We start from the raw sequence: 61,791 nt of genomic DNA, 5'->3' as shown, positions 1-61,791 counted from the left end.
CCTCAGCAGCAGAGCCCGCGGCCCCAGCCCTGCACGGCCTTCCTCCTTCAACACTGCTGTCTCTGCTCACACGCTCCGCCCAGCCTCCTCACGCGCTCAGGTCCACATCCCCCCTGCCTGTGCGGCGTGTCCCGTCGGTTACAGGCATGCTGGCCGTGTCCTCCAACACGTTCCCCCGGCCCGACCCACCACAGTCCCCCGTGCAGTAAACATCCTTCAGCCTGCCGTCCTGAGAGGCGCCGTCCCCTCTCTGTCCACACTCTGTGTGTCCCCATTCACACCTGTCCTGCCGGCAGATCCTGTGCCCTATCTTCATGACCTGTGACGCTCCAGGACATTGGCTGCAGTACGTGGAGGAGAAGGAACCGGAAGGCTACTGAGGAAATCCATGTTCTTGGGCTAACCTCTTTTGGAAAAAGGCCAGGCAATCTTTCTCGACCTTCTGTGTCACAACAATTAAGCATCTGGTTTATGAACCGTTAAGCTCACTGGGCTCGCTGATGATATTTTAGATTTTGTTGAAATTCATAAGCTGGTTCATCTTTCATAATAATCCAACAATGGGTCATCCATCACGTTTACAGCTTTGGGAAGAGAGGGCAGCAAGTGTCGCATCCTGTAATGTTTCCAGTAATGTTTATTTTTTCCTCAATTACACCCTGAAAGCAACGCTGTCCGTGTGGATGGCAGAGAGGTGGTGAGGAGAAGCTCCTGCAGCTGCTGGCCGGGCCTGAATGCGGGTCTTACAGGCTGCCTCCTCATTCCAAGGAGAATCCAGAAGTGACCGGAAAGCCCTCCTCCCCTCCTTCCATCCAGGCCTCACTCTGCAGTTGTGCGGCCTCCTGGGCCAGACCCAAGAGGAAGGTGGCTGTGGCTGGGTGGCCTGTGGGGACTGTCTCTAGCTTCACAGACTTCCCATGACCACCCGTCACCTGATGTCTCCGGGATTATCCTGGGCATTGTGAGTTGTACCCCATGTCGCACACACAGCCCCGTGTATTCCATGGAGGGCGGGGGGTCTGTCCAGAAGCAGCCTGGGCAAATACTCCTGCACCGTGAGACTCTCAACGTCTTCCAACTCTGTGCTCGGGGAAGGCCAGCCTAGCCCGGTCTTGGCATTTGCAGAGGTGACCCTTGCCATCCACACGGTATTCTGGGCAGGGACCGGTTACGGGCTCCCAGGGCCAGCCTTCTGCCCCCTCAGGAGTGCCCATGAATCAGTATTCCCCTAGATGTCTCCGGAAAGACCAGGCCACCGAGGTGTGAGCCGTAAGGCTGCTCGGGGCTTTCCAGCTGCTGCTGCGGGAACCTCTCAGCTCCCTGTGAGCACAGATGTGGAACAGAGCAGGTCCCAGACCAAGAGAGCATGGCAGTGGGAGGGAGGGGACAGCTCGGGGAAGGGATGGCCCAGAATCCTGGAGACTCCAGACGGTGAGAGAAGAGATGGAGCCATGTAGGACCAGCCTCCGAGAGACTGCTGAGAAGTGATGTGTCGGCCTTATTTAATCTCTTGTACCAAAAAGAACAGCGCTTATAAATTTTAAGAACTAAAGCTATCAGTGTAAACATAAAGAAACTGAAATGTGGCATGATGTTAGAGAAGAAATGGCACAGATGGAAAAAGTATTTGGCCTTAGTGCTGGCAAGGTTTCCTTTCCACTGGCTCAGGCTCGTGCTTCTGGGCCAGCAGGGAGGGACTGCTGTCCTGGGCCCTAAATACACTGCCACACAGACACTTGAGGCCAAGGGAGACTTAACTCTGGTTACGGAACAAAAGAGATATCTTACTAGCTTTGCAATATAAAAATAACCATCTGATAGGAGCTGGGAGAGGCAGAGGGACCGGCAGGGCACCAAGCTCCTCACGTTGTCAGAAATGGACAGAACAGACTGGTCCCAGACATGCGGCACAGCTAGCACAATCCAGTTCCCCTCATGGGAGGCACCGGTGTGGTCCTGCCACGGACGTGCTCACTCCTGCCTTCCTTTCAGGTGCTCTCTCTTGGCCCGGGGGGCCCGTCGTTTGTTGGCATCTTCTCCGTTCCCTTATTTCCCGAGGCCCACCAGCAATGCAGCACTCTAGAACAGCTTTTCTCTATTACAATCCATTTATCCCAAAACTCTTCAGTGGCATTGGAAATACCAGTTTAAAAAATTAGCCAGAGGATTACTGACAAAACAGAAGCTATTTCGCAAAGAAATTTTATCTAAAAATATAGCAGTTTCTATTCTCACCTCATTTAGCAGAGCACTTTGGAGGAAACACTGGGGCCTGAATCCAGGTGATGGTCATTTCTAATGCCTCTTCTGCATTATTCCCAGGAATTACTCAAAAATAGATAGAAAATAATCTATGACAATAGAGAGGGTTGTCTAAAAAGAAAAGTGCATATAAACAAGTCTTCCCAGGTAAGCCAAATAAATTTTCTGCACAAATAATTCAGATAAACCAGGATAAATGGTGTATTGATCGTGAAGGAACTCAGGACCAAGCCATCCGGGTTAGACGTTGTTGCTGATGGATCTTGAAAAGATCGTATTGAAGGATTCTGCGCGCTGTCTCATCTATGTCCGTCATTATTCCCTTGATCTCTGAAAGGCTTTCATCACCCCGGAATTAAGTTAGGGGCTTCTGGAAGGGCTGTGAAGGCAGTTCAATGGACTGGGTCTTCCCACCCAGGGCTACTTTACTTAACTCCATTAAAGTTGCTGATGATGAACAGATCCTGTTAGTGTCACATGCACTTGATTTCATTCTCCATTTGCAACGGGGAAAATTGTCTAATGGCATTGTTAAGTATCCCAGAATTATAATTGATTCTAATTAGCTAATAAAATCTTCGTGCTCTAAAATCTTGATGAACCAGAACTGAAATAGCCAGAATTGTTATATTGTATTCCATTTTTAGGAGAAAGAGACAGATCAAGCAGCAATATAATCTAAAACCAAATTATAATAGAAATGCTAGAAGACATTCTGGGACTGATACATATCTATCTTGGTCTAACATTGCTCTCACCTGTAAGGCAGGGCACATTCAAATTTGCCCATGAGGACCTGGCTTTGGCTGCTTGGCCCCTACAGTCTGCCAGGTCCAAGGCTCCCTCGCCTCCCCTCCACCCTGGAGGTGCCGGGTCCCCCGCCCTCCTCCTGAAGGCTCTCTCTCAGCCTCCATTTCAGCCTGGGCCTCGACTGCTCAGTCTCATTTCAAACACTGGGCTGCAGGAGTGGCCATGATTCTCTGGCTTTTGTTTTCATGGTCTTTTACGAACCTACCTCCCACTCATCTCCCCATTCCCATCCCCACGCACCCGAGAGCCACAGCCCCCAAATCTCAAGAAACACAGTGGTGAGAAGCTTGGGCCTCTCAGGGGGTGTGGAGTGTGAGGGGGCTCCCCGGCACCATCACAGGGGGCAAACTCTGAACAGAAGCCTCTGCAACCCCACCCAGCCCATCTCTCACCTTACGGGTAAAGGAGGCATCACTCTGTCCCCTCAGCCCCAGACCGCACAGGGCCTATTTGGCCACGGTGTGTGTACCTTCTCTGTCCATTATGTGCAGGTTAACTTATCCCCGGGACTGACACTGGCACCTCTGTATTGCACGCTGGGCCATGCTCTCTGGCTTTTCTGACCCAGCCTCTCCCACCCACTTTCTGGACTGTGAAGCACCGCGCATTCCCGCGGGCCATCAAAGGGAGCCTGGCTGCCCTCTGTGTTTGGAGCAAAGGCAGTGATTCCTGCGACACCCCTAGTTGACTCCCTCCCCCGCAGATTTCCCCATCTAAAACTGGAAATGCTCCAGTCCCTTCTGGTGCTGAACTCGTCAGTGAACCAGCTCTGAGTGGCCTCCACCCACTTCCCAGATTCATTCCTCCAAGGTCCCCCCTGGTCTGACCCCACGCTCCCCACAGAGTCCAAACTGGGCTCCTGGTGGCCGAGAACCTTGCGGGGTAGCGACCTCCCCCACAAAGACCCCGCAAGGTAGCGAGGAGCTTCGCTGGCCTCGGGCCTTTGGAACTCAAATTAGGCCAAGATGGTCAGTGGTACCGAGGCCACCACGAGGGCATTAAAGAGTGACCGTTCCTATGTACGTTCAAAACAGATCATTCGTGTTTAAGAAAACGTAATTCATGACGTCCTTGTGAAGGGTTACACTAAAAATGAAAAACTCGAAGAACTGTGTGTCCGAGCAGGTGGCGACCCTCACAGGTGCAAACTCAGACACAAAGGACCACCCCCCCCCAAAAAAAAAAAAAAAAAAAATCGGGTCTCGCGCACGCGCAGACCGGAAAGGCTCAGCGCCACACGACTCCACCACAGGAGCCGTCTGCATGGGGTGGCTCAGCGCACGCGTAGAGCCTATCGCAGGGCGCCGCACGACACTCTTGTAGAGACGGCTGAGGGAGGAAGGAGAGGCTCTGCGCACGTGCAGAACGGACTGCCTTACGACAGCGCCACCCCAAACGGCTGAAGGGGTGAGGGGCTCCGCGCACGCGCAGAGCGGCACAACAGGGCTGCAGGACACGTTAGGAAACGGGGAGGCGGCTCCTGCGCTCTCCAGCGGAGACACGGGGGTGGGTGGGGGAAGATCGGGTCACGATGGTGGTCGAGCGAGCTAAAGAAAACCCAGATATTGTGTGTCCCTCCGAACTGAGCGGACGACGTGTAGCTGCTCAGCGAGAAACTTGAATGTGCCTGAGGAGAAAACGCGTTGAAGACAGCGCTGCGCAGACGCCGCTTGCAGCTGGACTTGCGCAGGCGCGGAGTGTAGCTCAGGCCGGCACAGGCGTACTGTGGCGGCAGCCCTTGCGCAGGCGCGGTTTGGAGGCCGAGACTATGGAAGTCTGGCGGGCTGAGGGGGAGGCTGGCCCTCCGTCCTTCAGCGTTTGTCGCCCGTCTAGTCCGCGGGTTCTCCTTCCGCAGGTGTTTATTGGTGCCTGTTGCGCGTGGCCGCCGCGGGGCAGGAGCGCGCGTCGAGAGCCGGCCCCGGCTTCGACTTGGGCCCGGGTTCCAGTCAGCGAGCCTTAGGGTGACGCGCTGTGCACTCAGGGTGCGCGCAGGCTTGTGACGCCATCGGGAGGCGACGGGAAGCCCCCGGCCCCCATCCGCGTCCCCGCCCTATGACCTCGCGAGAAGGTGCCTCCCGTCCCGACCGTCCAGCTCCCTTCCTCTCCTGTCACCTTTCCCTCGTCCCCTCCCCGCCCCCGTGAACGTGGCACCTCCAGTCGCTAGCCACGACCCCCTTCCCGGGCGGCGTGGTGCCCCTCGGTGTCCTCGGGAGGGAGAGCCCCGCCGTCCGCTGGTGGCCGCTCTGTCCTCCCCCTACCCCGGCTGCGAGCGCCCGGGTCTGCCTCCGCGCCCCTCTGTTGCGCCGCTTTGTCCGTGTCCCCGCCGGGGGACCGAGCCTTCCCAGGACTGCAGAGAATAGGGAGTAAGACGGCGCGCCCGAGTCCCTGTGGCCCGGACATACTGCCTGACTGTTGTCAACTGTCTGTGTTTAAAGAAAGGAAAAGAGGCAGCATTGCTCCTCATCCATTAGTGGGCATTTCGTGTTTCGTGTGTGCTATGAAAGAATGTGATTTTCATTAATGTCCCTTAAAAGGAGCTTGGCTGAGAAAAATAATGTCTTACATGGAAATGAAGAGCACTGTATATTTTCTGGTATTTTTCGATCATGAGCATACATTAGGGTTTTAAATAGTAATTTTTTTAAATTTTTTTGAATATTTATTTATTTTTGAAAGAGAGACAGAGCATGAGTCAGGGAGGGGCAGAGAGAGAGGGAGACACAGAATCCGAAGCAGGCTCCAGGTTCTGAGCGGTCGGCACAGAGCCCAATGCCCGGCTTGAACTCACAAGCTGCAAGATCCTGACCTGAGCCGAAGTCGGATGGTTAACCGACTGAGCCATCCAGGCGCCCCTAAATAGTAATTTCTTAATCTTTTTATAATTATACCCATGTATTATCAAACCACTGCCTTTACAAATCTTGTGTAACTCTCCTTGGCAGTTCTGATTCCCTGCCCCCCCCTACCCCCCAGTGAAGAGTTGGTATTCTGGATGAACCCAAAAATTCTTTGGTCACTTTCCTTCTCCATTTTTGTCTCTTCAGGAGTAAGTGGAGTTGTCAGGTTGGCAGATAAACCTGTTCAAGTGTGTGAATGGCTGGTTTTAAAGTACTAAAATTGTACTTTTTATTACCATAATGTCTATAAAAAGAATTGGGTGGTGGAAGTTGGTACTATCAGAGACAGCACCTGTGAACAAAGTCACGTGTATGTGTGTATAGGGTGTTTGTGTAAATATCTGTACTTTAATACATTTGTTTCCCTCCAGCCTAAGCTCCTACCTGATGGACTGGTTTTGCTGCCCCTCCTCCCCCGCTCTGTCCCTTCTCTGCCTGCCAGGGGCCTCTGCCCTGCTCCCTGCATTCCAGGTTTGCTGAACTGCTGTGCTCCCCCTGACTGCCATGCTGTTTCGTCCATCTTCCCATCTCGTAATTTATCGTCTGTCTGATGCCCTTTCGGACGCTCCCTCGTTCCTCCGTCTGCACTGTGTCTTTGGAGACCTGCCTCAGATGTCGTGTCTTGGTAGCCTTTCCTGACAGTGGAGAAGACGCGGATCCCTGTTGCGTGGGCGTGCTGAGCTCCAGAACTTGGCACTTGCACAACCGGTTGCTGATAGCAGTACTGTGCTGATTTCACGTTGGGTCTCTTTACCTCTTCTAAAGTACAGGGTGGACTTTGTCATTTGTACTTCCAGCTTCTCTTAATACAGGGCTCGGAGCTGACAGACACAACAAATACTTGCTGCCTGACCAGCTTAATGAATGAATAAACGAATGTACTGTTTTCTGTAGTTTCTGTCTTGTTCAGTACAGGACAGAGCAGCAAGGCCGGCTCCTAGAGAGAACCAAGAGGGTGTTGATGTTGTCGAGACAGTGCTCCGGGACTGTAGACACAAAGCGAAGTTGTGACTTGGTGGGTGGTGTGCGGGCGAGAGGAAGAGAGGAGTCACATAATGAAGAGGTATTGAGTCCAAAGCAGCATTTACTTCTTTTTAAAAATCAACTCTTGGGACGCCCGGGTGGCTCAGTCGGTTAAGCGGCTGACTTCGGCTCAGGTCATGATCTCACGGTCCGTGAGTTCGAGCCCCGAGTCGGGCTCTGTGCTGACGGCTCGGAGCCTAGAACCTGTTTTGGATTCTGTGTCTCCCTCTCTCTGATCCTCCCCCGTTCATGCTCTGTCTCTCTCTGTCTCAGAAATAAATGAACGTGAAAAAAAAAAAGAAAAAAAAACTCTTTGAGGTATAACTTACATAAAATGCAGCCACTTTAGATGTACATTTTGACAAAATCAGGCAAACGTGAGCACTCGTGTAACCATGACCGTATTCGACACGTGGAACCTCTCCATCACCAGAGATGTTGCCATGTGCTCCTTTCCAACCAGGCCCTCGTACCCCAGTCCCAAGCACCTCTGATCCCCTCCCTCTTTCTTTCTTTCTTTCTTTCTTTCTTTCTTTCTTTCTTTCTTTCTTTCTTTCTTTCTTTCTTCTTTCTTTCTCTCTCTCTCTCTCTCTCTCTCTCTCTCTCTCTTTCCTTTTATTTTTGAGAGAGAGACAGAGCGTGAGTGGTGGAGAGGCAGAGAGAGAGGGAGACACAGAATCGGAAGCGGGCTCCAGGCTCCAAGCTGTCCGCACAGAGCCCGACGTGGGGCTCGAACCCGCGAACCGTGAGATCATGACCTGAGCCGAAGTTGGACGCTCAACCGACTGAGCCCCCCAGGCGCCCCGTCCTCTTTCTGTCCCTATAGAGATTTCTCCTTTTGTTGAGGCACCTGATGCGTGGTAAGCCAATGATTGACCTAGTTCTTGAAGCACAGAAAGCTTTATTATCAGAAGGGCAGCCCAACGAGGAGGCAGGGGGTCATTCCCAAAGCTGCCTTGCCTTGTTGAATCTAGGGACAGTTTATATGTGATTGGTTAAGAATGCGAGTATGTGAAGGGAAGTTTATGGGCTTCTTGAAAGTTGAGGGTAGTCTTGAAACCACTGAAGGTATGCATTCTTCTGGACAGTGAGGCGCCATCGGGATCTGCCTGGTACATCAGATAGTTTTAAGAAAAATGTTATCATCTGTTTTCCATCAGATTCTTATAATCAATGTGCAAACAAGGGATAAAGTGGAAAGGGCAAAGTTAATGATGAGTCATGCGCAGGGCTTAGGGAAACACAAGAAAAGAATGGGATGGGAGGCTGGGTTAATAATACAACTATGGTACAGCTTCTGCTCTCAGCAGGTCCCAGAACCAAGTGTCTGGCCTCGCTTTCCATAACGTTGTGTAAGTGGAATCACACAGCACGTACCGGTTGGTGGTTTCGTCACTCGGCATGTGTTTGCTGTTGAGCAACACTGGGTGAAGCGGTAGCTGGCAAAAAAAGACTGATGATAGATGCATAGAAGGATGGAAAAAATAGAATTGTGTGATGAACCAAAGTGTTAATGTAGTGAAGGTACTAATGATAATACCATTAGTAATGGTACTTAGTAACGGAGTATCTCTATATGTCTGTACATTATAAGTCTTTTCTTTTTTTTAAATGTTGATTGATTGGAGAAAGCGTGAGTGGTGCAGGGGCAGAGAGCGAGAGAGAGAGAGAGAGAGAGAATCCCCAGCAGGCTCTGGGCCAGCAGCACAGAGTCTGACATGGGGCTCAATCCCACGAACTGTGAGACCGTGATCTGAGCCGAAATCAAGAGTCAGATGCTTAACCGACCGAGCCAACCATGCACCCCTGTACATTATAAAACATCTTTTATGTGTGTGTGAAAGTTTTCATAAACCTGGAGAAAAATACGTATGTTTTTAAGTCAGAGGTTCCTACTTAAAAAAATTTTTTTTTTTTAGTTGATTTTTGGGAGAGACAGACAGTGTGAGGGGAGAGGGGCAGAGAGAGAGAGGGAGAGAGAGAAAATCCCAAGCAGGCTCTGCACCACCAGCATAGAGCCTGATGCAGGGCTCGAACTCACGAAACCGTGGGATCATGACCTGAGCCAAAACCAAGAGTCAGACACCGAACCCACTGAGCCACCCAGGTGCCCCCAGAGGTTTCTACTTTGATCCATTATCTTAAAGTAGTGGTATCGAGTTCTGAATTCCAGTACCTCTTAGGGATGTGGAGAGGTTGACAATGGGATGCTTCCAGTTTTTTTCTGAATACTTTTAAAAGGCTTTGGAAATTCCGGCACTTACCATAGTTAGCCACACTTGCTGATGCGTCCACTATGTTTTATTTCAGCCTGTTGGAGTCACCCTGGTTACCTTGTGCTTGAAACGTGCTCAGAACGTGCCAGAAACGTGTGGGCAGGTCATGCTTGACAACGACAACTGGGGAGACTCCTCATCTGTTAGGTGCTGTTCGGGACGCCTGCATCTTAACACGTGTGTGAGGTTCATGGGTGAGAAATGATGAAGGGCGGCTGGTCAAGGGGAGGAGATGAAGGGCAGCTCCCAGGAGCGGCCTCACCCCCATGTGACAGTGATGGGGATCTGCACACACTGGGAGTGGTGACTGGGGTGGGTCCTGTGTGCTTGAGGAGGCCACAGGGCCACCTGTAGCTCATACAGACCCTTTGTGCCGATGGAAGAAGGCCTCCACTGGGGAGATGGCCAGAAGCTGTGTGCCCACTCCGGCAGGTGTGCCCCTTTGGGCACCAGGCCTGGTGGGCAAAGCACCCCCTTGGTGGCACACACTGTCCGGCTCTACCTGGTGGCCCCAGGGTAAGACAGGCTTAGTCCTCAGCCTCTTGCAGCTTGTATTTAGGGACAGGGGCAGACGAGTACACGGAGAAACGAAGGTTGGGAGCGGTTTCCGTTCGCTCAGGGGGAGGCCTGAGGAGGGGACCTGGCGCCAAATGGCTGGTGCGGCACGATGTCCCGAACAGGAAGCGTAGGAGGTACAGGCCAGCGCTGTGTCGTGGACGCTTGCGGATGTCTTCAGGTTTCCTCCCCACTTGGGTTTTAGTTCATCCTGGGCCTCTCTGGCTTCTCTGTGGTTGTTTGAAGGGTCATGTGGAGCCGGGTCAGGCCAGCCAGGGACTAGTCCCATCTGAGAGCTGTGCTTGTTTGGGAGTGTGGGTGCAGGGGCATGGCAGTCCGCTCTTCTCTGGGAGGCTGAGGTGCTGGTCTCCCTTTGACTCAGTCGCAGCCCGGCCTTCGTGAGGAAAGGGAGTACCGGCTGCTCCCCTTGTTGCCCTGGACCTGCGGGCCTGCTTGGACGGTAGACACCAGCGGCCTGCAGTGTAGGTGGGACCCCGGCATCCCAGGGAGCCCCAGGTCCCTCCGGGAGCTTAAGGAGGGAATTCCCTAAGCAGAGAACACCACAGATCAACAAAAGTGGGGTGTGGGGGGACACCGAGACCTTACAGTACATGGAAGAATGCCCTAGTGTGCACCTAGGATGTTTTGGAAAGAAACCAGATGACCTCCTGTAGCCTGGGTCAGGGCATCTAGGTGAAGAAAGACTCACTGTGGGGCCGTTTGGCACGCGGGGTTGTGTAAGTCACGTGTAAAACTGCATGTTGGTTCGTGGCATTTTCTGTGGGCAGATGGCAGGTCCCCTCGCCCTGCTGTCCCCCTGCCCTCTGATTTGGGCGTTTCTCCTGTACGAGACGGGGGCCCTGAAGCGTCTGGGAAAAGAAGCTGGAACAGGCACAGGACATAGGCCACCAGGATGCTGGTCGCCAGTGGTCGTGCCCAGTGGGGATGCTCCCCTGGACCCAGGGTTGTCCTCCCTGACGTGAGGCCACCAAGCTGAAAAGACTTTGTTCAGTTTCTTCCGGCGTAAAAGGCTTCCACTGTGCGAGGACTCAGGAATCATGCATAAGTGTGGCTTCTTGGCCTTTTCAGGGGCAGCGGTGGCTGAGAGGATCCACAAAGGCCCAGGTGCATGGCCGTACAGACTTGCCCATCCCTGCCCATCCCTGCTGCCCACACTTCTGCACACGCTGTGCTCATATCACATGCCCTTAGCTCTCTTTCCCCACGCTGAGAATCCTCCCAAGTTCTTATCCCATGTCTAGACTCAGGAATGCTAGGAAAAAACCGCAACCCTACACATTCCTCCTCCCTCTGGAGGGGCCCACTTCTCTGGTATGAAGCTGAGCGCTGCCCACAGCAGTTAGACTTGTCTGGACGTGTCCGGAGTCAGGCCACGAGCCCCTGCGCTCCAGCCATGCAGATGCACAGGGCGTGTTCTCAACGTTCTGCCCGAGCCTTCATACATATTCTGAGTCTTCTCCCCAAATGGAAGATTACCTTTAATACAAAGTGATCACCAGCAATTTGAAAACCAGACAGAGGTCCCTCTGAAAAGGCTGTAATCCTGGTGATGCCAACACCGAAAAGGGCCGAGTAAGAGGGAGTAGCTGCCACTCCTCAGTGTCCATTGTGTATGACTTGTTCCTTGGGAAGGAGTGTTCCTGCAGGTACTGTAAGAGAGTGTCTTACGGTGGCCACACCACCCGTAAAAGTGGCCCAAACTTGCTGGCGCTCCCCGAGCTGTCCAAGGGTGTCCCCTCTGTGGCACCATTGGACTTGCTATCTCCAGACATCACCATACACTCACCTCCTTGCCTTCCCTGGTCTCGGACCCTGGGATCTTGGAAGTGCACGGATTAATGCAGCGGGCGCCTGGCCCCAGAGCAGCTGCGGAGGGAGTAGATTGCAGCCTCCAAGCTGAGCCTGGCATCAGAGAGGCCAGGCACAGCTGTGTAGGGCAGGCACAGCTGTGCAGGGTCCGTGCTGGGTCCGTGCTGAGTCCGTGCTGAGTCCATGCTGAGTTTGTGCTGGGTCCGTGCTGGGTCCGTGCTGGGTCCGTGCTGAGTCCGTGCTGAGTTTGTGCTGGGTCCCTGCTGGGTCCGTGCTGGGTCCGTGCTGGGTCCGTGCTGGGTCTATGCTGGGTCCGTGCTGGGTCCGTGCTGGGTCCGTGCTGGGTCCGTGCTGGGTCTGTGCTGAGTCTGTGCTGGGTCCCTGCTGGGTCCGTGCTGGGTATGTGCTGGGTCCGTGCTGGGTCCGTGCTGAATCCGTGCTTGCTTCGTGCTGGGTCTGTGCTGAATCCGTGCTGGGTCTGTGCTGGGTCTGTGCCGGGTCTATGCTGAGTCTGTGCTGGGTCTATGCTGGGTCCGTGCTGGGTCTATGCTGAGTCTGTGCTGGGTCCGTGCTGGGTCTGTGCTGGGTCTGTGCTGGGTCTGTGCTGGGTCCGTGTGCTGAATCCGTGCTTGCTTCGTGCTGGGTCTGTGCTGGCTCCGTGCTGAATCTGTGCTGAGCCCTGACTTTGGTGGGGGTGTATGGGGGGTCCTGCACCAGCACAAGTGACCCCCACCCATAGAGGCCTGCACCCAGCGCCTCTCAGCAATTCACTCCTTTATCCCACCAATCAGTGGAGCATCCTCCTTCACTGGGATTTGGTGAAGGCTTCTCTACATTCACTTCAGCCACCTCCTGGGTCCTGGGGTGAGGCCAGAATCAGCCCCGCAGGTAGCGCTGGACTCCCAGGCCGAGGTCAGGAAATCAGTCTCTCTCTCCTAGGGAGCCTACTTCAGGGCTTTTCCTACCTTAAGTCCTAACAAGAGTGAGTCTGTCCCATCGGATCTCCCGGGCCCCCCAGTAGGGTCTAACTCTGGAATGGGCAGAAGAATCTCAATGGCTAGAGGTCCCCTCTCTGGAGGTGCAGGGTGGGAAGTGACCTGTGCTGCAGCATTGCCTGGCACCGCCCAGATCACTGGCCTGGGCTCCATCCACTGCTCCCTGTAAATGCGAGTCAGCTGGGCCACTGTGGACCCAGGTGTAGTGCAGTGTCCCCACCGGAGGTGTACCAGGGTCCCTGGCCCAGGAGGGCCAGTCCAGCCTCCAGAGCCACAGCCATCTGCCCCTGGCCTCAATGCCCCACTGGCAAAGGGACTTTGCCCCGTGTATCACACCTGGGCTTGCAGAGAAGGCACTGACTGTCCCGTGTGCAGGACTCCCTCCAGAAGTCAGCACCATCACGGTCAGCCTGGTATTGGGTCTCTGCAGCCCGCTGGGGGCCTGGGGACTTGTTTCTGAGGGAAGGATGAGAAGTGAACGCTGAGGCCGATGTAGAGGAGAGGGAGGGGGCCTCGCAGGCTCGTTTGCTTCTGTGGTCATTCCTGCAGTCAGAGGCCACATGTCCGATTGCAGCGCGTGTGAGGGTGAAATAGGCTCTTCCGACAATGTTTAGAAACATTGTCACGTTTATATTCAGCACGTCTTCACCACTGCTAACACTAGCAGCCCTCTGCCCAACAAGGAAGCCCACCTGGGTGCCTTCCAGGAGTCCTGTCATGGCCCCAGGTGGCCTGTTAGAGAGCTGTGGCCACGCAGGCTCCCCTCCTGGGTCCTGGGCACCAGTCACCCATCATGAAAGGAGAGTTGGGGTGAGTTTCTGCCCAAATCCAAAAGGTGGAACATTTTCTGTATTTTAGGCAACTCTCCAGGACATTTTTCCCTCAACCTCACTTAAATCTCTCACTGGAAAAGTTCTTAGTCTAAGGTGGATGGTATTTCCCTTTCATACAGGATCCCGCTCCTACCCCTGACAATGATGAAAATTTTTAAATTTTATTTTATTTAAAATACACTTATTCTTTCATTGTGAAAGTAACGGAAGTAGCACTTTTAAAAAAATGTATATGATTTATGGTCAAGTTAGCTACGTACAATGTATACAGTGGGCCCTTGGCTTTGGGAGTAGATTCCTGTGATTCATCGCTTACATACAACACCCAGTGCTCATCCCAACAAGTGCCCTCCTCAGTGCCCATCGCCCATTTCCCCTCTCCCCCACCTCTCTACTCCCTCAACCCTCAGTTTGTTCTCTGTGTTTAAGGGTCTCTTATGGTTTGCCTCCCTCCCTCCCTGTTTGTAACTATTTTTTCCCCTTCCCTTCCCCTATGGTCTTCTGTTATGTTTCTCAAATTCCACATATGAGTGAAAACATGATATCTGCCTTTCTCTGACTGACTTATTTCACTTAGAATAATACCCTCCAGTTCCATCCATGTTGTTGCAAATGGCAAGATTTCAATCCTTTTTCATTACTGAGTAGTATTCCACTTTATATATAACTCACATCCTCTTTATCCATTCATCAGTCGATGGACATTTGGGCTTTTTCCATAATTTGGCTATTGTTGAAAGTTCTGCTATAAACATTGGGGTGCACGTGCCCCTTCGAATCAGCACTCCTGTATCCTTTGAATAAATTCCTAGTAGTGCAACTGCTGGGTCGTAGGGTAGTTCTGTTTTTATTTTTTGGAGAAACCTCCACACGGTTTTCCAGAGCGGCTGCACCAGTTTGCATTCCCACCAGCAGTGCAAAAGAGATCCTCTTTCTCTGCATCCTCGCCAGCATCTGTTGTTTGCTGAGTTGTTAACGTGAGCCACTCTGACAGGCGTGAGTTGGTATCTCCGTGTGGTTTTGATTTGTATTTCCTTGATGATGAGTGATGTTGAGCATTTTTTCATGTGTCGGTTGGCCACCTGGATGTCTTCTTTGGAAAATTGTCTCTTCATGTCTTCTGCCCATTTCTTCACTGGACTATTTGTGTTTTGGGTGTTGAGTTTGATAAGATTTTGGATACTGACCCTTTATCTGATATGTCATTTGCAAATATCTTCTCCCATTCCATTGGTTGCCTTTTAGTTTTGCTGATTGATTGGTTCGCTGTGCAGAAGTTTTTTATCTTGATGAGGTCCCTGTAGTTCATTTTTGTTTTTACTTCCCTGCCTTTGGAGACGTGTTGAGTAAGAAGTTGCTATGGCCAAGGTCAAAGAGATTGTTGCCTCTTTTCTCCTCTAGGATTTTGGTGGCTTCCTGTCTCACATTTAGGTCTTTTATCCATTTTGCATTTATTTTTGTGTATCGTGTAAGAAAGTGGTCCAGTTTCATTCTTCTGCATCTTATTTATTTATTTACTTATTTCAATGTTTATTTTTGAGAGAGAGACAGAGACAGAGACAGAGTGCAAGTGGGAGAGGGGCAGAGAGAGAGGGAGACCCAGATCCGAAGCAGACTCCAGGTTCCAAGCTGTCAGCACAGAGCCCGACACGGGGCTCAAACTCACGAACTGTGAGATCATGACCTGAGCTGAAGTCAGCCGCTTAACTGACTGAGCCACCCAGGTGCCCCTCATTCTTCTGCATGTTGCTGTCCAGTTCTCCCAGCACCATTTGCTAAAGAGACTGTCTTTTTCCCATTGGATACTCTTTCCTGTTTTGTCGAAGATTGATTGGCCATACATTTGTGGGTCCAATTCTGGGTTCTCTATTCTATTCCATTGGTCTAGGTGTCTGTTTTTTGTGCCAATACCATACTGTCTTGATGATTATAGCTTTGTAGTAAAGGCTAAAGTCTGGGATTACGATGCCTCCTGCTTTGTTTTTCTTTTTCACCATTTCTTTGGCTATGCAGGGTCTTTTGTGGTTTCATACAAATTTTAGGATTGTTTGTTCTAGCTCTGCAAAGAATGCTGGTGTTCTTTTGATAAGGATTGCATTGAACGTGTAGATTGCTTTGGGTAGTACCGACATGTTAACAATGTTTGTTCTTCCAGTCCATGAGCATGGAATGTTTTTTCATTTCTTTGTGTTGTCTTCAATTTCTTTCATAAACTTCCTATAGTTTTCAGCATACAGATCTTTTACGTCTTTGGTTAGGTTTATTCCTAGGTATTTTATGGTTCTTGGTGCAATTGTGAATGGGATCGATTCTTTCTCTTTCTGTTGCTTCATCCCTGGTGTATAGAAATGCAACCAGTTTCTATACATTGATTTTATATCCTGCGACTTTGCTGAATTTATGTATCAGTTCTAGCAGTTTTTTGGTGGAGCCTCTTGGGTTTTCCATGTAGAGTATCATGTCATCTGTGAAAAGTGAAAGTTTGACTTCTTTGCCAATTTGAATGCCTTTTATTTCATTTTGTTGTCTGATTGCTGTAGCTAGGACTTCCAACTCTATGTTAAACAACAGTGGTGAGGGTGGCCAACCCTGTCGTGTTCCTAATTTCAGGGAGAAAGCTCTCAGTTTTTCCCCATTGAAGATGATATTAGTGTGGGCCTTTCATATATGGCTAGAAGAAACAGTTCTGTGAAGCCAACATGATCTGTCATTTAAATATAAGAGCTGTGAAAATAGGTAATAGACAGGAAGGAGATACAGGCTACATATATTTTAACTTAAGATTTGTAGCTATCTGTGCATTAATTTTTAACAATTTTATTGAGATCTACTTTTCATATAGTGAAACCTTCAGGTCTTAACTGCACATGTTGGTAAGTTGTGACAAATGTGGAAAGTCAGACAAGATGCATGACAATGTCATGGCTCCAGAAAGCCCCCTGCTTCCTTCCTGGTCATTATCCCGCCCAGAGGCCACCACACCCCTAACCGCCTTCCTAATGTGGCCACTTCTGGCTCCTGTCACAACTCTGGATGTTTCTGTATGGGGCTGAAGAGTCTGAGTGAGCACTTGTCTCACAACTGGATTCTTAGTCTCCATTTTTAGCATAAACCGCATCCTTAATTTGTCTTCCTAAGATGTGTGGTTTCAGTGTTTTTCTAAAGTGGACTGAGAAATCGAGTGTATTTGTAAGGCAGTCTAAGACCAGAATTCTTCCAAATATTCAAAAATTATTTTCTGTTTAATAGTTATCTTGTCTATATCTAATTCAAGATCAGTTTTTAAAAGAACTTCAACTTGCCTTTATCTTGATTTTCCAAGTCAAGCTTATCCTGGTTTTCATAGAAACCACTTTCTTTCATTAGCACTAGCCGGAAGCTGGTTTCCATAATAATAAACAAGCTCAGCAGTAGGGAGAGTGTGGACAAGCGGCATGAACGTGCTTGGGTGCAAACCGAAGTGTCCTGGTGAAGCTCACAGTAAGAAGTGGTCTCCTGCTTTTCACTGAAGTGATGGGCCCGCTGAGCCCGCAATCATGTGAGTGGCAGAGCAGAGACGGGTGTGCTACAGGTGCTTTACGTACACATACAGACTGATGAGAACACACATGTACGTGCTGCACCCCAGAGGTATCTACTGTCAGCATTTTTCCAGATAGTTTTCCGGGCTCTCAAGTGCTCTCATACACGTAGAGTTAACATTATTGCAGGGTTCGAGGGAACAGACTGCAAGTGGGGGATGCCCCAGTAGGACTCTCAGAGCTCAGTGAGAGCTGATGTACTCAGGGCCATGGTTTATTTTTTTTAATTTATTATTTTTTTTAACGTTTATGTATTTTTGAGACGGAGAGAGGCAGAGCATGAACGGGGGAGGGTCAGAGAGAGAGGGAGACACAGAATCCGAAGCAGGCTCCAGGCTCTGAGCTGTCAGCACAGAGCCCGACGCGGGGCTCGAACTCACGGACCGCGGGATCATGACCTGAGCCGAAGTCGGATGCCCAACCAGCTGAGCCACCCAGGCGCCCCAGGGCCGTGGTTTATTACAGCAAAGGGATACAGGCGAACGTAACACAAGGAGAAGGCCACAGGGCAGAGTTCAGACAGAGCTCCCAGCTGTCTGTGGACAGCAATCCTCCCTGGCATCCACGTGTCCTCACCAGAGCCCAGACTGGGCCACTGGGCCCCTGGGCCCCTGGGCCACGTGTGCTTTGGTGTTGTCCTCTGGCAAGCTGGGCAGGGATGGTCGGGTTGGGGAGTGTTTTCCTTCCTTTAGATGCCACAGAAGCTCAGACTTTGCCCAGGTACTGTTAGCAGGCAAGTAGAACATGGGGACAGAGGTAAAATGACCTCTGCCGGCAGGAATGCCCTTCCATGTGGCCCGCCCATTCCGTTCTTTCCATCTTCTCCATCTGTCCCGCTTGTCTCATCCGTCCTGATGATGTTTTGGGGTGATGGGTTCATAGGGTCTGGGGCCAACAGCCAAGAAAGAATTCTTGAAGATATCTTTGATGCAAAAAGGTCATTTTATTAAAGTATGTGGACAGGACCCATGGCGGGAAGAGCTGCTCTGGGGTCGTGACAGGTAACTCATTCTTTACCCGTAGGTTGGGAGGGGGTCAGGGATAGAGTAAGTCTCTAAGGAATTTTGGAAACAAGGTTTCCGGGACCTTGAGGGGTTAGCTGTTCCTAGGGAAACACCGTTTATTACCATTTAGTAAAACCTCGGTCATGAGACCCCCCCCAGATGTTTATCGGGGGGCCGTAAGTTTGGAGTGTGATTGCCAGCATGTATCTTGGGGCAGTTGAGATAAAGGAAGTAGACTTACAGGAACCTTGAGGTTGGGATGATGTTAAGCTAGGGTTCTCTTTTGGCCCCAGCAAAGTGTCATCATCGAGGCAGCTGAGCTCCTAGAGGGAGGTCATTCTGCCGGTCTCAAGGACTTGCAATGGGCTGTAGGCAGTAAGGAAATTTAATTTTTCATTTGCTGCAGTCTCCCACATCACCATGGCAAGCACTTAAACCCCTTTCCTTTGTTCTTGGGCAGCCAGGAGTGTCCGAGGAATATCACACATATTCCACCGGGGAGGGGGGTGGGGGTGATGCCAGCCTGTATTTGCCCTCGCCGTGCCCCAAGCTCCCTCATTGCTTCCATCCGCCCCACCTGCCTCACTGGCCCCGTCGACCCCACCCCTTCCGTCTACCCCATCCGCTCCACCTCACATGGACCAGCCAGAGTGTGTGCAGGTGCACCTCTTTATGTTTCAAGAAGCCTGCCTCCACTGTGATGACTTCCCCGGTGGTCACAGCTCCTGCTTTGGGCAAAGGCCAGTAGATGCTTGGAAGGGTCTTGACCAACCTGAAGAGACTGGCAGATAAATTGCTTGCCTTTTCTCTAGAAGGTCTAGAGAGGCAGTGGTTCCCTGAAGATAACTCAGTGAGCCATCATCTTGCTGTTTCCTTTATAATCTGTGGCAAGCCAGAAAGAAAAACAAAAACAAAAAAACCCACCAACAGCAAAACCAAAGGGCATCACTCTGTATTTATTCCCCTTTCTTCCCACTGACACTCCTGCTCCTGCCTCTTACTCCTTCCCTGGGATTGCAGCCCTCACCCCATTCCCAGTGCACTGGTCTCTGGCTCAGTTTTCTGAAAGACACCATATCACCTCATGCAGAGGCCTAGCCATGCTGAGACAGAACTGAATGTTTGCCCTGTTAGAAAAAAACGTGAAACATTAAGATAGAAAAACAAAAAAATTCTTGTCGTTCCCCCTCTAGGTTTTGTGATTCAGTTCGGGCCTGTGCCTTTTATTGCCTTGAGCTATTTTACAGCTTTTAAACTGTAGGAAACTTACAATAATGCAACCAATTATTGCCCATAGAAATGCAACTAAATTTTGTCCTTTGGAATGCAGTTGCCCTGTTGATACTGACATCTATTTGTAGATTTATTTTAGCATTTCTGATTGCCTGTATACGAATGTGTCTGAACTCTGCCTTGAACTGGTTGTAATATCTTACGTGTTCCTCACAAGTTAAACAAAGTATGTGCCGTGTTGCCGTGTGGTTTTTTTTTTTTTTTTTTTTTTATATTTGCGTAGGACTCCTGACTTTGAAAACAAATGTCCTTTACAGCCCCCACCCCCAGCCTTTGCCTGGAGTCTGTCTGGAGCAGGTTTGGAAGGGCTTCCCTTACGTGTCTTTCAGCCAGAACACAGCACGGTGCAAAGTGTCACTCGTCTTCCTACTTGTTCACCGTAAACGGTGGCCGAACATGCCACCCCAAGACGGCCACCCCACTTTGGCATAAGATGATTTGAGCAAAAGGCACTTGAAAAACAGCAGGTACAAGAAGAACGTCCGTATCTCCCCCTTTCTTCCTGAGAGCAGGACACAGACCAGGGTGAAGTTGCTGTCCCTGCACCAGGGGGAAGGAAGTGGTCTTGCCAAGGGGACGGGAGCCCAGGACGGGAGAATTCTTGTTGAAATAACTCCTACCCAGGTATTTTGGATACTTTCCCACTGTCCCTTTCTGTTCACACTAGCATGAAACCTCTCGTTTTTGCCAGTCCTGGGTCTTCGTTCTCCTTATGAGGGCTCCCTCCCATGTGATGAAAAACTTACGTAAAATAAACTTGTGTGTCTTTCTCCTGCTAAGTCTCAGGCCCAGGCCAGAGACCCCAAGAGGGTTGAGAGAATGGCATTCCTCCCTCCACCAGACGGAGTGCCTCCGGAGCAGGACCCTGTCTGTCTTGCTTCCCTCCCACTGACTCCTCAGTCCCAGAGCCCCTCGGGCAGGAAGTGAGGACTGTCTGCCGAGTAAATGATCTGTGTCCACAGCACCCACCCATCTCCTTCCCACCTCAGCCCATTCGCACTCAGACCAGCATCAACATAAGGGAGGACAGTGGTTTGCTTACATGCATCCTTTAGGAAGACACGTGCCCTTACAGGGCTTGAGCGGCTGACAAAACAAGGACTTCTCTGTGTATACACTGGCACATACTAATGCTCCACGTTCCCAGTGGAGCTCCAGGAGCTAAAAATAACCACGCGTGTTGTTTTATACAGAAAAGAGGAAATGTGCAGCTTAGTTTGTAACATTTACTATTTTTGAAAACCTGATTTTGTTCCACATGTATTTTTAAAATGTCTTTGGAGATGTCCTTGCAGGAAAATGCACAATGCAGATTTCACCAAAGGTCCCTCCATTCTGTAATCCACATCTTCAGGAAACAATTGCTGGAGACCAGATACACTTGACCACGAGATGGGTTTTCGGGAAGCCGCCCAGATGCAGATCACCAGGGGTCATAGGAGGGCCAAAGGGCCCCGGGACCTCGGAAGCCAGGTCTCTGCCTCGTCTGCCCCCTGTGCAAGTAGGGGCACACGATCCCATGACCACAGGCTGACAGTGGGAGCACGGGCCTCTGTTATCCTGAGAGATGAGCGAGAGGTGACCGTCATGCAGTGTCGCTCTGACCGCCACTGAGCGCGGTCTTTCGTGAAAAGACGGGAGGGAGGTGTGTGTGCTATAGGTCTTCATCTCATACTGCGTATTTGCTCCTTAAGTGAGTGTGGGGAGGGTCTCGGTTTCTAAGGCTCCCCTGTAAGAGACGGCAGGCTATGATGGTCATGAGCCGGTGGTGTTCAGTGTTGTTCGCTGCCCTTCCTTCTCACAGGGACGCTGGAAGGTTAAAAAATATGTAAAGAACAAATGAAGTAAAAAGGAAGAGACACAAGTTGCCTACAGCACAGGAAGTTGGGAACGTGGGTGAGTAATCACAGACCACGGAGGTATTTCCATGAGCAAAGAGCACAGGGACTGCGGGTGGGGGTGTGGGTGTGGGTTTGGCAGAAGAGGGTCCCTGCTGGCTCTGGGCACATCAGAGGGCAGGGCTGCCTGGGCGTCTTCTGGGGGGTTCTTCCCCAAGGCCACCATGGTGGGCCCTTCCCATCAGGACCTCTCCTTCCAGATGCAGGGAGTTGGCTACATGGCTGGCCACTGCAGACCTGAGCAAATGTGTCTGGGGTATAGAGCCAGGGCGGTTGGGGGGAGGTGGGAAATGCATAGTATTTTGTAGTAAGGACAATGGCAACAAGATGTATGAAATGAGCATGTTTCCAAAGAAAGTCAGGGGTGATTTGGAAAATGTGATAGGGACAAACTGAGGCCTGATCTCAGTGGTAAGTACCTAGGAATTAACTTATCCAGAAAGACAGTGGCTTAATGTGGAAAATGCTCACTATCTCCCTGAGGTTATTAAAACAGTGAGCGAAAGAGACACCATCACCGGAAGGCAAAGACTGAATAGCATATGCGTTAATTCTCCTGGGTGTTAAAGATGTCGTATGAGTCACGACAAAATTATATCTCGATCTTTGAAGCCTGCTAATGTGATTCAGGCTCACCTGGAGAAGAAGTGAATGTGAAGAACCACAAGCACTTCGAGAGAAGAGGTCTCTCTTGAGGTCAGAGATTACTTATCAGACCTGCAGCTGTAGTCCAAGCTACAATCAGCCACAAAAGGTAGTGTGGCTGCAGGAGCCCTCATTTATATCAATGGAGGATCATAGATCACTCTGGAAAGAATCAGAATTTATGCAATAATTTTATGTGTTCATGTAACAAGCTACTAAATGTTAATAGGATCATCATTAATCAATGAAGAAAAGTTATTCAGTGAATCGTATGGGACCAAGAAATAAATTACATACCCTAAAAGTAGATCTTAGAATGTACTTAGAATGTACTAAATTCTAGGCAGATTTGATTTCAAAATAAAACCACAAAAGAACAAGAGGACAAGACAAAACAGGACTCTAAGTAGAAAACTCTAAGTTTTATCCACTGTAAGATGAAAATGTCATTTTTAAGAAAAAAATGTAAGCGAGCACACAAAAAACAGATTTGGATTGACATTGAAATTATAAATTAAGACAAAAATAAGGACGAAAAATTAGGAAGGTAATTTAATTATAAAAAATGTATAGGCATGCTCCCCTAGTATGTAAGAATTTCTTAGAAATGATTATCAAAAGGCAAAAGACATGAAAGACAAACACAAAAATGATAACAGTAAACACGGAAAAATGTTTAGCATCGTTACTGATCAAATCAGACTTAGATAGGAAATTGTTACTGACTTTATTATTATTTTTTTTTATTTTTATTTTTTTTAACGTTTATTTATTTTTGAGACAGAGAGAGACAGAGCATGAACGGGGGAGGGTCAGAGAGAGGGAGACACAGGATCCGAAGCAGGCTCCAGGCTCCGAGCTGTCAGCACAGAGCCCGAGGCGGGGCTGGAGCTCATGGACCACGAGATCGTGACCTGAGCCGAAGTTGGCCGCTCAACTGAGTGAGCCACCCAGGCGCCCCACTGACTTTAAGAGGATTGTATGCAGTGTTGGTAATGAGGCCTTTCAAGTTCTGGTGGTGTTGGTGGTAGGAAAATACAGACTTTCTTCAGCCTTAATTAATGAAAGATGTTGACACGGCTCCTCTTTTTCTCCTTCCCTTTCACTGTTCAGTCCTTTCCTAAAGATTTCAGGGCCATTCTTTTCAGGGAATGAGCCCAGGGGCAAGGGCAGGATGAGGCCAGCATGGTGGGTCATCACTCAGAGCTTCCTTGGAGGAGGCAGCATCCACCGGGGAGCCCGCAAGTAGGGGCAACCTGGCACTCTGCACACAGCACCCTGAGAGATTGGCCTGAGTACCCCTTTCACTAAAAGAAATGAGGACTTTTGGGGCCGACAGCTCATTTTGGTTTTGGAGCAGGGAAAGACGAGCAGGAAACATCAGACTGTGCGAGACAGGAAATGCTTCCCGAATGGTGGCAACACATCAGACACCACAGAAGCCAGTATGGAGGGTCCCACCTGCCAACTCTAGGACAATTGCAGCATCAGAATAAGTAAAATTAGGGACAGATTGCATATACTAGAAACCACACATTAAACTGATGTAAAGAAATGCACAAATAAGTTCAAAATTCCATGAGAAATGGAACATTGAAATAGACTCAAAGTTCCTCCTCTCAAAATTTTTTTTTTTTAAGTTTATTTATTTTGAGAGAGAGAGGGAGCACGCACGGGGGGGGGGGGGGTCGCAGAAGAGGAGAGAGAGAGAATCCCAAGCAGGCTCCGTACTGTTAGTACAGAGGCCAGCGCAGGGCTCAAGCTCACGAACCGTGAAATCATGACCTGAGTTGAAATCAAGAGTCGGATGGTCAACTGACTGAGCCACCCAGGTGCCCCTCTCTCAAAATTCTTATTAACTGCAAAGAAAATAAGTGGAGAAGACTAGGGGACACGGGGATAGTCAGGTGACAGGAACATCATCCGTAAGGGGACAAATTGCCACCTGATGTGTGATAGGACAGTTCCTTGTGCAGCATCCCTGCTAGAGGTGCATCTAATCATGACGAGACATCACACAAACCCAAATGGACAAGTGCTCCACAAAATAACTGACCTGTGTTCTTCAAATGCACCAAGATCGTGAGAGTCCAGACGAGACTAAGAGCTTCTCCTGACTGAGAAGAAAGAGGGTAAAGAAGCCAGCACACAGCTCTAAGCTGGACCTTCTTTCTCTAATGGCAGCATGGGGACAAATGGCAAAACTTGGATGCAGCCCAGGATTAGGTTAGTGCAGTGTAACAGGATTAACAAAGCATCGTGTCCCTTTCCTGGTTTGATTTTGATGGTTGTGCCGCCCTGATGTAGCACAGCGTCCTTGTTTGTGGAAAGATTTTGGGGGTGATGGAGCCTTCCAGTCAGCAGCTTATTTTTAGAGCAGTCAGACAAAAATCCTTGCACCGCATTTGCAACCTTTGCATAGGTTTGAGATTGTCACCCGCACCCGCGTAAACACACGCACGCACACATGCATGCATGCGCACACACAAGCACACAAGTGTGTGCACACGCGTGCATGAGCACACGTGGGCACACGCACACACGTATGTGTGAGCATGCACACATGCACGCACACACACGCAGCCTTGGAGTAAACAGACATGCTCTTTGGCCCAGCAGTTCTACTTCAGGAATCTTTCCTAGGACAGTAGCTAGAGTCCCCCACCCAAGCTGCGTGCAGGAAGAGGTTCACTTCATTATCGTGACACGCTGGAAACCAGGTGAGTGCCTACTAGCAAGGAGGTGCGTCCTGACGCAGTCATGTGGTGAATGTCTGTTTCATCACTAGGAGCCGTGTTTATGAAGAATGTTGGACAACAGTGGAATCTGTCCACAGCATGCTGTTCATGGAGGTAAGTTTACAGACTAGTGTAGCAAACGTTTTCCCGGTCAAACAAGTACGCAGAGATGTGAAGGTCGGGGAGGTTCGGGACAGCAGGCGGACTTGGTATGAGATTCGGCACGCACAGAGACAGGAGGATGGAGGAGGGGGAGGGGCTAGGTCACCTTTAGGAAGCAGGGCGACGGGGGACCCTCCCAGGCTTACTTATGGCTGGACCTTCCCTTGGGAAACCAGCCCCAGGATCCGCTCAAACTCAGAGTCTGGTGGCGGTTGGACTCTCACAAGCCCCCCAAGCTGGGCACACTCCCACGGCCGAGCACGAAAGGAAGTGAGCCTTCCAAGGACGTGGCTCCCATGTCTCCCATGGCCTCTGGGCTGCAGCTGGGGCTCTCAGGGAGTGTTGCGTTCCCCAGGCTGGACCACACGCTCCCCACCCTCCATGCTGCTCCTTCCGCATACGGCCACCCTCTGGAAGGACAGCACTCTCCCCCAGACTCCCACCGTGACTCTCCTGTCCTGAGTGGACCCCATCCCTCTGTGGAAGGGAGCAGCCTCAGTGCAGGCCCAGGCTCTGGGAGGAAGCTCCAGGCACAGCTGCCAACAGTGAACATTCAGGAGCAGCCAGCAGCCAACGCAGGGCCATGGTGACAGGTGCTGTGGACAGGTCTCTGTCACTGGGCGTGTCCACCCTGATTAGCGTCTGCATCTCCAGCCTGGCTTGTCTTGGGCCCTGCCTGCGCCAGCCTGTCATTTGCCAGGAACTGGAGACGGGGAGCTTCTGTAATGAGAAGATAGTTGTCAAGCTCTGTTTCTCTCCAACACCCGAAGCTCCCGACAAGGATTATAATCGAAGCCTGATTTGCAAGGACATGAACCCATTCTCTGGTGGCTGTGAGATGCTGCTTCTCGGGGTCTCTGGGTCCAGCGTGTGGGGGGTGGGGGGCTCAGAGGAGGATTCAGGTGCAAGAGAAGCAGCCCCAAATGATCTGGGCTCCCACAGCAGGGCCGGTGCCTGTGGGCCTGGGGTCAGGCTATAGGAGTTCAGAACCCAGCAGTTAGTTACTCTCTCCATGCCTCAGTTTCCCCAACTCTGCAATGGGTGTAATAACAATACTTACTACTTCATAGACCTTTTAAGAAGCAACTACAATATGTAGAAACTCCCAGAGCAGAGGCTGGCACAGAGGGAACTCACTCTGAAGTGTTAGCTGACTGTAAGAGCAGCCTAATGTCAGTTCTAATAACAGAGTAGGCACCAGGCATGTGTGGGGCCCTTGCTTGGCCTCTGGCCACTCAGTGCAGAGCAGGTGAAGGGCTCTGGGCTGGAGTTTTGTCACTGCCCGTAAGAAACACAGCTACCCGTTGGTTGCTTCCTAAAGGATAGACAGTGAGAGGGGTCCAGGGTTACCCCACTCACCCCAACCATTTGGCACAACCTGCTCTGGTGCCCCAGGTGCCCCTGTAATTGATCTAATTAGCCTGGACCATGAGAGGCCAGGGAGCTGGGCTGTGACCTGCGTTTCGCAGCCAAGGGTGGACTGATGGATGTGTCTAGCAGGCCCAGCCCCTCAGCAGCTCTCCTTAGTGGTATTTTCTGACCCATCTGGGAGCAATGACTGGCTGGAGCCCTGGGCCTCACAACAAGGTTGTTTCCCCTTCCTTGGACTCACAGGGCAAGCGGCGGGGTTGGGATGTGTCCCTTGATGGTGGCCCAACTTGAGGGGTCCCTGGGCTCCCAGGAGACAGCCAGCCTGGGGGAATCTCCTCCTGACAGGAGTCTCACTGGACGGACACCTGCACTTCTAGTGGTGGAATGAGGATGAGGGATGTGCACTTTCTGGCCAGATCGAGGCCCAGGCTCACTGGCCAGTGGTCTTCTGCCACCCTCTGCAGTTCTCCCAGGCAGACCCCAGCACAGAGATGCAGGTAAGGCTGGAACTAGAGGGAAAGTTGTAGCCTCAGTGCATATGTGAGAATATAGGGAAACCTAATCACTGATAGGTTCAGCATTTGTCGTGCATTAGGAAAGGAGAAGTAAAACTACAGGTGACCCTTGAGTAACATGGGTTTGAACTGCATGGGTCACTTATACAAGGGTTTTTTTCCTTCAATAAATACAGTGCAGTACTTTAAATGCACTTCTTCTTCCTTATGATTTCTTAGTAACATTTCTTCTTTAGCTTACTGTACTGTAATAATACAGTATGTAATACGTGTAACATACAAAATATGTGGTAATCAACTGTTTTATGTTATCAGTAAAGCTTCTGGTCAATTGTAAGGTATGAGTAGTTAAGTTTCTGAGGTGTCAGAAATTACACATGGATTTCCAACTGTGTGGGGAATTGGTGCCCCTACCCCCGTGTCGTTCCAGGTCAGCTGTGTTCTATAATACCTATACGTAGTGAACCCAGTGCCTGAAATGGAAAGACTGACAGTACTAAGTATCAGCACGGGTGTGTAGCTGCCGAGATTCTGCGGGTCTGCAAGTGGATGCTTGTAAGTGCATGGGATCTTTTTTATTTCTGGATCTGAGTACAAAGTACACACGTGTTTTCACTTTATAAAGCTTTTGTGTATGTAAGCCACACCTCAGTAAAAACGTGTATTTATTTATTTTATTAAAAAATTTTTAATGGGGGCACCTGGGTGGCTCAGTCGGTTGAGCGTCCGACTTTGGCTCAGGTCATCATCTCACAGTCCATGGGTTCGAGCCCCGCGTCGGGCTCTGTGCTGACAGCTCAGAGCCTGGAGCCTGCTTCGGATTCTGTGTCTCCCTCTCTCTCTGCCCCTCCCCTGTTCACGGTCTGTCTCTCTCTGTCTCAAAAATAGATAAACGTTAAAAAAATTTTGAGACAGAGAGAGAGAGAGAGAGAGAGAGAGAGAGAGAGAGAGAGAGAGAGAGAGGCAGAGCATGAGTAGGGGAGGGGCAGAGAGAGAGGGAGACACAGGACCTGAAGCAGGCTCCAGGCTCTGAGCTGTCAGCACAGAGCTCGACGCGGGGCTCGAACTCACATACTGTGAGATGATGACCTGAGCCGAAGTCGGAGGCTTAACTGACTGAGCCACTCAGGTGCCCAAAAATGTGTATTTAGAGAAAAAAAAAAAATGAAAACACATTGACAGTGGGGCCTGCAGTACTGACCTGAGCGAGGCCCCTCTGTGACCTTGGATAGCCCCTTTCTTGCTCTGGAACTTGTTTTCACAATTGCAAAGCAGAGGAGGCCACATAGATCCTGCTGTTATTCTGACACAATGAGGTGGCACCCCAGTTGCCCCTCCGAGGTGGGACGCACCAGCGCACACTGTCCCAGGGACCCCTTGAGAGCAAGGCCACCCCAGACAACCGTCCACGTGGGCAGGGGCTCCAGCACATGTTGGAGCGGTGGGGTAGCAAACGTCAGGGGGCTCCTGGCTCCAGCGTGCGGGCACTAATACAAAACCCAGTTTTGCACAAATGCGAAGCATCAGGCCTGGAAATAGGCCTGGTTTCCCCCTGCGCCCTGATTGCACAGGAATGTTTCCTTCTCTGCTGGCCCTGCAGAAGTCTCTTGTCAGTATTATCTACTCCTTTGGTGTTCCTCATTTTGTTCAGGGAGAGAGGGATGCCTGCGGGATCCACGGCTCTTGCCACGGCTCCCCCCGAGGGCCTGGAACGTCCCATTCTTGTGTATGGACACAGTAGCATTTTCCACACTGTGTCCATTTGCATCTGGCCAGCAACTAGCATCAGAGCCCGAGCCCCTGTCTGTGGGCATCTTCACCATGACCTTGACCTTAGGGCCCCATGGCCCTGAGCAGCCTGGCTCAGTCACCCATGACTCATGAAGTCCACAGACTCCCACTTCCTTTGGATTGTCTAGAATTGGCCCATCCGTCAGGCTGATCGCATTTTCCACTTGGAGAGAGAGAGGGGCCTCCAAGCGAACCCTCCGCTGCCGAGAGGGTGGTTGGCCCACAGATCTAGGCTGAGGCCGTGACCTTCACCCAGGAGCACAGTTCCCATTTCCTGTCAGACCCCCTCCCAGTAGCTGAGAAGGAGTCTCTGACCGTTGCTGAAATGCCCATTGGTTCAGGAAATCTTTTACTAATATATAAACACCCAGACAACATGTGTCAGTCTGCTACGGACTGAAATTGTGTTATCACGTTTGCTTCCAAAACATCCCCTTGCCCGAGCGGCCCCAGGCCTGTGGGCGGCAAGAGCGCCGTCTCACAGAAGGGCAGACACAGCTCCCCGAGTGAGGCAGGCTGCTCAGCCTCACAGAGGTGGCCCTGGTGCTGGCCGCAGTCCCCAGCATCCAACGCCAGGCAGTGCTCACTAATTTGCTCCTTTTTCCAGTTTCCTTGTTCATTCCTTCTTCCTTTTGTTCACTCAAAAGGGTTAGCTGCGATTCACCTAGCACCCAAGTCACCCATTTAGAGGGTAGACTCCTGTGGTCTTAGTGTGTTCATAAATGCGTGTAACCACTGGCCACGGTAAATTCTGGAACATTTTCACCAGCACAGTGCCCGTATGCTTTAGCTAGCAGTCCACAATGACTATACGGCCACAGTTGGCCAGGTGTAGTGGAGAGCCACCTGTGGCTTGGCTCCTGGTGCCATGGACCCTGACCTGCCCTTGCTGGTACCCAGCTCAGCTCCAGCTCTGCTGTGCTTGCCAGCCCTGCCCAGCTCCTGGTACAGAATGCCTGCTTAGGGGCAGGAATGTGGGACTGGGGCCTCGTTAAAGTGGTCCAGACCTGGGTAAAACACGAACATAAAATAGGAATCGCATAGACAGGCCTCATCTTAACTATTGCAATGGCACCTGCCCTACGTTCTCCAAGGTCATAGCACAGTTTGCCTTAAAACCTCCCATGGTGGCTGTGATGCTTGACGTGGCATGGGACCCAGGGACCCTACCCCCAGTTAAAATAGTTACTGAGGCCCTCAAGGGGCCTCAAGGGATCAAAATCAGGCCCTCAAGGATTGAGACCTTAGGCAAGTGAAGGGCGATTACTTCCACACTTGTCCAGTCAACAGCCTGCCAACCAGGAGAGCATAGTCCCTTGGTAGTGGCCACCACCTCACTGCTGGGGGCCCGCAGTGAAGCCCCGCACCCAACATTACTGAAGTCGCTGAGCCCATGTGACAGGAGCTGATGGGGATTTTGCTGTTGCAGATTTGACCGATCGGTTCTATGGATGCCCATTTCAGCCGCAGTGTCTTTATGCTGGCAGACATCTTGGCCTGTGCTCACCACCCTGCAGTTTCTCTGCCCCTGGGAGCCGAGGCTGTAAGGCCCTGGGCACCACTGCTCCCTCCTTCCCAGAGACACACCCTGGACAGACTGTGGGGCCTGGGCAGCTGAGTCTGGATTTGGGGTTGCCACTGGCCCTGCTCCTTCATCCAGGAGCTGTGGCTCAAGAGAGTGAAGCATGCAGACATTTTTGCTAGCCTGGCAGCGTCCCCTTGCCCGCAGGCAGAAGGAACCCTCACATAGGGTGGGCAGAGAAAGCACTTCGGGGCACCAGCAGGCTGAGCTGCCTTCTGGCTACAGAGCGGTGTCCGAGGCAGGCATGGGCCCACCCCCCTTGTTCCCCCAGTGCATTCGGGCAAGGCTTGGCTCCTCTGGGAAGACAGCTGATCTGGGAATGAGTCCATCTGGGATGGAGTTCAAGCTCTGTACTCACCAGCTTCATCATCCCTTGACCTTCAGGTGCAAGCCCCAGGTGGGCCCTCCTCCTGAGGCTCCCTGTCCTCTGCACACCTCAGGCTCTGTCTGGGGCATGTGGTCGGAAGGGGTGCCCCCCACCCCCCCAGCCCTTGCCAAGGAGGATGCCCACCCTCGTCCAACCCAGACAAAACCTGCTGTTCCCAGTGTTACTGTAGGAACAGATTCAGGACAGGGCTGAGCTCCTCCTCCCTGGTAACTTGGAGATCCCGAAGACAGCTGGCATTCTGCTAGGCCCCTGCCATGCCGAGGCATCCGATGGCAAAGGGCACTGCACCTGAGCACAGCACTGCCACTTGTCACCCAGGGGACAGGGCCCTGTGCTCCCAGGACTGTCAGGCACATTCTGGATGCTTTACTGCTACTAAGGTTGTGGGCGGGCGGGGGGGGGGGAGGTAGCTGCTGGGGGAGGGAGTCAGACTATGAACATGTTAAAAGTCAGGGGGGGTGTAAAGTTATTGCACATAAATATTCTGCAAACAGCTGCCTAGAATATTCCTTATATTGGAAAGTATGCTTTGAGGTCATTACTCAGGATTTTATAGGCCGTTTCTTGGCTGAGCCCCAGGATGGCTTATGGCTTTGCAAAAAGGCGACGCCACGTTTTATGAATGACAGGTGGCTTTTATCACACCTCTGCATTATCACTATGGTAATAGGGCTGTGGCGATGCCCTGCGGCCGGGGGCACCTGAGCGGGTGCAGCGGGCACAGCCTGCAGGTCTGGCCTTGAGTAGGGGTCCCCGGACGACACTGACTGAGGTCCATTTCCCAGTCTGTTTTCCTGCCAGTGGAGTCAGTGCAGCAGAACAGCTGCTGGTGCCCCTGTATCTGGGCACAGCCCTGAGGCACAGCCCTGAGGCGGGCCGGCCTCCGCGGGGATTGGCTGCCACCCCCCCCCCCCAACCCGAGGGCCCCGCACTGAGGTCTTTGTCCTTCCTCCTCCCTCCTCTGCCCAGTGGCCATCTGCATGGACCGACCTGGCCATCCCATTCTCCCTATCAACTCTTGTCTTTCTTTTTTTCTCTGGCTGTAATCCAGGCCTGGCATGTAGGGGTGAGGGACTGACACTAACTGTGGCCAGATCTGCTCCAGCCCTGTTTTCATTGTAGCAGAATTATTTAAAAAATATTTTTAAGTGTTTATTTATTTTTGAGCATGAGAGAGAGAGAGAGAGCGTGAGCAGGAAAGGGACAGACAGAGAGGGAGACACAGAATCTGAAGCAGGTCAGCTCTCAAGAGCTGTCTGCCCAGAGCCTGATGAGGGGCTCAAACCCACAAACTGTGAGATCATGACCTGAGCCAAAGTCGGACGCTCAACCGCCTGAGCCAGCCCCACAGCAGAATTACTTTTAATAAATATATTTATTTCGCAACCTGGGAGAAATCACTGCATTTGACCAAAAGAGGCGTGACTTACGATTTGAAAATCAGCCCTCCTCAGAAAATAAAGAAAAGATGGACACACACATTCCGGGCTCTTCACATGACTTCCAGAGAGTATCAGAAAGAAGCCCGGGGAATGGGGACTAATCCACGGCTGATACTGTTGTTTTTCCAGCAGGTCACAGGGCAATGAGTCAAGAAGCAGAGCTAGGCTGAGTCAAGGCCACAGCCCAGGAACTGTGGTGAGAGACCTGGTGACTCTGTGGACTGGCCCTAGAGGAGCAGGGGTCAGGGTTCTGGGGGCAGGGGTAGGAGGGAGGGGGATGGGGCAGGTGGGGAGTGTACTGGCAACAGCAGGCAGGGCTGGAGACTGGGGACAAGGGCTGTGACTATCTGGAGGGTGTCAGGTGTGCCGAGGTGCTGCTCCCTCCCTGAGACTCACAGCCAGCAGACGGGCTGGGTAAAACGAAGGTGTCTACAGAATACCTCCGTGCCACACTTATTCTGCAAGGTGGATGGGCCCGCTCACCCTCACAAAGCCTAGCGTTTCCTGGGGCATTGAGCTGTGGTCCATCAGCTTCAAACAGGAGCAAAGTCGAGTGTTTGGAATGAGAGAGAGAGCTCTTGGGCCCCACAGCTGCTCCTATGGGAAGGGTGGGGAGGTCGGACCGAGGCCCAGCTTGCAGCATTCCAGGAGCGTCTCCATGCCCCTGGGCTGGCTGCTCCCCACTCTGGAGCCATGTGACTGGCCAAGCTGTTGAGCCACCCCAGCCAGGGTGTCCCATCGGTGATGGGGTGGCAGCACCCCTCTGAGTGTGGGTCCTGAGGCCCCGAAGCCCCTCGGCTGTGGCACGGCCAGCACACTCTGAGGCTCTTGGCTCTCGGCCCAGGTCCCCTCCTCACTTCCTCCCACTCTGTCACCCAGGCAGCTCAGTGGGACCACTGGACAACCCCATGGGGTCTGTGGGGCCTCCTTTAGAGATGGCCAGGCTGGGCCGAGTGGAGGGCTGCACGGGGCAAGCAGAGCATGGGGCCCCTCTCACTCTCCCTGACCGTGGCAGAGCTGCCGTGTGGCCCTCCGTGCCCCTCCCCAGTGACGGGTCTGGCTGGGACAGGGAAGCTTGCCTCACCTGGGTCTCAGACTTTCAGCGCTGAAGAAGACAAGGGCAGTGTAAGGAGAGTGGAAGGCCCCTAACTCACGCTGGGAAGTCAGGACAGGCTTCTTGGGGGAAGAAGGAACATTGAGATAGTCCTGGTGGATGAGGCGGGGTGGGGGCTGGGTCCGGAGGGGCTGCACCTGGGTCCGGAGGCAGCAGGGAGAGCCCTGTGAGGGGCACTGAGTGGGGGAGGGGTGGGGTGCCGTCTAGAGAAGCCTCCGGGTGTGGAGGGGAATAGAGGTGGCAAGGAGCTGAGCACGGGGCTGGGCCAAGGAGCGGCCACGAGGTGGAGGGGAGACTAAGTCAGGCAGGTCCTGCGGAGACTTCAGGTCGGGGTGGAAGGGGCTGATGTTGAAGGGAAGAGGGGCACGGCCCCTTGGCCAGAGCTGGAAGTTGTGCCGAGACCCGGAATCTGAAATGGAAGAGGCCTGCCAGGTGCCCTCTGTCGCTGCCTTCTCCCCGCGGTGCCCACCCCAGCCCCAGCCCTGGACCAGCGGACTATGGCTGTTCACGAGGCTGCAGTGTCCCTTACCAGACAGCAGTGTATTCTCATCAGTGCCACGAAGCCATGTGACTTTGAAGCAGATGAAATGGACACTTTCCCCAAGCGTGACCCAGAGGATGTGAAGTTCATGCCGGAGGCAGTTCTAAAATTGGACGGGTAACTGCTGCTTCTGCTTCCTGTGATGGTTTTTGTAAGATCACACCACACTCACTCCTTCGCAGAAAACAACTAGAAAATCTGTACAGAGTGCAAACAGGAGCCTCGTGAGGGTACCGAGGAGCAGACAGCGCAGAAGAGAATGCTCCTTTCCACCTCCAGCTGGGCCACGTGCAGGGGCCACGTGCAGTTGGGCCGTGCGGGAGCCAGTCTGAGGGGGAAAGCCGCTCTTTGTGGCCCGGAGAATGAGATCAATGCGGCTGACGGAGCTTGGCCACTGCGGTTTGGGGAAGAAATGTCCAGGGAATCTGCACCCCTGCCTGACCGGACCGCATGCACACGGCATTCCGGAAGCAGCCGGGCAAGGACAAGACCTGAACGGACGCTGGAGCTGCGGCCCCAGGGACCTGAGTTAGCGCAGCTGACATCACCACCCGCTGAACCAAATGAGACACAGCACTGGCAAAAAATAACAGAATCCAGAGCCGCCTCCAGACCACATTCACAATGTGGACGTGATTCAAAATCGCCACCCGACATGCAAAAGACTAAGTCAGTGGGACATATTCCTCAGAGAAAGGAACGTGAACGAAGAGAGAGCCCAGGGTGCCCCAGGGTTAGGACAGCAGGTGGGGCTTGTACTTCATGCACCACGACTCTCGGCGGCTAGCTGCAGAGACATTGGCGTGATGTCCCCTTGACAAGTGACACTGTAGGACTTGCACCGGGACCTTCTTTGTCCCTGGGTCAGAAATCTATTTCATCTCATAATAACACAGCTACTACAGCTCTTTCAGCTAGCGTTAGTGGTAGGGTTTTCCAATCTCTCTTAATTTTTTTAAAATTTATTTATTTGAGGGAGGGGCAGAGAGAGAGAGAAGGAGAGAGAGAGACTCCCAAGCAGCCTCCACGCCGAGTGTGGAGTCCAACACGGGGCTCGATCCCACAACCCTGGGATCATGACCTGAGCTGAAATCAAGAGTCAGACTCTTAACCGACTGGGCCACCAGGAGCCCCTTATTTGTGTCTTTCTATTTAGAGTGGACATGGGGCAGGCAGAACATAGCTGAGTCTTGCTTTCTTACTCAGTCTCTCGAATTACGCCTTTCGATTGGGGTTTGTAGAGCATTTTCATCTGATGCTACTGTTGAATAGAGTCGGCCTTAAATCTATGATCTTGCTATTTTTTGTTACTGTCCATCTGGTTTTCATTTCCCTTTTCCTCTTAATCTGCCTTCTTTTGAATAACTTGAGCATTTTTTATGATTCCATTTAATCATATCTTTGCTGGTTCCCTGTAATAGTGTGTGTGTGTGTGTGTGTGTGTGTGTGTGTGTGTGTGTGCGCGCGCGCGCTCACACACGTGCTTTAGGGTTTGTAATGCACAGCTTTAACTTACCACTGCCCATTTTCACGTAATATCACTCCCCTTGATGACAGTTTGGTAACCTCCCAGCGGCACAGCTCCTTCCCTTGACTGGGGCCTCAGTGGTGCTGTCCCCGTGCATTTTGTCCTTCGTGTGTTAGACGCCCCCCAAGAATGCACCTCTTTCTTCACATCAGGTCTCTGTGCAGCATCATCTTTCTGCCTGAAGGACTTTATTTATTTTTTTTTATGTTTTATTTATTTTTGAGGGAGACAGAGACAGATCAGTGCACAAGCCAGGGAGGGGAAGAGAGAGAGGGAGACACAGAATCCAAAGCAGGCTCCAGGCTCCGAGCTGTCAGCACAAAGCCCAATGCGGGTCTCGAACTCACGAATCGTGAGATTGTGACCTGAGCCGAAGTTGGATGCTTAACCGACTGAGCCACCCAGGCGCCCCTGAAGGACTTTCTTTAACATCTCTTAGTATTGATATGCTGGTGATGATGAATTATTGTAGCTTCTGTAGGTCTGAGAAAGTTGTTTTACCTTCTTCCTACCATTTGTTGCTGGGCATAGAATCATGAATCAACACTTTTCTCTCAGTGCTTTGCAGGCCTTGGTCCCCTCCCCCTGTTGCCCCATTTCCGATAAGGAATCTGCCTCACCTCTCCCTCCTTCTCGTGTGGGTAGCATGTGTCTTTATCTGATCTTAAGATTATCTTGTTATAATCCTCTATAAGCAATTTAATTATGATGTGCCTCCTTCAGACCTCTTAGACTCAGGGTTCATTAAGCATCTTGGACATGCAGGTTTACAGTTTTTTAAAAATCAAATATGGGAGATTTTCAGTCATTATTTCTTCAAATATTTTGTCCTGTTGTCTTCTTTTCTTTCTCTTTCTGGGACTCTGATGACATGTATGTTAGGCCATTTGAAGTCACCCCCCCCCCCCCCCCCCCCCCCCAGTTAACTTTCTGCTCATTTTCTCTGGTCTGTTTTCTCTCCATATTTCATTTTGGATGGTTTCTATTACATGTATTCAAGTCCATTAAATTTCTCTTTCTCATTGGGGTGCCTGGGTGGCGCAGTCGGTTGAGCGTCCGACTTCAGCCAGGTCACGATCTCGCGGTCCGTGGGTTCGAGCCCCACGTCGGGCTCTGGGCTGATGGCTCAGAGCCTGGAGCCTGTTTCCGATTCTGTGTCTCCCTCTCTCTCTGCCCCTCGCCCGTTCATGCTCTGTCTCTCTCTGTCCCAAAAATAAATAAAAAATGTTGAAAAAAATTTTTAAATTTCTCTTTCTCAGTGCCTGATCTGCTCTTAATCTCATCTGGTGAATTTTCATCACAGACCCTGTAGGATTCATCCCTGAAAGTCTGATTTAGGTCTTTTTCATTTCTTCCCTGTCTCTGCTGAGCATCATCCATGTTCTCATAGCTTCTGGAGCACAGGATACGGTGACAGTAATGACATTCCGTCTTTGTCCATGAGTCACTTCATCGGCCATTTGTGTGTCGGTTTCAACCAATGACTTTTCTCATCACGTGATGTGTTTTCCTGCTGTTTTCTGTACCAGGTGATTTCCCTTTGGCTGATAGACATTGCATATTTTTCTTTGTTGGCTCCTGGACGGTTTTGTATTCCTGAAACCATTCTTGAGCTTTATTCCTGGGATAGAGTTGTGTGACTTTGAAACAACTTGTACATTTACGTTTGATTTTAAGCACTGTGAGATGGGATCGGAGTGACCTCAGTCTCGGGCTGATCATGCTCCTCTCCTGGGGTGACGCCATTCTGAATACTCCACACGGTCTCCTCTGCGTTACGAGGCTTTCCTGAGCCACGTTACCTGGTTGGAACACAAAGGCGTTCTTGGTTCTGCGTGAGCTTCACGGGTTATTCCCTCTCATTCTCGATTGGTATTTTATTGTGTACCGTTGGGTAGTTCCCTTACATTTGCACACAGTTCAGTATTCAGCTGAAGACTCAAGGGGACCCATTGAGAATCTGCAAAGCTCTCTCCCTCCTGCCACAGTTCTTTCTTCTCTCGTGGTCCTCCAGGTAAGCATGAGTCACCTACCCTTCCCGGACTCCCAGGGCCATCCCTTCACACAGGGAGATCACCGGCTTCTCCACCCTGTGCTGAAGCCGGAACTCTCTCTCTGCAGACAGCAGTCCCAATACAGGGCTCACCTGGTCAGCTGCACGTACCAGTGGCTTCGTCTGGTGCTGCCTGAGGCCCACTTTCTGAAAATAACTATTCAATATATCTCTCCCTCCACCACAATTCTTAGTTTTATAGTAAGAAGGGTGAATTTGATCCTTGTTAACTTTGTCTTGGCTGACAGAAGTATGAAAGATTTTAAAGCCGTTGTCATAAATATCTTCACTGAAGACAAATAAGTATGCCTGTAAAAAATGAAAAAGTCAGAAATGTTGGCAGGAAAGTCTGAACAATTGCAAAAATTTAGAATTCAACAGGACGATATCAGAAATAGCAAGTTCATGACATGGACTTGACGGCTCCACGGAGGCGACAGAGTAAATGATGAATAGAGCAGCAGAAATGGTCTGATGTGAAAAAGAGCCGCGAAAAGGATAGGAAGATAACAGAGTCGCAGGCGCCCTCAAGAAGACCGGTGGCTTCAAAGGAGGAGAGGAGAGGGGGACGACAGACCAAAATATTTGAAGGCATCGTGGCTGGACCCATCCACGTGCGGGAAGACAGATCGTGCCAAGCAGAATAAGGACACTGCCACAGACACAGCAGGATCGAACAGATGGTCAGCAATGCCCCAAAGCAAATATTGAAAGCAAAAGAGGAAAAGTGGCACTTTACCTAGAGGGAAATAATGCTTTGGTCAACAGCCAACCTCTTATTAGACTCTGTGGGGATCAGAAGAGAATGACAAATGAGAGTTGAGGTGCAGAAAACAAACAAAAGACCTTTCAATCTAGAACCCTGTATCTTCTGTTTTCCCGGTATGTCCCATATGTCCCCCTATATCTCCTATGTCCCCTGTGTCCCCTGTATCCCATATGTCCCTCTATATCTCCTACATTCCCCTATGTGCCCCTATGTCCCCTTAAATCTCCCGTGTCCCCTATATCCCCCTATGTTCCCCATATCTCCTACATTCCCCTATGTCCCCCTATATCCCCTGTCACCCTATGCCCCTATGTCCCCCTATTTCTATGTCCCCCTATATCCCCTGTCACCCTATACCCCTATGTCCCCCTATTTCTATGTCTTCCTATATCTCTTATATCCCCTATATCCCATATGTCTCCCTATATCCCCCTACATGCCCCTATGTTCCCCTATGTCCTCTGTCACCCTATACCCCTATGTCCCCCCATATCCCCTATGTCCCCCTATATCTACTATGTACCCCTATTTCTCCCATGTCCCCCATATCTACTATGTGCCCTATGTCCCCTATATCCCCCTATGTCCCCTGTGTCCCCTTCTGTCCCCTGTCACCCTATACTCCTATGTCCCCCGTATCTCCTATGTCATCCTATATCTACTACGTGCCCCTATTTGTCCTATGTCACCCTGTATCTACTGTGTGCCCCTATATCTGCTATGTTCCCCATATCTCCTATGTCCCTTATGTCCCCTTATACCCTTTGTGTCCTCAATGTTTCCCCATATCCTTTATATTCTTCTGTATCTCCCTTATATCAAGTAAAAATATCCTTAAAGAGTGACTGTTGAAATAGAACTTTTTCAGATTTTAAAAAACGTAGAGAAATTATCACCAAAAATCCTCACAGTTAAAGGAAGTTCTTTAGGATAAAGGAAATTATACCAGAAAAAGGAAACTTAGATCCTCAGAATAGAATAAATAGCCTCAGAAATGATAAACATATAGGTAAATGTAAAAGGCTACTCATTTCATTTTGCTTCTTCCTCCTAACTTCTGTAAAGTAAAACCTATGATATCATTGGGGGTGTGGAGGGAGGAACAGGTGAAGCTCGGGATCTCTGGGGCACGGAAACTGCTCTGTGTGGTGCTATAACCATGGATGCCTGTGTGTTGTACGTTTGTCCAAACTCAGAGAACGTACAGCACCGAGAGTAAACCGTGAACTGTGGGTGAGTGTGATATGTGAGGACAGGTACCTCTCTGGCGGGGGATGCTCATAACAGAGGAGGCTGTGCGTGTGTGGGGGCAGGGGGCATATGAGAAATCTCAGTACCTTACTCTGAATATTGCTGTAAACCCCGAACTGCTCTAGAAAAATTAAGTCTTCAGATAAAACTGTAATATTTCTTCTGAGCTTTGTAAGGTGTGTAGATGTATTATTGCACGCTGCAGCATGAAGGGGGGGAGGTGTGGCCAAGATGGCCGCAATATGTCTACATCTCACCGGAAACGGTAAAATGTTAATTGTAAGCGGCATCTGAAAAGTTAAAGATGGATATTGTGAACTCTGGAGAAACGACTAAAAATAGAAGCCAGTGGGACAAAAAGTGAAATAATGCAATCCACTTCCATTATATCGGCAGGTTAAAAACAAAAAAGAACATGGCACATAGAAAACACATTCAAAAAAATTCTACATCTATTCATAATAAAATGAAGTCCAGAGAAGTAGACATAGAATTTCTTTAAAATGATATAGGCATCTACAAAAAACCGACAGCTAACATCAATAGCAAAAGATTAAATGCCTTCTTTGAGAATCAGGACCAGGGGGAAGATATCCATTCTCATTTCTTCATCCAACATCATGCTGCAGTTCTTAGCAAGTGTGAAATAGCAAGACAAATAAATAAAAGGGGAACAGATTGAAAAGGAAGAAATAAAACTTTTTCCATCGACGGCATGATATCTAGTATAAAGTACTAAAAAATACAAACAGCTAAAAAGGCTACTAGAACTCATAAATGAGTGTAACAAGGTCATAGGATACAAAGTCAGCATATAGAAATCATTTGTTTTTCTATACACTACCAATAAATGATTAGAAATTGACATTTCTAAACTCTAAATTTCTAAATCATAACATACTTAGGAATAAATCATATATAAATAGGATCTATATGCTGAAGACCACAAAAACTGATGGAAAAAATAAACTGAGTGGGGAATTTGTCTTAGTCCATTTGGGCTGCTATAACAAAATGCCACAGACTGGGTGACTTCGAAAGAACGGCAGTTTGTTTCCCACAGTTCTGGAGGCTGGAAGGCCAAGATCAAGATGCCAGCATGGTCATGTTCTGATGAAGGCCCCTTCTTAGTTCATGGCCAGCACCTTCTCTGTGTCCTCCCATGGTGGACAGGACCAGAGATCTCTCTGGAACCTCTTCTGAAAAGGCACCGATCCATTCGTGAGGACTCCAACCCTATGATCTAATCACCCCAAAGGTGTTTGGGCCTGTTGTTAATTTCTTGAGGAACCTCCATACTGTTTTTTGGAGTGGCTGCACCAGTTTGCCTTCCCACCAACAGTGCATGAGGGTTCCCTTCTCTACATCCTCGCTGATACCTGCTATCTTGAGTGTTGTTTTTTTTTTTTTTTTCCAATAATAACCATTCTAACGTATGCGAGGTGACATTATGGTTTGGTTTGCATTTCCCTGAGGATTAGTGATATTGAGCATCTTTTCATATATCTGTTGACCATCTGCATGTCTTCTTTTGAGAAATGTCTCTTTGCATCCTTTGTTTATTTGTAATCGAGTTGTTTATTTCTTGCTATTGAGTTGTATGAGTTCCTTATATTTTCAATATTAGCCTCTTACCAGATGTACAATTGGCAAATATTCTCTCCCCATCTGTAGGCTGTCTCTGCACTTGTCGATGGTTTCCTGTGCTGTGAGGTAGGTTTTCAGTTTGACTGAATTCTATTTGTCTATTTTTGCTTTTGGTGCCTGTAATTTTGGGGTCATAGCCAAGAAGCACTGTACAGACCAATCTCAAGAAGCTTTTCCTCTATATTTTCTCATAATGATTTTATGGTTCCAGGTCTTAAATTTAGGTTTTTAATCCATTTTGAGTTGATTTTTACATGGGGAGTGAATTAAGGATCCAATTTCATCCTTCTGTGTGTGGAAAACCAGTTTTCCAAACACTATTTGTTGAAGAGAGTTTCCCCGTTGTGTGTTCCCGGCACCTTCGTCAAAGGTCAATTTACCATAAATGTGGGGAGTTATTTCTGAGCCCTCTATTCTGGTCCATTGCTCCAAATGTCTGTCTTATGCCAGTACTATGGTGTTTTGATTCCTATAGCTTTCTAGTACATGTGAAATCAGGTAGTGGGAAGCCTCCCACTTTACTGCCTGAACAACTGTGCTGGTAACTTCTGCACTGCCATCTTGGTTCATATTTATTGTAGGCATTTGTGGGTCAAGGTTAAGGTTAGAAGGCAGCGATTGTCAGGATGGATAGAAAAATAAGAGCCAAGTATATGCTGTCTACGAAAGCTGCACTTTAAATACAAAGACACAGATAGTTTGAAATAAAATCAAAATCATAAAAATTGAGAAGGGAGAAGTAAATTGCCTCTTTACACCTCTTTTTTTTTTTTCAACGTTTATTTATTTTTGGGACAGAGAGAGACAGAGCATGAACGGGCGAGGGGCAGAGAGAGAGGGAGACACAGAATCGGAAACAGGCTCCAGGCTCTGAGCCATCAGCCCAGAGCCTGACGCGGGGCTCGAACTCACGGACCGCGAGATCGTGACCTGGCTGAAGTCGGACGCTTAACCGACTGCGCCACCCAGGCGCCCCATCTTTACACCTCTTTGTGCACATATCATAAATACATCTGTATCCAGAATCATACATAAAGAAAAAAATTTTTTTAAGTTTATTTATTAATTTTGAGAGAGAGAGAGAGAGAGCCAGCGAGCTTGGGAGCGGGGCAGAGAGAGAGGGAAAGAGAGAATCCCAAGCAGGCTCCATGCTGTCAGCACAGAGACCGATGCAGGGCTTGAACTCAGGAACCGTGAAATCATGACCTGAGCCGAAATCAAGAGTCAGACACAACCGACTGAGCCACCCAGGCGCCCCAGGAAAAAATCTTAAAAAAACTTGCAAACACTTACTACAGGTGAGGGGACAACTGGATACCCACATACAAGAAAATGAACTTGAACCCTTATCTCACCCCATAAAAAAAATGAACTCAAAAGACATCAAAGGCCTATGTGTAAGAGCAAAATAATAAAATTTGTAGAAGAAAACATAGGCATAACCCCCCATGACCTTGGATTTGGCAGTGACTTCTTTTTGTTTTTTTCCATTTCATTGAGTTTTTATTCAAGTTTTTAATTATTTTTAAACATTTAAATCCAAGTTAGTTAACATATAGCGTAATAATAATTTCAGGAATAGAATCTTACACACAACACCCAGCACTCTTCCAACAAGTGCCCTCTGTAGTGCCCCTCCCCCCTTTAGCCCATCCCCGCACCCAACACCCTGCCAGAAACCCTCAGTTTGTTCTCTGTATTTAAGAGTCTCCCCCTCTGGTTTTATATTGTTTTTGCTTCCCTTCCTCTAGGTTCATCTGTTTTGTTTCTTAAATTCCACATATGAGTGAAACCATATGATATTTGTCTTTCTCTGACTGACTTCCTTCACTCAGCGTAATATACTCTAATTCCAACCATGTTGGTGCACATGGCAAGATTTCATTCTTTTTGATCACCGAGTACTACTCCATTGTATATATGAACCACATTTTCTTTATCCATCCATCAGTCGATGGACATTTGGGCTTTTTCCATAATTTGGCTATTGTTGAAAGTTCTATAAACATTGGGGTGCACGTGCCCCTTCAAATCAGCACTCCTGTATCCTTTGAATAAATTCCTAGTAGTGCAACTGCTGGGTTGTAGGGTAGTTCTGTTTTTATTTTTTTGAGGAACCTCCACACTGTTTTCCAGAGCGGCTGCACCAGTTTGCATTCCCACCAGCAGTGCAAAAGAGATCCTCTTTCTCTGCATCCTCTCCAGCATCTGTTGTTTTCTGAGTTGTTAACGTGAGCCACTCTGACAGGTGTGAGGTGGTATCTCAGTGTGGTTTTGATTTGTGTTTCCTTGATGATGAGTGATGTTGAGCATTTTTTCATGTGTCGGTTGGCCACCTGGATGTCTTCTTTGGAAAAGTGTCTCTTCATGTCTTCTGCCCATTTCTTCACCGGATTTTTTGTGTTTTGGGTGTTGAGTTTGATAAGATTTTGGATACTGACCCTTTATCTGATATGTCATTTGCAAATATCTTCTCCCATTCCGTCGGTTGCCTTTTAGTTTTGCTGATTGATTGGTTCGCTGTGCAGAAGCTTTTTATCTTGATGAGGTCCCTGTAGTTCATTTTGCTTTTGTTTCCCTGGATTTGGCAGTGGTTTCTTAGGTATGATATCAAAGCTCCAGGAACATAAGAAAAACAGGTAATTTTTCTCCCTTAAAGTGAGAAACTTTAGTGCATAAAGGAGAAAATTAAGAAAGGAAAAGGATAATTCACAATCTACAGCCCAGAATGGCAGAAAATATTTGTGAAGCGTGCATCTGCCGAGCCGTCTGTGGTCCGGGGGCCGCCCCGTCACCCTTCCTGCTCCCCTCGGAATCTGGCGAGTGGGCCTTGGTCATCTTCCGCGTGGTTAAGGAGTGAGTGCTGGACTGTTGTAATTCAGAAACAGTGACTGAGCTCAGAGTCATTTCCATTATCACCCTCAAAGGCCGATTGCCTCGGTGTGCTTCCTGAAGAACACACAGTATTTGTAAATCTCTGAGAACCACGAAACTGTCTTCACTTTTCTGCGAAGTGTGTCTTCTTATTTCCATTAGTGACCCTTTTCAAGCTGTGTTCGATGGTGCCGCCCCCCCTCCCCCCCCCCGGCTCTGGTTTCTTTCTCTGCAAGTGGCCATGGCGGTTTGGCTCTTGGCTCCATCTGCCCTACGCTGTGTGTCAGGGCCAACCACTCTGACTCCTGGTGGTGTTTACTTTCTCTGGAGATTTGGAGATGAGCTCAGACGCTCAGCCTGCGACTGAAAGTGAAGGCCGGCTTTTCCTTATCACCACTTCCCACCTCCCGCCCCCTCTTTTCTTCTGGCCTGTCTCGGAGGTACAGAGATTTCTCTTTGAAGAGAAGATTCTGGAGAAATCAGACAGATACAGAAAGAATGCAACCAATCCCTGCCTTATGCTGATGGCCAGGAGGATGGACGCATGGTGGTGAGTGGTTTTCCTCAGTAGAATGTTAAAAACCCTTTCAGTAATAGATCATTTTGTAGTGTCCCGTGTTTCCTCGCTCTGCTAAGAATCTGAATGATGTTAAGGAGGGAAATTCTTTGTCTCCTAACAATGTCGAGAGGGAGACCCATTTTAAACGATGTTATCAAGGTAACTTCCGGCTCACGATGAATGAGGACCCGGCCCCGTGCCCCGTGTGGTCTTCCGCCAGGAGCACGGGCTCCCGGCAGGCAGCTGTCTGGAGATACAGGGAGAGCAAAAACAGCTCACCTACCGTGGGCCAAACCCCAGGCATAGCCTTGGGAGCCTGGAGTGCTCCAGCAGGACCCCATAGATTGGCACACCTCACCATGGGCTCCTGTAGGAAATCATGAGGGAAAGAGGAGGAGCTGTGCAGTGGGGAACACGACCCGGAGCATAGCTTCTGCTCCCACCCTGGCCACAGGCTCTGTGATGGGTTTCCAACAAGCCCTTCCTCTTCCTTGGCCCTGCTGTCCTCGCTTCTGGAAAATCGAACTGGACGCATCCACATCATGCGAGAGGTGCCTATGTGTTGGAGGTGGGCACTTGTCTTCCCTGGCATCAGTGCACCTGCAAGACCCCAGCCCCATGGGTCCTCCCCTGCCCAACTGCCCTCTAGGAGGAGCTTCAGCAGCACACTTAGTGGTCTGAGGTCCTTCGCTGGTGCCATTTTATAGGGCCCCCAGCATTTCCTGAGGACAGGTGGGAGGGAGGCTAGTTGGTTACAGCGAGAGGCGGCACCACACAGGGAAGGCCAGGCTTGTTCACTTTCACTTGGTTCCCTCACATTCATCAGTGGGGGGCTGAGTGTGGCTTGTTCTTCCCAATCATGTGCGAAGTGTATAATTTATCCCAAAGGGATTTTGTTTTAATGAGAGGCTAGATCGTAGGAGAGAGTCATTATTTAGATAATATGCACATATCAGGTTAATTTTAAATCAACTTTTAGGTCAATCTATCTTAATTATTCAATTAACTGTTTTTGACTGGGAATTCCAATAATTATATTAGCATAACACGTGGCAATGTGATTGCCTTTTGGATTCTGTTCCTTGCGATGCCAGAGTCAGCTCCTCGGCTCTCACCCTGTGCATATGTTCAGTGTGTGTGTGCATGCTGGTGCTCCCTGTGCATATGTTAAGTGCGTGTGTGTGTGTGCATGCTGGTGCATTGAGGGTGTTTTTCCTGGTTATTAATGAATGCATTTTCTAAAAAAATTTTTTTAACGTTTATTTTATTTTTGAGACAGAGAGAGACAGAGCATGAACGGGGGAGGGGCAGAGAGAGAGGGAGACACAGAATCGGAAGCAGGCTCCAGGCTCCGAGCCAGCAGCCCAGAGCCCGACGCGGGGCTCGAACTCACGGACCGTGAGATCGTGACCTGAGCTGAAGTCGGATGCTTAACCGACTGAGCCACCCAGGCGCCCCAATGAATGCATTTTCACGGCACATATTGATATCAGAGAGCCCTGCCTTTATTTAAAAAATTGTTTTTAATACAATTTTAATTTTTGACTATTTTTAGATTTAGAGAAAATCCTGACAATAATTTCTCATATACTCCACCTCCAGGCTCCTCTATTATTAATGTCTTACTTTAGTATGGCCCATTTGTCACAATTAATTAACAATATTGGTATACCATTATTAACTAAAGTAACACATTGTGTCAGGTTTCCTTGCCTTTTTCCTTAGCGTACTCGATCTGTACCCAGAATCCCATCCAAAATACCACTTTCCAGTTAGTTATCACATCTCCTTAGAAGTCTCTTGGCTGTGACAGATTCTCAGACTTCTCCCATTTTGTGGTGATTTTTGGCAGTTTTAAGGAGGAAGGTCCCTCAGTAAGGATTTTTCTGTGCTCTTCTCAGGATTACACTGGGGTGGCATTTGGGACACAGACCACAGAAGGGAAGCAGCACCCTCAGCGCACCCTGTCGGGGTCCATGCTGTCAAAACAACACGTCACTCGGGATGTGACCTGGGTCATTTGACTGAGGTTGTGTCTGTCAGATTTCTCCATCGTGAAGGTACTGATTCCCCTCCTCTTACGCTGTACTCTTTGGAAAGCAGTCATTATGCCTGCAATGTCTTTATTTCTTAAGCTGCTTTATTGAGATGCGTGGAGGGACAATTGTGTGCCCCCAGATGTCAGTCTGGGGAGGCTGTGCATGCCATTGGTTACTTGAGCTTGAATTTGGGAGGTCACGGGAAGCAACTTCCCGCGTGAAAGCAGAGAGCGTCAAAGCAGCCCGCTCCTTTGCCAGGAGGACGGGATCGGGGTGTGGGAGGTGGGGGTGGGGGTGGGGGCAAGCTAAGGAGCCCCTCTTACTCACTAATGCCTGAAGATCCTACACTGAGCCAGAGCCACCACCCTGATTTCCTGGCAGCGTTGAGGCCTCAGGCAGGTGGCCGTCCCCCTTCCCCACGCCCCAGGGAGGAGCTCTCTTCCTGGAAAGGGAGGCGATGTCACCACCATGGAGCCTCAGGCAACATCATCCACCGTCCTGGCTTCCTGGCAGGACTGGGAGAGAAGGCAGGGGCACCTACTGAGCCTGGCCCGGCCCACAGGAATCGACTCTGTGGACAGATTCCCTACCCAGCATATTTAGGAGAGAAAAGAGGTCTGCTACGGACCACATGTTTGTGTCCCTCTAAATGCATACACCGAGACTGAATCCTCCGCGTAATGCTGTTAGATGCTGAGGCCTTTGGGGTGATTAGGTCATGGGTTGGAGCTTAGCGCCCTTGTAAAGCAGGCCCCTCACCCCTTCCACCGAGCCTGCACACACACGAGGAGACGCCATCTGTGAACCTCACGAGACACCAGATCCACTGGTTCCTTGATCTTGGACCTTCTGCCACAGACTGGTGGATAGTCGTCTGCTCTTCCTAAGCCACTCAGGCTGAGTGATCTGTGACGGCAGCTCGAGGGGACTCACTGTTCGGTGGTAAAAACACACAACATAAAATTTTCTATATTAGCCTTTTTAAACCAATCGTTCAAGCATAGTCAGCCTGTTCGCACTATTGTGTAGGCATCCCCACAGTCCATCTCCAGAATGTTCCATCTCCCCACGCTGAGACACTGGCCCTGTTACACACAGACCCCCACCTGCTCCCTCAGCCCCGGCTCCACTGTCTACTCAGTGTCTGTGAATCTAATGACGCTGGGACCTCGTGTGAGCGGATCCTAGTGTGTGTCCTTCTGTGTCTGTGAGTCTGATGACTCTGGGACCTCATGCGAGCAGGTCCTAGTGTGTGTCCTTCTCTGTGTGGCTTCTTTCACTCAGCACAATGTCCTCAAGTTTCACCCCTGTGGTAGCACGTCCCAAGATGTCCTCCTTTCTAAAGCCTCAGTAACATCCCATCGCGTGCCTGTGTTGCTTATCCGCTCATCCATCGCCGGATGTCTTGAGCTGCTTCCAGTTACCAGCTGTGTGAATAGTGTTGCTGTGAACATGGCTGTACAAATATCTCTTCTTCTTTTTTTTAATTTTTAGAGTCTATTTATTTTTAAGAGAGAGAGCATGGGCAGGGGAGGGACAGAGAGAGAGGGAGACACAGAATCCGAAACAGGCTCCAGGCTCTGAGCTGTCAGCACAGAGCCTGACGTGGGGCTTGAACTCGGACATCACAAATGGCGAGATCGTGACCTGAGCAGAAGTCGGATGCTTAATCAACTGAGCCACCCAGGCGCCCCTACAAATATCTCTTCAAGACCCTATTGCCAGTGCTTTTGGGGATAGAGCAGAAGTGACACTGCTGGATCACATGATGATCTATTGTTAGCTTTTTGGAAAAACAAAAACAAAAACAAAAACAACCCTACTGTTTTCCATGGCAGCTGTACCATTTTACAACTTCCACCAACAGTGCACAAGGGTCCCCATTTCTCCATGCAGTTGCCAGCACTGGTTGTTTCCTGTGCTTTTTGTTTTTCTGATAGTGGCCACCCTAATGGGTACGAGGTAATGAGGGGCTTGGTTGCCTCCCTCCCTCCCTCTCTCTCTCCCTCTCTCTGTCTCTCTCCTTTCCTTTCCTTTCCTTTCCTTTCCTTTCCTTTCCTTTCCTTTCCTTTCCTTTCCTTTCCTTTCCTTTCCTTTCCTCTTTTCTTTTCCTTTTCTTTTCCTTTTCTTTCCTTTCCTTTCCTTTCCTTTCCTTTCCTTTCCTTTCCTTTCCTTTCCTCTTTTCTTTTCTTTTCTTTTCTTTTCTTTTCTTTTCTTTTTTTTCTTTCTTTTTTGTTACTTGTGTGACATTCTTTTGACTTCAAACACAGTCTATGCTCAGTACAGAAACCCTAGAATGTAAAGTTATGAACATCAACACTAAAATACTCAGAGGAACTGACCATGTTTTGGCATCCACGTCCTGGTCTTAGAACCCAGAGAACTGGCCTGAAACATTGCTTGTGCTCATTAGGTTTTGAAGCAAACGTGTGTCCATGACGACTGGTTGGGCATCACTGTTGCAGTTCATGATGGTGGACTGCTCAACATGTTTGCCTCCAGCATATCTACACTCAAAGTGTAATTATTGATGCATATAAAGAAATGTCCATGGCATCAAAAAAACCAGGGTTCCAGTAGAGACAGAAGTTATGAGCAAACTAGAGATTTCAACAGATTTTAGAAAAGAAAGATGTGTTCAGGATATGTTCATGCAGAAAATCGATGGAGAGACCCCACACAAAATATGCTCATTTCAAGAAGAGATGCCCAGGCTGGGCTGTGACGTACGCCATCCGGTCCAGTGTGAAGAGGTGAGAACGCGACCTGTCTCCCAGGCCAGTTGAGTCCAAAGAGCCACAAAGCTACGACATCATTTGTCTTCAGATTTCCCGGATTATCCCCACATCTGCTTATTCTCGTGCCCAAGTCCACACAGGCAAACACTCAACTGGTCTTGTGACCTGAAGCCTTGGTGTCTTCAGATTCCAAAGATTAACTAATCGGGGTGTCCAGTCGGTTTCCTTCTCCTGGGACCACATATGGGCTGTCCTCCCAGGTGGCCAGAGGCGTCCCCTGCCCGGGGGTTTATCAGTGAGAAACTCCTAAATGAAATGAATTTCCTTTTTGTACAGACTAAACTCTTTAGCCCAGCACCTTCCGTCTGCACTGGCCCAAGATGAGCATTGAAGATCCTCATCTGTAATGAATTGCTTGGTCTGCCCATTTTGGTCACAGCCTCTTGGGTTTTATAAGTAAAACTCTGGACTGTGCAAACTACAGAAAGCTGCATGCTCTCTCTCCCTTTCTCCAGCGGTGAGCCCAGGCAGGCAAGGGAGTTAAAATGCATGACTTAATTTGATTTTCTTAATGTCCTGCTGGCTAACAGAGCTCCCTTCTCTGTATTATTGTTTCAAATGCCAGGTTTGATTCCAAGACCGAGGTTGGAGGTGAAAGGTGTTTGCAGTAAATAGTTCATTAAGAAGCATTTCCAGCCTCTGTGTGGAGAGCAGCTTTCTGTGGGAGGGGGTTTCAGTTAGCTAGGGACCAGGATTACGCTGTGGGCCCACAACCGTTAACTCAGACATCCCTCCTTTCCTCTGCATTTACTTAGGGGTTTTGCCCAGGACCTGGGGATGTGTGCCTGCATGTCCCCCGCCCGGGAGACCTGCCCCCAAGGCTACCCTCTGTGGCAGGTGTTCTGCGTCCCACCTGAGAGAGGAGGATGACTGCTGGGAATGGCAGAGCCAGACGTCAGCCTGAAGCTAACCTGCAGGAGCCCTTCTGGGACATGGAAGGCAGGGCCCGAGCAAGGGGGGAAGGAAGGGAGAGCACCCTGGATCTTCCTGCCTGAGTGACCGTGGAGGAGGCCCCGAGTGGGTGGACTGGCCCGTGAGGCTGTCCTGGGGGGGAGAGGGTGCCAGGGAGGGAGGGAGCAGTCGCGTGGACACCCGGACCTGCCGAGGAGCTGGGGAAAAGATGCGTGGGGTGGACATGACCCCTGCATGAGACAGGCTGCTCCTTCCCCGGGCCTGGGACTCAGTCCTGCTTCTAAAAGAGAGAAGGTGCTGGGCCCAGGGTGAAGCTCCCAGAGCCGGATTCCTGGCCGGGGAGGTGGGGTTTGCCTCCAAAAGGAAAACCGCGTGGCCCTGGGAGCAGATGCTCCATGTGAGCCCCCGGGTCGCCCTCTGACTCCCCACCGCACCCCCTCCCCCGGGCACACAGATGTGGGGGCCAGTGTCTCTACACTCATGGATAAGGGGCCTAATGGGGTCTGGAGCGGAAACCCTTCTGCCATCAACTCCGTCACAGGGAGACACATATGCACAAACACAGCGTCATGTACACACACACACACACACACACACACACACCCATGCATATACAGAAACACACGCCTCTCTTCAGCTTGGGGCCCACAGTCCCCTACTCTGACCTTTACAGTGGAAGGAAACAGAAAAACCACCAAAGTCTGGCATCCATGGCATTTAGCTGATTGTGAAAACTGCACACTCACCCCCGGAAGAGAGTTTCTCATGTTTATCCTTCGGATAACAGTGGATTGAAATCAATCCAATCCCACACGGAATTCATTCTGGAGAATTTCACATCTCCCCAGACGTGGGGCCCTGCCCAGGGTGGACGTTTGGCCTGGGAGCCCTTTTGTCCTTCTCCAAGGATGTTTTTGGATCTGACTGCCCTTTTCTCCTGTGGGGTTTTCCCTCCTGAAAGAAGAGAGGAATCGCTGGGTGTGGGACAAGAAATAGGACCCTTGCTTCCCAACATACACAGAACCAGCTACACCTGGACCCATGGCATAAATTCAGGGGTGCTCTCAAAAACTTTGCCTGGAATGTGTCAGTGAGTTATTCGCGACGTTGGAGTAAGCATTTCTTAAATACACTGTGAAGAGCTCTAACTATAAAAGAAGAGACTAATACTTCGGAATACATTAAAAACCCAGTCAATGAAAATCACCTTAAAGAAAGTGAGGGGGAAGTTCAAGATGAGACGCTCACACCAGAAGGAGCGGACACAAAGTGATAGCCGCACTTGCGTCAGCCCCGGGGAGCCACGGTTTACCCTTCTCCTCTCAGCAATCAGGGCGTTGGGCAGAGAGGGTGTTGCAAGTCCCTGGGTGCAGAGGGACCCTGGGATCCGCCTCCTCACGGCTCCCCCCCCCCCCATGTCCTCGACTGCCCTTCCCGGGACCCAAGCCAGCTAGACACAAGCAGGTGGGTGAGTCAGGCTGTGGGTCTGCATTGTGGGTGCCTGTGTTCCCAGCCTTGGGGGCGGGTGGGGGCAGGAGGAAGTGGCTCTGAGTCAGAGGTCCTATGGGGCTCATTTTCCAAGACACTGACCTCCCTGTGGCCCCAAAAGTAGGCCAGACAGAGAAAGGCGTGGGCTGTGGCTTCTGACTGTCCCGTGAGCAAGTAGACACAGACACAGACACACAGGACAGAGACCTAGATACCCACAGACACACACACAGAGATACATGCAGACCCACACAGACATACAGGCACAGACACACAGGACAGGGACCTAGATACCCACAGACACACACAGATACACCCAGACACAGGCCCTCAGGCAGAGACAGCAGCAGTCACTGCTCGCTCGTGGTCAATGGCACCCTCTGCTGGGTGGGATCCCCAGAACAAGGTGAGAACTGGTCCCTGTGGGCTCCGGGGCAGCAGGAGGGAGCGGTTCCTTGTGCAGCCCCAGAGCTCACGTGTCCAGCTGCTCCTCTCCTCGGGGACTCCTGCCCCCTCCCCAGGCCCTACTCAAACCTCTGCTCCAAAAAAGCCATTCGGGGCTCCTGCTGAAATTGTTGGTGGCCAGGTTTTCATCAGCAATGGAGAGGGGAGCCTCAAAGGGCTAGTCTACAAGAAGGTGACCTCAGGGGGACTTTGAGCAGCAGGACAGGGCCTTTGGGAGGCAGCAGAGCCTGCTGTAGGCCCGGACATAGGGCCTGGGTCAGAACCCCCAGGGATGTGGAGATTCTGCATCAGCCCGACGGAAAGTTCTCAAGGGGACAGAGGACTCCGAGGGAATCACTGGAGAACAGACTCCGGACCCCTGCCGTCTGCTCCCACAGGTCGTGCAGCGCTGGTGGGGTCTGCCCCCGGTCCCAACAGACCCTCCAGGGTGCAAGTCCGCAGGGCTGGTGCTCGGCCACCCTCTGCCGAAACAGCAAAACAGAAGCGCCTCCTTGGTGGCGGGGGGCAGGGGTGGTGCACGAACTCTGCAGCCCGCCCTGTGTGCTGACAGGTCTTCTTCGTGTGTTTGGGGGAAAATACGCAATTGGCAGCATTTGCCTCTTTCATCTCCTAAGACATCAAGTGCTGCCCATCCCCCAAGGCTTTTGCAAGAAGAGTGATTCCTCAGTCCAGGCTGATGAGAGCCCAGTGGAGCCAGCAGCGCCCAGGGACTGGACCAGTCTCTCATCAGGTCACCTCTCTGCCGCCCTGTGGCCCCGAGGGTCTGTTAACAGGGTGATGGCTTTGGTGTGGCCCCGCTGGCCTTCTCCGTGGCATCCTGCCTTACTTGCGTGAAGGGAGCGGCAGACAGGACCTGGGCACATCGAAGGTCCGGACGCTTTCCCTGGTGTCCACAGCTCTGTGCCGGCAGGGCAGCGTCGCAGGGCTCACGATGACGAGAAGCAGCTGATGTGCTGACTTGCCGGGTCTCCAGTCTGAGGGCGGCTGCGGCCAGCAGGAAGCAGACCACCCTCCCTCACCCGGGACGAGCCCGGAGGCTAGGGCGCGAGCCTGAGCTGCGAGCCTCGGGCTGAGGGCACATCCTGTGGACCAGGGAGCAGCTGTCTCAGCCCAGGGCAGCGGGGACATAGCCCTGCCCCTCCTGCCCCGTCCTGCTACGCATCCAGCACCAGGCGAGGGAGGGCCCCCGCTCAGACCCACAGCCCACCCCGCCTGGGCTTCAGATGCTGAGAGCCACCAGCTTCCCTCATCGGGGACGAGGTGCAGCCACCTGAGCCCCACCCCGGGACAGAGCCACCAGCTTCCCTCATCGGGGACGAGGTGCAGCCACCTGTGCCCCACCCCGGGACAGAGCCACCAGCTTCCCTCATCGGGGATGAAGTACAGCCACCTGAACCCCACCCTGGGACAGAGTTACCAGCTTCCTTCATCGGGACGAGGCAGAGACACCTGAATCCTATCCCAGGGCAGACCTACCAGCTTCCCTCATCGGGGACGAGGCAGAGACACCTGAATCCCATCCTGGGAAATGTGAGAACCAAGTATGCGCCAATCAGAAGGGCAGAGAGCAGCAGCCTGACAATCGATCGTGGGTCAGATACAGTGTAAGCTCCAGGCAAGGGTGCAGGGCTTTGAGATTTAATGTGAGTTTCCCCCTCCTCTCCCACCAGGCGCTGCTCACCCCTTTGCCCTTCCTTCTTCACAAGCAGGTGGCCTGGGTGCCTCCGGAAACAAATACATAAGCAGAAAGCAAGGGCAGAGGAGTAGCTTCTTGGAATTTGATGTAAAATTCAGGCCTTAAGTTGAATAAAGTCAGCGAGAAGGATTTGGGAGGAAACATGCTAAGTGAGAGCCAGGCCCTTCTGCCTCTGTTCCTCGGGGTGCCGAACGCAGCCAGCTGAGAACTTTGCATGGGCCTCTCCAGAGAGCTGCTCCAGGACCAGAGCTGGGAGACTGGTTACACTGCAGGAGAACCCATTCAGGTATGTTCAAAACTCGGGCTTGCTCTCTCCCCAGTGAAGGCCTTTGCTCTGTGGGCCGACAAGGATGACTGGGGCTCCACCCGCCAGCTGGGAAGACCACCAACCCCCCTGGGGGCCACTTCGCTTCTAATGGTCACCCACAGGGGCCTGTTGGGAGGCACCCGTTGCTTCCCACGCTGTCTGTCAGCAGTCTTGACCTTTCACAGGCTGTGGGACGGTGGACGTGTGATCCTCTTGTGGGTGGGGCCAGGTCCCCCTGAGCAAGGGTGTCTGGTGACAGCTGGGTTCCCACTTGGAGTGCAGTGCTGGGCGGTCCGGGATCTACTGAGGCCTTCTTAGGGCCTCAGGGGGAGTCGGCAGCCTAGGGTGGCAGCAGGGCTCTGGGAGACTTGGGGGCTTGACCACGAACCCTGCATGATCTTTGAGTCTGGTGTAGACAAATACTCTGAATGAACAAATGGGGAATTGAGGAACGCGTGAGCCAGCGCACGTCTTCTGGAAACCAAACTTGGAACAGGTGGTTTTCACTATGCTTCCCAGGGTCCCTAACAGACCCCGTCCTCTGATTCCCCATCCGTCCCTGCTGTAGACCCAGATCTGGCTCACCTGGCTCTGGGTAGGGGTGGGGAAGGCTTGAGAGGGAGGCTTCCAGGTGACCACCAGTCTTGCTGCACTGCGGGGTCTACTGGGGCCCTCTCGGCTGTCACCACTGGTGGGTGGCAGGTCATTGGGGTGCAGGAGCTGGTGCTCACACCCGGCCTGCCCGTGGTGAGCTCAGGGGCCCTCATGCAGAGGTCCCCCGGGTCAGAGGGTAGACACAAGGCTCTTCTAACGGCACTGGAATAAGAGAGGAGGCTCCACTGCGTAACTCAGGCTCTTCCCTCATTGTCGTGTGGCCGTGAGAGCGCCTTTGTCCGGGTTAGTCTTCGCCCCTGCAGATGCCCCTCTTGACCCTGTTTCCCTAGCATGTGTGGTTGAAGGAGACGACCACATGGCCTCAGGAACCTGTGGGGGCAGCTCGGACAGGAAGCCCCTCGTGGCTCAGCCACTTGCCACTGGAGCCCGAGTCTTTGGGGCTCCATCTCCGCTGGCCGTTCTCCCTCTCGGCGCCTCTGAGGGCCGGTGATGTCGCTGCTCGCTGAGCATTAGACTCCAGACAAGCAGTGGTTTTCATGAAGTCCTAGCGGGTTGGTATCAGCAGTGCCACCTGAACGGAGTGGTGCAGCTGGGGACCCCGCGGTGGGGGAGCGGTGGAGCTGGGACCCCCAGCCTCTGGTCTTGACCACTCGACAGGCTTCTGCAGCCTCCCAGGAGCATGTGGCCTTGCTCTGGGCTGGATCCCGCTCTGTCTGAATGGAGCCACGTGTCTGACCATGCGGGCACCGTGATTCCCACGAGTCTCCGGGGCCCGGCATGGCATTTGCACACGAGAGAGCCACTTACTGAGCCACTGTGGGGTGACTGCCCGAGTGCAAGTACACATGTAGGGGAAGCAAGGAACAGAGACACTTCCCCCCACAACCAAACCCAATGGAGTATAGGAGTGGAAATGAACATCTCCCCCACTTTCTGATTCATGCCGTCAGCAGAAACACGGCTGTTCAAGCACCACGCTGGAAGCAGCTGCCATATGCTCACCCGGCCATCCGGCGCCGTTCAGCGGTGCTCCCTGTCAGAAGAAATGGTGACAGGTGCTGGTGGACCGGGCATCTCTCTGTGGGGAGGAGATGCCACCGAAAGCCAAGTCTGATTTGCTCTGCGATACAGAACTTCTGCATAAGCGTAAAAAGTGCCTAGCTCAGCTCTTTAAAAAACCGGCTTCTTGGCAATCACAGCAGCCAGAATTTGAAATGGGCTACATGAGGCAGGGCGCCTTCGAGGGGTTCAGCTGGACTAGTCTCCCTCGTGGAGCAGAGGGGGTGCGTGCTGCCCTCCCCTCAGTCTCACCCACACGGCCCATTCGCCCCAGGGCAGCGTCCAGACACAGGCCTGGATGACGAGGGGCAGAGAATGCTGGTGGCAAAAGAAGGTAATGAGCTCCTGCGGGCAAGGAGGCAGGTGCCTAAGCAGTGCCAGGACACCCAGGTGGCCCGGACTGCCAACCCCACCCTCACCTGTGGCGGGTTCTATTCGGGCCTGTGAGCCGGGCCCGGGCTGTGCCCAGTGCACAGGCGGGCAGATCCAGAAGCGTGGGATGGAGCATGTGGGCCTGAATGTGATGTGAATGTGGCCCGTTTCTGCATGTGGGCGTGTGTGAGTGTGTGTGAGTGTGCACACGTGTGAATGTGCTGAAGGCAACCATAGCATTGGTCTGGGGTTTTATTCTAGGCTGACCGTATGCCCTCACTTCCTTGGTTCCTCATCTGTCCCGGACATCATGGGGAGAAGGCAAAGGATGGGTGGGGCGGTGCCTGGCCGTGTGCCAAGCCACCCAGAGATCATGCCCAGGGCAGATGTCACCCCGGCAAAAGGAGCAGCCTCCACAAGGCCTCGTCTACGCCGGGCCCCAGGGGCTGTAATCGCAGCCCTGTGCTTCCTGTCATGCTTCAGCTTCCCTGTGGTCTCTCTGGATAGCACAGCCACACCCACACCCACATCCACCCCCCTCTGGCTGCAGCCTCCAGCCCCGTGGTTCATGCTTCTCTGAGCCCAGCCTGACTCTGGTTCCCTCTTAGGACTGCTTCTCCTTTGCGAGCATTTTCTCCTTTTCTCTTCCTGACACGCTTTGCTGCATCGTCATGCAGAATTAAGTCCAAGACGATTTCAGGCAGGTACTCCCAACCCTGAGACAGGTTTTAAAATAGCGACGGGATTAACATCCCACTTCCCAGCTGAGTGCTGTGAAGACTCTGCGAATGCGTTTTCCGTTTGCAAACTTGCTAACGTAAATCCCACAGGGAAAAGGAAATTGCTGATCTATTTTGGAGTGCAAGTATTTCCTCTGATGGGTTTGCTTCCTTTAGAAGGGTCCAAATAAAGCTCTGCACAGATCCCTGCTTGTTTCTGCCCTTTTGCGAAAATTGAACGTATGAATCTCCTCCGTGGCCTTTATTGATCAAGGCCAAATCACAAAGATCAGTTACCACTGTGGAAAGCGAGACAGAGTCATGAAGCATGGGAGAAGGAGACCACGCCGTGGTCAGCAATGCGTCTGATTGGGAGACTGTCTGGTCAGGGGGAAGTTGGGCTCTTCAGGGTTCCCATGGATCCCTTTCGCCTGCTCACTTCCTGCCAGGTCCTGCTTTGCCCCAACAGCAAAGGCAGGCAACGTGCCGCTCACTGTGTTCACGGAAGCCGGTGTTTGTCTCTTCAGCTGTGATGCCCTTTCTTGCCCAGGCTTCCTGAATCCCCTCATCTCATCTCCGTGGACATCTTTGTCCTCACACATCTTTGGTTCCCGTGTGGTTAGTCCCAGATGGGTAGGAAACAAGGTGGAAAAGGACACAGGACCTGAGACTTCCCCGCAGTCTCTTGGTATGGAGCTGTCAGGGGATCCTGTGGCTTTTAGGTGGGAGAGCCGCTATGGACACACACACGGGGCACGGTCCATGAGAGCCCCTGGGGTGGCCCCAGGGCATGTGTAGTTTTTGGAGATTTGCCTGTGCAAATGCTCAGCCAAGGGGCAGATTGCAAGGCCTGCTGGGCAGCTGCTTGGAGTGTGGAAGCTGAGGGAATGAGACAAAGAGTGTGGCACAGGTGGGATTGGGCCACGAGCCCCATGGCACCAGAGAAGGGACAGTCGCGTGTGAACCGTTGGGCTGACATCCCTGCATCGAGGGTGCCAGCAAGGCCTCTCCACGTGGGCCTCAGACTCCGCCTGTCCTGCTCGCCCGATCTTCGCGTCTTCCCGCTTCGTCCTTGTTGACTCTAGTCCCAGCAGGACAGACTCTCCAGGAAGACCCGCCTGAAACCGGTCTCTCATCTTCTTGGGAGAAGGGACTCCTCCCACTCACCTTGTGAGCATGTGCGTTCACCGTGTGCTCCATCCATCCTGAGAAAGTGTAGCATGGATCCTCTCCACAGGAGGATATTTACCAGTCCTTTATCAGAAGGGAGGACAAGGCCTCAGGTGGTCATGAGCTCCGACAGAGGTGGGGTGGGCTCCAGCCCGGCCTCCGCCTCCATCGGCCGCAAACCTGCCATGCGCCTTTGTGAAGGTGTCTTCTTCACTGATTAAGGAGGCGCCTCAGCTCCCCTTGGCCCTGGCCTCATCCTTCGAGCCCGTTCTCAGGGTGCATGGATGGGAGAGGTTCCGTTCTACCGGGAGAGCCCCAGGGTCCAGCCACCCCATCTGGCGCAGTTCAGGGAGCATCCCGTCCAGCCTCAGATTCTCCCTTTTCTTCTCTTAGCATTCTTTCTGACGACACTTTAGATTACTTCTGTAATTCTTCTAGATTTTAAGCCCCTTGGGGCAGGGACCCAGTCTCTATCACTTGGATACAAACTCTAATATCTTCCTCATGTTAAGTGATTACTGGGCTTAGCTGTGTGCGTCCTGGAGGGCCTGACGCTTCTGGCTCATCCTCATATGACGACGTGAGTCAAACCCAAGGCTTGTCTCTCAGTGGGCCCTGCAAGTCCGGAGGGCCAACACCCATCCCTGGACCCCACATCAGAGGTAGGTCAGGCCTCAGTGAGTCACTTCAGCTCTCAGCACTCCAGACTCTTTGTCTGCTTGAAGTACAACAGCACCCGCTTGATGAGGCTGGCAAGAAGGACAGATTATATTACAGTCATTGGTAGAAAGTTACAAAGCAATTAGTTCATTGTGAGTACTCAAGAAATGGTAATAAATGTCACCAATTTGTGTTCTTGAACGGAGTTGGATTGCGGTCATGGCCCTCTGCTTATGGAATGGATGAACATATTGGTGTTTTCGCTTTTTTTCTTTGCCCTCGTATGATGCCAGATGAGGGATCCGTCTTTTGGAGCCTCCACATTCTCTCTGCCATCTAAGCCACTGATCAGGCTCTCTGCAAGCCTCGGAGCAGCTCAGAGATGAGACGATGAGGTGAGACCTGCGGTTTCCCCAGGATGCAGAGGAAAGAGCGGGACACCCAGGACGAGCCTCGCTGGGATGGGGCAGCCTCAGGTGGAGGGCACCAAAGGCAACCCCAGCTATGGAAGCGGGGTGGCCACCAGGGTGGAGCAGGGGGAATGCCACACCTGTCCCCGGGGCTGTGGGTTTGCACCCAGTCTGGATAGCACACTCCTGGGAGACGAGTGCGCTCCCAGGAGGCACCCAGGGCTCTCAAAAGGTCCCCTCCAGTCCTCAAGAGTGACCTTCCATTCCAGTGCCAGCAGCTCAGACATGACATCTCGGGGAGTTGGTCTCTACTGGGCTATCTCAGTGGCTTAGAGGTCCTCTGTCCCCAACAGGCTCCTGGTGACATGGCCCCTGGGTCTGTGCTAGCTGTGTGTGCACATTTGCCCGTACCTAAGCCGTGAATGAGCGCGAGCCGTGAGCGCGGGTGTGCGATCTCACTCTTCTGGGCCTGGTGATCTCCATCAGGGTGGGGTGTCCAGGGATGCCTCACTGGCCACTGGCTGTGCCCCAGAGCCCAGAACAAACCCGACAGTGTCTCCGTCCACACTTCTGATGGATGAATGGTGTTGTCAACATTAGCATTCCCCCTGGAAGCCGTTTGATGCCCTAGTGTCTGTGAATCCGCAAATCAGTCCTTTTCTGCTGTTTCTGATCATACTTAGCTTCAGATTAGCCCTTGGCGATTTGGAACCTGTAGGTGCCAGTGGCTGTGTGTCTGATTGCCGCCGGCATGAGTAGTCATGGGAAGTGTGGCCAGACGTGGGAGCTGAGAATCACAGTGCAGTCAGCTGCCCAGCTCTGCCTTGCGTGGCCTGGGGTGTGCAGGTCTCTGGGCATGCTGTCTGTCACACCAGCCTCCCAGTGGGGGCCAAGGAGGGCAGATAGGAGTGGGGCTGTCTTATGTCCTCTCTTACAGGGAAGATGGCTCTTCAGAATCCCTTCCACTCACAGCTGTCCCTCAACCTCTGGGTGCACAGTGCACTCACCCTGGACCATCAGCGTCTGAGGTGTCACCTGGGGGGCCAGGGACCCAACACTGCCCGTCACAGACCGCTAGTTCTGGCCAAGCTGAGAGGCTGGAGGGTGCCCACGGCAAAGTCCACTGAGCCCGACAGCCCCGAGGGGAAGCAGCTCTCAGCTCTGCCTCCCCTCCTGCTCCTGGCTGTGCTGGGCACGGGCCACCGCATCGCCAAGCACAGAGGGCAGCATCACACGGTGCCCACCACGGAGGGTGCCCCCAGAACTGGGCAAGGCGGAGGTCCCACCTCCCCGGGAATTGTGCTGCCCAGAGCGCTGCACAGCCACACCCACCTGTCTGTCAGCTCACCTGGTGTCTGCACCACAGCAGAGCTGAGGGAGGGGGGCTCTCCTCTAACGCAGATGCCGTGACCCCATCAGGGCTGCAGAGGGCAAGGGAAAGGGCTCCTCATCACTAGTGGTGTTCGAGCCGAGATGTAGGTGGTGTGGGGCAGGGGTAACAGCGAACGTGGGTTCAGATCCTGACGCCACCACTTGTTAACCGAGGGTCAATGGGAAAATCATTTGACCTTCGTCATCCCCACTTCCCTCCTCTGTAAAACAGGGCCGCTGTTGTGCCTCCTTACGGGGAAGTCATATGAGAAGGTCTTTGTTAAGTACTCAGGACAGTCCCAGGTCATGGTGAGCTCCCCATCCACACTGGAGAGCAACTGCTCTGTTTTCATTGCTGCAAAATTGTCGTCAACGCTGTGGAGATGCTGACGTCAGGTGCTGACATCAGGCTTACAGTGTCTGGCATGATACCCCCCCCCCCCCGACCTGGGGGTTGCACTCCATCCCTCCCCTGCCCCACCTGGTCTCCTTCTGCAGCCACACAGCTCTCCTTGCTGCTCTTCAGGTTCACCATACAATTCCCACCTCAGGACCTTTGCATGTGCTGTGCCTCTAGTGGGCGCTCTTTCCCCAGGTCTGCACTTGGCTGGTTCCTTCCCATCAACCAAGTGACCCCTCCTCACACGGCCTGACCTCAACCACGCCCACTCAAGAGCTAGAGCCCCTCCTGCACTCACCCCAGCAGCTTTACAACCTGCCTTGCATTTGTTATCTTACCTCACAGGGCTAATTTAAGTTTCCCCACCAGAACATGAGCTGCAGGAAGGCCATCACTGATTATGTTTTGCCATAATGCAGGGTATGTGGTGGGTACTTGGTTCATCTGTGCTGGGTACACTGAGTGAACTCAGTGAATGAAGAAATCATTATTATTTGAAGATCTTGACTACGTTCTTGTTCAGGCACAGCACCCCCCCCCCCCCCCCCACCCAGCCACCCGTCCTCACAGCTCAGCATCAGCTCTCTGCTCCAGAACACATACCCTTCAGAGTCTCAGTGGGGACCTAGTTAGCTTTTACTTGGACTCCGATTTTAAGCAAACCAGTGAGTGTACCCTTTAAAGGTAACCCGAAAGCAGTTCTATTCTTTTTTTTTTTAATTTTTTTTTCAACGTTTATTTATTTTTGGGACAGAGAGAGACAGAGCATGAACGGGGGAGGGGCAGAGAAAGAGGGAGACACAGAATCGAAAACAGGCTCCAGGCTCCGAGCCATCAGCCCAGAGCCCGACGCGGGGCTCGAACTCACGGACCGCGAGATCGTGACCTGGCTGAAGTCGGATGCTTAACCGACTGCGCCACCCAGGCGCCCCTCCACTTTTTTTTTTAATTAATGTCTATTTATTTTTGAGAGAGAGAGAGAGAGACAGAGCACAAGTGGGGGAGGGCAGAGAGAGAGTGAGGGAGACACAGAATCTGAAACAGGCTCTAGGCTCTGAGCTGTCAGCACAGAGTCCGACGCGG

General features: G+C 51.3%; 1 long non-coding RNA gene across 4 annotated transcripts; it reads left to right on the top strand.

The window, feature by feature from the left end:
• Window positions 1–5,826: 5,826 nt before the first annotated feature.
• Window positions 5,827–61,518, top strand: LOC105261295. 4 transcript variants are annotated; one of them, XR_006591272.1, is made up of 8 exons: window positions 5,827–7,032; window positions 9,303–9,462; window positions 19,689–21,255; window positions 24,691–27,243; window positions 32,021–32,087; window positions 49,820–53,911; window positions 58,821–58,922; window positions 59,875–61,518. It is a non-coding gene; the product is annotated as an uncharacterized LOC105261295 (long non-coding RNA). The 4 variants fall into 4 exon arrangements; XR_006591273.1 differs by lacking the exons at window positions 58,821–58,922; window positions 59,875–61,518 and having other exon boundaries at window positions 49,820–58,732; XR_006591274.1 differs by lacking the exons at window positions 49,820–53,911; window positions 58,821–58,922; window positions 59,875–61,518 and having other exon boundaries at window positions 32,024–32,151.
• The last annotated feature ends 273 nt before the right edge of the window (window positions 61,519–61,791 follow it).

The sequence above is a fragment of the Felis catus genome, chromosome E3 (genome assembly GCF_018350175.1).
Source record: "Felis catus isolate Fca126 chromosome E3, F.catus_Fca126_mat1.0, whole genome shotgun sequence".
NCBI classification, from domain to species: Eukaryota; Metazoa; Chordata; class Mammalia; order Carnivora; family Felidae; genus Felis; species Felis catus.
Note: the sequence above shows the minus strand (reverse complement) of the source record. Positions and strands in the feature narration are given on the sequence as shown.